Source organism: Sorex araneus, chromosome 9 (genome assembly GCF_027595985.1).
Source record: "Sorex araneus isolate mSorAra2 chromosome 9, mSorAra2.pri, whole genome shotgun sequence".
Classification (NCBI taxonomy): domain Eukaryota; kingdom Metazoa; phylum Chordata; class Mammalia; order Eulipotyphla; family Soricidae; genus Sorex; species Sorex araneus.
This window is the reverse complement of record NC_073310.1, coordinates 9,237,279-9,309,367: the sequence shown is the minus strand read 5'-3', so window position 1 is coordinate 9,309,367 and position 72,089 is coordinate 9,237,279.

Here is a 72,089-nt window from a genome sequence, read left to right as displayed (position 1 = left end):
TTCCCTCCCCACCCCTCCCCTTCCCTTCCCTTCCCTTCCCTTCCCTTCCCTTCCCTTCCCTTCCCTTCCCTTCCCTTCCCTTCCCTTCCCTTCCCTTCCCTTCCCTTCCCTTCTCACACAGCACCGCTCAAGGTTACTCCTAGCTCTGTGCTCAGGTGTTATTCTCAGCAGGCCTCCTGCATGCCAAGAACGTACTCAGCTCATTAAGCTCTCTCTAGCCGTAGGAGGATAATTATGGTGTCTCCCCAATTCTAGTCTCTACTGGCCCTACCTGGTTTCCTTCAAGGCACCTTGGCTGCTTCATTATATTTACTTACACACACACAAACACACACACACACCCCACATTGAACCCATACATGATTTGTTATGTATCTGTCTCCACCCAACAATTTATGACTCTTTCTATTCTGAACTAATCTGTACCCCTTATCGATGTTCAGTATAGACTATAATTAGCATATGGGCGAATGGTTTGCTCCTACCTTGCCTAGTAATATGTTAATCTGGATTTCGAGAGCCATGATTTTCTCATTGGCACATGGTACATTATGCTGGTATCTTTCTTTTTAACAAATAAGCTCATTACATGCTTGTGACCATAGGACTTATTAAATAATGATACATTCACAACAAGAATTCTGTAGACTCTTACTCTATTCTTGTTAAAAAGTCATAGTGCTGGGGCTGGAGCTATAGCACAGCGGGTAGGCATTTATTTGCCTTGCACGTGGCCCAGGTTTCATTCCCAGCATCTCATATGATCCCCTGAGCACCACCAGGAGTAGTTCCTGAGTGCATGAGCCAGGAGTAACCCCTGTGCAACACCAGGTGTGACCTAAAAAGCAAAATAATAATAATAATAAAATAAAATAAAAAGTCATCGTGCTTATGGAAAAAAAGATAAGCAGAAGAATCAGAGACGCTTTGCATTGTGAGACTATGGCTCAAGTTTAGATCCTTCTTTATGGTGGTATTCTCATTTAATATTTTGATTGGGAGGTCATACCTGGTAGTGCTCAGAGACTATTCTTGGCAATTCTCAGGGGACCATGTAGTCCTGGGGATCAAACTGGGGTGGGCCACATGCAAGGTTAGTGCCTGAACCCTGTAGTATCTCTCTAGCACAGTTGTCCTTTCATGACTTCTATGATGGAAATTTATCCCTTGTACAAATAAAATTTAATTTCAGTGAAACTGTATGTAATACAACAAGTCATTTAAGACTGAAAGCCAATAGCTGAGATCTGGGTCCTGATTTCCTTCGACTGCCCCAGGCAAGTCTCCATCTCTCTGGACTGTCTATTCCTCTGGAAAATGGGAGCATCCTCTGTTCTTGGTACGGACGTGTGATGAGGTCCAAATGATGCTGTTTTAGGATGATGTGCAATTAGGTTCAAATGACATGGTGGAAATGCAAATCTTTTGAAAACAGCAGCCAGTGCCTATTAAGGGACCGACTATAATAAGTGACTCCTTTCCAGGGGTTTGGTGAGTACAACAGAACATGCTCCCTTCTGAGCAAAAAGACCTGCCTCTCAGAGCGAGTGCCTCCCGGGAGAGATACTGGGCACTGTTGGGAGACAAATGGAGAGAGCAATTCTCCACCAGCCATTCTACAGTCAGTCGCATAATACTTAGTTAATATTTAGATTCAATAGCCAATACAAACTGTCAGCCCTGCGTTACACTAACATAAGAGCTCACTCACTGTTTATGCCTTAGATCTGTGTCAAGGTGTTCTCCTGAAATGACCCCACCAGGCCAGAAGGATACAGCAGGAACCCCAAACAGAAAGAACCAAAAAAAAAGTCCCTCCCTTTCTCTTCTTCTTCAAACCAAATCCAGATTCCCATAACCTGCCCTAATGTCTCAATATATGCATACATGCATGTAAATGAACAGCCTTTCATTTACATTCTGATATTTGTTTCTCTTTTAAAATAAAAAGGCATTTATGAGACTGTGCTATTTTGCCCAAATTGAGCTGAGTGCCACATACCAAGGATGATGGCAGACACAACGCACTGGCTCATTACCCTTGTCTAATGTCTCCTACTGCAGTTTCCGAGAGAAAGGCTCATTGGGCAGCCACCGAGTGAGCCCACCATTAGGTTCCTTCCCCCAGTGGGGGCCTCAGTTTCCCCATCTGTAAAATTAGAAGGATAGACCAGAACTGGGATGGAAGGAGGGCTGCATCTCTCTTGAATTAATTTGTAATGGCCCATTCTTTGAGGCCCAGAAAAAAAGAGCTCAGAGCCTCATGCCATTTGCAGCAACAAACACAGCCTCCTTCCCATGGTCTGGGGGTGTTTGGGGGTGGGACTGGAGTGAGTATTTTTCCATTTCTGGGCTCTCTGTTTTACTGAGTTCGTTTCGTTTGGGGATCCTCAATTCAGCATCTCATATTTTTTTCATATTATGTCATCTCATACCAAACTGGTTTCTAATTCCTTCACTCCTTCCAGCCAAATGCCACCAACACAGGGCTCCATGTGTGGAAGACACACGCCACAGAGAGAAAAATGACTGCATTGAAAATGAGGTGTCCTGACCTTTGAAATCTTTGACATCAGGGGTTTCCCATCTCGCTCTGCTCTTTGTTTTGAACCACTCAAAACGTGGTTCAGACACCTCTACTCTATGAGCTTTCCCCTGCTCTTTCTCCCCCCACATCCCTGTCAATAGGAAGATGTCATTCTCCTGTTGTTTGGTTGTTCCCTTGTAGCTTATGCTCTTCTGGTTCCATCTTTAGCCCTGTAGCACTGTCATCTCATTGTTCATTGATTTGCTCAGGCAGGCACCAGTAACGTCTCCACTGTGAGACTTGTTACTGTTTTTGGCATATCGAATACGCCACGGGTAGCTTGCCAGGCTCTGTCGTGTGGGCGGGATACTCTCGGTAGCTGGCCGGGCTCTTCGACAGGGACAGAGGAATAGATACCGGGTCGGCTGCATGCAAGGCAAACACCCTAACCACTGTGCTATATTTTTTATTGACTATTTTAGGTGCTTCAGATGCTAGTGCACCTAATATAGCCAATAAAAATACATCCTTAGACAATGATGGTTTTCTCTCTCAGCAGAATTTTTTATGCTACAGTTGGTAGCTTGTTTGATCCCTACTCACATTCCTTCTATCAATCCCAAGTTCCACGCCTGAAACAGATGTCAGGCATTAGTATCACCACTGACACTAACAGGACCTCTTCCCAACAGGGAAATGGAGGCAGACACTGTTGGTCAATGTACGTTAGTACACACGAAGTCTCTGACCCCAAGGTAACTTCATACCACAGAGATCTCTAACCCAGAAAGCTGTGACTGTCTAGGGCTTGGTGAGAGTAGAAAATTCATTGTGTAAGAGCAACGGATGCCATCATTAGTCATCTTCATTAAAAGATTCCAGGCGATGTGAATAGAACCATACCCAGCCTCCAAAATTTTCCCCTTTCTCAGCTCCAATCATCAGCCATGGAGCCAAAAGCAGCCCACATCTGATCACTCCTTTGGATCAGAATAGGAAAGATTTGAGTTAAGTAAGAAATATCTGCCCTTGTTCTCTGCTTAGAACATTCTTCCCACATCCTTTTCCTTGACTTCCTCCTGCCCCATCTCTGGGCTCAGCAGAAAGGCCACTTTCTCCAAAAAGATGTCTGTGAGATCTTCTCTCAAAATAGACCAGGTCCCCTCCTCTCATTGAGAGCCCCTCTAGCCCCATGCACTCCCCCCTGGATACCCCCATGACCATCTATTATGTAATTATTACTTACTATCTACCTCCCCAACTGGAATCCAAGAGCAGAAAATGCCTTTGTCTAGTGGATGAGCAATAAACATCTGCTAGTTGACACATTGCAGTTTAGCTAATATTTGGGTTCAGAGATAGTACTGAGATTAAAGAGTTGCACATTGTACATAAGGCATTTAGCAAAGGATCCGACACATAGTTAAGTGTTCATAAAGATAGTGATAAGGGGCTGGAGATATAGCACAGCGGGTAGGGCGTTTGCCTTGCATGCGGCCGACCCGGGTTCAAATCCCAGCATCCCATATGGTCCCCTGAGCACGGCCAGGGGTAATTCCTGAGTGCAGAGCCAGGAGTAACCCCTGTGCATTGCCAGGTGTGACCCAAAAAGAAAAAAAAGAAAGATAGTGATAATACAACTGATGGGCCATCTCCAGCCAAAGGCCTTTCTCCTTACATGATATTATTTCATCCTCTGCTGATCTCAAACAAGCCGTTCTTTCCCCAGCAAAAGGAAATTATCACCCCCCCCATAAGAAAGCAGTTAAAAAGTGTAGTCACGTGGCAAAAACTCATGTACATGCCTTCAAAACAAATGAAGAAATAAATTCTCTAATATGGATTCTAGTGGGGCCTTTGTCAACAAAGGCTCCATGCAAGAAACTGAAAGACTGAAGTGTTGTGGCTTCTCATTGGCTAGAGATGTTGGCTACTCCCATTGGCTGAGCTGTTGCTGGGTAAGAAGGCTCTTCCTTCCATCGGAGATGCAAGACATCTTCCTTTTCTGGTGGTGGATATCCTGTAAGTCTGTGCTGCTTGTACACGCCTCTGAACTCTTTAGCTTCTGGATATTCTTGCGTGCAGGCACTGTGATTGTTCTTGACTGAAAAAATGAGGAAATTGAAGGGATTTGTCCAGCGCTGACAAGTGGCCCATCTGAGATGGATGTTTAAGCAGCTAAGCCTAGAGTCTCGGTCCATATTCTGTCCAGTGAGGACCAGGGGATGGGGTGTACATATTCCCACTGTAAGAAAAAGCAAAAGCAGCAGAACAGCTAAGTCCTGGAGCCGTAGGTTCAGCAGCCTGACCCTTAATGCCTCTGCAAGTAGCCTAATCACCCTGAATCTCTGTGTTTTCGCTATAAACTGGGAATAAAAACACCTTCACCTGTAATTCCATTATGGTAATAAAACAAGATCTGATAGTGAAACTCTTGGTAGAGTACTGAGCGTGCATAAAAACAGAGACTGGAATTATTTTCTCCTGACTTCTCTTTTCTCCCCTCTCTTCTCCCCTTCTCTCTTTTCTCCTGTTCTATCCTCTCCTCTTTCCTTTCTTCTCTCTCTCTCTCTCTCTCTCTTTCTGACACACAACCACATGCATATCATTTTTAATTGGGTAAAAAAGCTGAGTAGAGGTTTATTTACTCAGAGGTTTGTGTGTTTGGGGGAGAACTGAGTTTTCTCCCTTATGCCTAAAAACAAAGAGAAAATTATTGGGCACAATTAATTGTCCAAACTGCCAGAGATTTGAAAGTAGAGGGAGTAAACAGATGCTACTCTGAGCTCTGTGCTCATTAACTCTGAGAAAGGATTCATTTCCTATGCATGATTAACTCCCCATCATCGGTGATTTATACAACAGATGATCAAAGGAGAATTCATTATTCCACAGAGAGTCTGGGTGCCAGACATTCAGGCTTCAGGGATAGCGCTGTCCTCTGCGTGCCTGCAGAGTCTGTGATTAGCACCTTGACTCAGGAAGATGCCATTCATCTTTGGCCATCACGCCCCATCATTCTTAAGAGACCAGTGATCCAAAGCATCCCAAGATGGACCACAGGACCTGTTTGTGTGCAGTGACTAGAAGAATCCAGCCACCAGTCTTTATGACACTTTCTATTGCTTCAAAGAGCACCCGGGCTTTGGAATATAAAGTGAGCCGTGTCAGGACTCATGTTCAACAGAGAAAACTCCCAAGGGCCAAAACAAAGAGTCAACATCAAAGAGCTGAGGCTTACCCAGAGAACTCTATCGAGTGTTTGTTGAGTGCCTACCATGACACTGGGAATCAGGAACACCATAGCCTCTTCCCCTGGACTATGTCTCCCAGAAAGCTGAATGGGTAGCTTCATGCTAAGCTCTCAGACAAAACTCCAAAGGGCTCTACATTGCTCCCACTTTCTAGAAAAGAATAATTTTACTGCAAGAGTTTTCTTTAACCATCAGGACTTCAAAGTATTCTAGGGAAAGAGTAGGCCATCCTTTGGGATGCTCTGGCAAAAACCCTTGGATCACGCACTATGAGCCAGGCTTTGCAGGGAAGATGATGTTGAATCAAACAGTCTCTGTCTCTGAGAAGCTCAGGCTAAAATGATGATGAGATTTTCAAAAGTCCCCTAGAGTCTGGGACTTATTAGTATTAGGGAGGAACTATTTACTAGATTTAGAAGTAAGAAAAAAACAAAGAGTGATCCTTGTTTTGATTTTTTTCAAAGAATTAAATTGATTTCATTGTTGAAACGCTTCCTTATTTTGAAACAATGCCGTTTAATCCTTTTCTCTTGTGTTTAAATGAAATTCTTTAATGTAATGGTGGTGTTGATAAGATCTGTTTACTTTAAGATCTGTTATGCAACGTCAAAAGCTATCAAGTATATTAAGCACACAGGTGTGCGTGTGTGTGTATGAACGCACATGTGATTGTTTCATTCAATATACCAACTGCGCAACTATAGTTAGAAATAAAATCAACAAAGTTAAAGGTATAAGAGGGCTCAGAAAGTAGGATAAGAAGTTTTCTAACCTGGGTGGGTGAAGTCAAGAAAGGCTTTGAAAAAGAATTCCACATTTGGATAGAGGCTTTAAATAAGGATGGGCTATGTATGATTAGAGTGTGGTTGAGCACGAAAGGGCATTCCAAGAAAAGGACCATCCAGAACAAAGGCACAGGACGCAACTGAATCCCAGAAGGAATTCTGTAATGGAACCACTAAGGCCGAGTTCAACCAGAGCAGTGGATTGTTAAGTTGTGAGTCCCCACCTTCTCGAGGGCTGTACTGTGAGGTGTGAGGTGTGAGGTGTGAGGCTGTACTGTGAGGTGTGGGGCACTTCTTCATCAGTGCCTCACTCCTAGAGCAACTGCTTTTCAAAAGTCTGCAGATCTACTCTGTCAAAGTGAATTCTTAGCTATATTTGGTCAACAATGGTTTCTCCAGAAAAATAAAAATCGAATAAAATATCAGCTGGACTTTTTGTGTGAGGTGAAATAGTTTGATTTAGAGAAATTTGCTTAGGGAAATCTGAGAGGAGAAAAAAAGAGACACATTCAAGAGAACATGAGCTCCCCCCAGGGCTGCTCCACAGTTTCCTACTTCCTAAACTCCCCCCTCCCCAATACACACACACACACACACACACGTGCACGTGCGCGCACACACGCACGCACACACATGCACACACACATATTGTTTCAGAGACCAAGAACAGAGGCAAATCTATGCTCAGAATAATAGAATGGCAGGGAATTAGAATCCATTCCTGCCTGAAATTAGCTACGATCAAATTCCCACACCATCATTCACTGTGCAATCCTATCCAAGTCACTTAGTTTCTTCAAGTCTCAATCTCTGCACCTGTGAAACGCTAATGCAAAAGTTTAGGCACTTTACCTGGAATGCAATAGGTGCTCAGTAAGAAGGTGACAAACTCTTGGCTGTGACCGTCTTCATCACTTGTTCCTCTCAAATCTCATTGCTCCAGTCTCTTATTGTCCAGTCAATTAATTTGGTATTTACCCTCAATGGCCTTGTTTGGTTAATTAACGCTTCCGGTGTGTGTTGCTTCTTTCCCTAACAATATTCAAGGTCCTTGGGGACAGGAAATGCATCTTATACTTTTATATCCTACACAGCTGTGCGAACAGTCCAAACACGTAAGGCATACTCAAATATTTGCTGAATAAATTCTTAAGGCTTTGGCCACAAGAATAGGTGCTTATTTTGCTTGGCAACAGAACAAATGACATTTTGTATTTACATTCTTGTTTCCAAGGCTAATTGATGTGGGTCTCATAATCATAAAAGCCCCTCTAAACTCTCCCCTAATAATGGCAGAAGCCATCAATTAAACAAACCATTAGATGTATCAACAATCTATTAATCCGCTCTTAGTGACGGGACAGTGGTTGATTCTCAGCTGTTTCGCTGCACAGTTGAATTGTATCTAGCAGGAATATTGTTTGGTTTCTAGCTCCCCCCTGAATATGGCTACTCTACGAAATGAGGATTAAAGGATTATGTCGCTAATATAGACTTGGGTAAAGATATGCAGATGACATCTAACCCAGGCCCTGGATTTTAATGCATGTTGGCACTACAAACTGGGGTGCTAGGAGTTTGGGGGGAGCAGCACAGCTGGATAGCAAAAAGGAGATTCAAGCGCTGGCTCTGCCTCTTGCCAATGGCGTGACCTTGGACAAGTCATTTTAGCTTCTTGATCCCTAGTTTCATAAACAAAATGTGGGCAGAAATAGCTGCATTGCTTGGGGTGTGTGAAGAATAAATGAGGTTGTAATTATCACGTAGCTGCTATCTGCACTGTGAAAAAAAGCACAGAGTGTCTGCAGTAACGAAGCTCATGGTCTAGAAAAAGATACAGCAGGCATACAGGATGGTGTCGGAAAGTACAAGAGAGAGTCTGATAAGATAGTATGGCTGAGCGGGAACACAAAGAGACTGTGTGGTCCTTCAAGGCTTCCCCCCGAATGAGGCATGCCTTGGCCATTCCTCCCTCATCCCCCAGCTTCACACTCACCCACCCCCTCTGTCGGGAGGTTCTTGCTGCAAGCACATGTCTACATGGTGCTACATCAGGTGGATGGCACGGGTGGAAGTTAGAACAGCAGCAATGCGCTGTCTCACAGCTCAGAGGCTGGACACTCAAGGTCCAGACGTTCAAGCTGAGGGCTGCGAGGAGGCATCTATTTCCCACCATTCTCCTACTGTCTGGGGGGTTTGCTGGGAGCTAACAGCATTCCTTGGCTTGTGGACGCATCCCCGTGCCCATCTCTGTCTTCCTGTTATCATGGTCCCTGTGTCTGTCTCTATGGTGGGCTTCTCCCTTTGTAGGAGGATACATTCACTCTGGAGAAGGGACCCACCTCACCCAGTATGTCCCTCCTTTCTTCGTGTCTTTGCACATAAAAGTATTGCCTAGTCCATCTCTATTCATCAACAGGGTGCTGAGACTTTACCGGAGGAATCCAGAGGACGGTGAGGCCATTCCACCCATCATGGAGAGAGAAAGAATTGCTCCTTTTAATCTCTATCCTGTTTCTATCAGCACCAGTCCAGTGACTCTCCCACTACTACCCCTTCCCCACAACCTGGGTTGTCTCAACTGGCTCAAGACACACCAGTAAGCGTCTCTCTCCAGCACTTTCCCCTGGACTCTAGACATGGCTTCCCCGTGCCTGAGTCTCCAGGATCAGCCCGCCGGGTCCACCATGGCTGGAGGTTCCTTTGCTTCCAGAGGAGACAATCGCAATCCCTGAGGCCCTGAGGGCGCCTCCTCCAAACACTTAGATCTCAAACCCCAGCTTCTTCCCTCTGAGGATTTGCTTCCCGCAGCCCTTGAGAGCAGAATGTTGATCCCCCCCAAGCCTGATCTTCATGCCTTTGCATAAAGCCCTTCCAGGTGGAGGCAGGACGAACTTCTTGGGTTTTTTTTTTTTTTTTGGTTTTTGGGTCACACCCAGCGATGCACAGGGGTTACTCCTGGCTCTTCACTCAGGAATTACCCCTGGCGGTGCTCAGGGGACCATATGGGATGCTGGGATTAGAACCCAGGTCGGCTGCGTGCAAGGCAAATGCCCTACCCGCTATGCTATCGCTCCAGCCCCAGGACGAACTTCTAGACTTTCTTTGCCCAGAAAGCAACAGCAGCGGGGTGGTGTCACCTGCGAGTAAATAATACAAGTGCGGCTTCCCTCGTGGGCCTCATTGGATGGTGCAGCCAACAGCCATGGCATGAGGTAGTCTAAGGAGGAGTCCAGGTGGCAATGACCTGGGAGAGGCCACCAGCCCACAGTCAGGGATGGACTGAGGGCTGCAACCCCACAGCCCATGAAGAACTGAATTCTGCCATCAAGCACTTGTGTGAGCTTGGAAGCAGCTTCTTCCCCCTGCCAAGCCTTTGAGGAAGACCCATCCATCAATTGCCACCTTGATTAATGCCTTGGCAGAGTCTGAGGCAGAAGGTCCAATGTACCTGGGTCCTGGTTCCCAGTCCAAGGAGAATCTGAGCTATTGTTTGAAGCTTAGTGCATTGTGGGGCAATTTGTTACACAGCAGTGAGTGATTCACACCTTACCAGTTTTGTGACCCTTGTATTTCCCTTTTCACCATTTTCATCTTTCAGTCAGTCGGTACTTAGCCAACTCTCTTAAATTCTCTCAGTTGAATGAACAGATGATTTCTAGTTTCCCAGGCTGTCATCACATGATATCTCGGCTGTGATCATCAGGATATCAAAGAGAAAATTATCAAGACATCAAGGCTGGGAAGATTTTTTTCTGGACTAGGCAAGAATTTTAGATTCAAAGGTTTACACAACCACTTGTTTTTTTTTTCCTTTAAACATATTTATAATTAAGTGCCTCCTGGGTGCCAGACACTCCTGGTGCCGGGAACAAAGTTATAAATGAGAACACGGCATCCTAGCTTCATGAAAACAGTCCTGGTGTGTTTCAAATGAGGCAGTTAATGAGAAATGGCCAAGGCTAGACCCTCCGAGGCAGCCGAGGGCGAGAGGAAGGTTTGCTGGGCTTCTTTTTTTTTTTTTTTTTTTTTTTTGCTTTTTGGGTCACACCTGGCGATGCACAGGGGTTACTCCTGGCTCTGCACTCAGGAATTACCCCTGGCTGTGCTCAGGCGACCATATGGGATGCTGGGATTCGAACCCGGGTCGGCCGCGTGCAAGGCAAACGCCCTACCCGCTGTGCTATCTCTCCAGCCCCTGCTGGGCTTCTTAACCTAAGCAGGAGCCGAGCCATCTCCCCGCTCAGGGTCATCCATAAAACAAGGTTGACACTGTCTCTCTCTGGGGACTCTAGCACCCATCACACGACACTTGGGGACCCAGAGCGGTTTTGGAGGGTAGACAGAACCCTGCTGCTATGAAGACATGGCGGTCATCCTTTCACAACTGGCACGATCAGCTCAGGATGATTCGAGTCCTTCAACTGCCCGAGCGGCCAGAGGCCTTTTGCTGCCGTGGTACTTGGCTGAAACCAAGGCACAGGTTAACAGGATGAAACGAAGAGCCTGTTGCTTCTGGCCCCCGGCCTGCAGGTTGCTGGTCATTGATAAAAAACAGGCTGTAATACAAAGAGCAAACTCCCTGCGGGCACCTGCCCCATAAATCATCGGCTACCAAGGGCTATTGAATTACCTTTAGAAGATGGATGGTGCTGAGCTGGAAGGCTGCTTGATAAGGCTTCCCTTTGAATAATTCCGTGTAGAAAGCTGCGTTTGAGAAATGGGGTCCTTCCCCCAGCTTGGGCCCACGTACGCGGAGTCGAGCGGTGCTTTCAAGACACACACGTTTCCTTTTGGGCTGCCCGAGCATCTGTGATGAAGAACCGAAACTTACCGCCAGGGTCCAGGGAAGTATCTACTTCCATCCCCACCCACCCCCCGCAAAGGTGGTTTTGTTTTATTTGTGTCACGCGCCGGTGAAAGTACGAACTTATTCAAAGTAGCTGGCATTTGTAAACAGATTGTCTGTGCCGGGGCAAGTGCAAGGCATGTGAGCTCATAAAAGGTTTAAAGAACCCTCTGGGGTCAGAGCTGTGATTCTCCCCTCATTTGATTCATGGGTAAGTTCAAGCTTAGAGAGGGCATGTGACTTCCTCAAGGTCTCAGTAGCATTCGAGCTGGGACTGAAATCCAGGTGTGTAGCAGGAATCAACAAACTGTTTATGAAAGACCAAACTGTTTGTAATTCATATGTGCTTTGTAGGGCATATGATTAAGAAACAGCCGTAGTTAACAGAGACACTATGAAATGTGGCTGTGTTCCAATAAAACTTTATTTACCCATACAGGCAGAGGGCTGGGTTTGGTTGACGGAGCTTAGTAGGACAACCTTTTCCAGATATATGGAACAAACTCACTGCATTCTTACTTGACTCTTTTCTCCGCTTATCTGATTGTACATGAGAAATACGCGGGCTCCTGATGGAGCTATTTCATTTATTCATTAATAATTCCTTTATTGCCTTCTTGAAGGTTCCTATGGAAAGTACAGAGATCCCGCTAAAGGTTCAAGGTGTGTCATACATTTCAATCTTTTATTGTATCAGTGAGAAAAAGACAGTTAGTTTTCAGCGACAATAAATCCCCAAATCTTAGAGATGTGAAAAAAAGGGGTGTTTTGACTTTGGGACTTTGAATATTTGGGGCCTGCTCATTATTGATTAACAGGAAACCCCCAAATCTCAGAGACTCAGGTTGGTTGTTTGGTTGGCTTTTGGTTAACCTTGGAAATTTAGGTATTTGGGATTTGGTCTTTCATTGCTCTCTTCTGCACTTTTATCTATTAAGCAGCATCTCTGGTCCTTACTCATTAGACAGTAGTAGGTCCTTTCTCCTCCAACAATCAAAAATGGTTCCAAATACTGCTCTATGTATCTTGGGGGAAATTACCTGCTGTTGAAAACTACAGGATGAGGACAACGTTTATTTCTGGCTCATGAGAATCTGGACCTCAGTCAGGAGTGCTCCATGACTGCTCCAAGATGCATCCATCATCCACAACTCCTCGACTCCAGAACTCTGAGCCTCCTGTCAAGCATGTGAGAGAGATCAACAATGGAGAACTCGCCCTCATTCTTAACCTTCTCGAGTCATGAAAGACACATATTGCACATTGGTCATCGGTCCCAGCCTAACTGCAAAGGACGGAGGCTGGAAGTCTTGTAAATCAGCACAAGAACTCTATGGTAACTCCTCCCAGCATTCAATCACTCAACATTCAGCGAGTCCTTATGTGATCTACCATACAGCACACGTTGAGGGTAGCACAGTGAGTAAAACAGAGTCTGACCCTGCCTGTACCGTCCTTACACTCCTTCATTAGAGTGCTCTTTGAGATTACAACAATAACAACGAAGGAAACACAGGTTTGGTAATCGGGGCTACTGAAAAGAGACATATAGTGTGAAAAATAAGATGCAATTATCTCAGCAATTATGCCGGGTCCCGGAACCTCATTAAGTAGCTAAATAAATACCTCCAAAGTCTGAATCCAAGTGATCTTTCTTTCCTTTGTTTGCCTACCATGTGTTTGTCCTAAAACAGAGAGCACAACTGGATCGATCACCACCCAGTAATGAGTCCTTGTTGGCCCCATCCTTTGAGAGCCTGAAAAAGTCAGTTGTCGGTAAACTTGGTTGGGTCACAAGCAACCTCCAGAGGTCAATGGCTTAGAGTCACACACATTTGTGGCTGATGCCTGTGCCATTGAGTGGCTGTCAGCTCTGTAGCCTCCTCTTCTTAATCCCTGAACCAAATAAAGGGGAGCCCCGTTCTTCATCGTGAGTCAGAAGGAAAGAGCGTGTGAAATCACTCTTGACTCTGGGTTCCTATTCAAGCGCGATGTTCACATCTGCTGACGCTCAGCTGTCCAAAGCAAACCACGAGATCAGGCGCAAAATCCCTGGGACAGAACGCGTATTCACCCCAACAGCAAGGACACCAGGAAGGGACCTTGTAGTGGTGGGTCTTACCAGCGCAGGCAGGACTCAAGCACCTAGCAGTGGGCAGCAACAGATACTGCGACGCATACAAGACCAAGACTGAGGTAGTCCAACATGCCCAGCAAATCTTTGGAACACCTGATACCATCTGGGACAGCGATCCTGGCACACAGGTACATTTGGCAATACCCGGAGGCGTGTTTGACTGTCGCAGGCCAAAATAGGGCAGATGCTCCTGGCATCTTATGGGTAGAGGCTAAGAGAGCCGTTCAACACCCTACACTGTAGAGGAAAGTCTTCTACAATAAAGAATGATCCCACCCTAAACGCCAAAGGTGCCAAGACTGAGAAATCCTAGTCTAGAACAGGAGGCAACTGGGCTATTCTACTCGTGCAGTCTATCATCCATATCAGTCAGAAAGTTTGATGACATTGGTGGAAAATGTGCACTGGTGGAGGGATGGGTGTTTGATCACTGTATGACTGAAACTCAAACATGAAAGCTTTGTAACTATCTCACAGTGATTCAATAAAAAAAAAATTTAAATAGTAATCTTAAAGATGGAAAAAAAAAAGAAAGTTTTATGAAAGGCTTGTCAAGTGTTTGACTTCGATTTTGCCCCCCAGACACCATGATAGGCCCTGAGGAGGGGGAGGGGGAAATAGAAGTAAGTATGAATGCCATCCCTGCTTAAATGGATTGATAGGCCTCTTGGAGAGATATATATTCTCCAAAGAATCGAACGACTGTGTTTTATTACAAACTATGATCAAGGAAAAGATGGAAGTGATTCTGAGAGCCTAGAGCAACCCATTTAAGTGTGTGAGTGGTGATGGTGGTAGTGGTAGTGGGGGGGGGGGGTGGGCAATGCTTGCCAAGTCTTTTCCAAGGAAATGACAAAAATTCTGAAGGGTGCATAGGAGTGAACTCAACAAAGAGGAGGAGGCAGAGAGTTCTAGACAGAGGAGGAGGAAGAAGACTGGGGAGGGGGGAACTAGGTCATCGGATAAATAACAGAGGAAGTAGTGGGGGTGTGGTTTAGGAGGAAACTGAAGGGCAACAGGGCCCAATGTGCCTGGGACTTTCGCAGTCAGTTTAGGGAGTTTGTGTTTTCTCTTAGCAGCACCGAGAAGCCACCATGAGGTCTTAAGTAGAGAGTGGGTAACTGTATTCGGAACAGATTGCTCAAGTGGCAGTGCAGAGAGTGGTGTCCAGGGGACAGTCAGCGCGGGGAAGCGATGCCTTATTGTTCCCATCCTCCAAGTAAGGGACGATGGGCGCTCAGCTCAGGGTGGTAGTGTGAAAATCAGAAGAGCGGACCTACTTGAGACCTAATCAGGATATGAGCTGTGAAGGCGAGGAAGCCAGTCCCCCTACCTTCTAAACCTCTGGTCCATATAATTGGATGGATGGTTGCGAGGCGTACTGAAAGAAGGGCCGGGTTTGGGGAAATAGCACCAGTATCCAGTATAGAATGTGAGCTTAAGAAGTCTCTCCAGGGGCTGGAGAGATAGCACAGCGGGGAGGGCGTTTGCCTTGCACGCGGCCAACCCGGGTTCAAATCCCAGCATCCCATATGGTCCCCTGAGCACAGCCAGGGGTAATTCCTGAGTGCAGAGCCAGGAGTAACCCCTGTGCATCGCCAGGTGTGACCCAAAAAGCAAAAAAAAAAAAAAAGAAGAAGAAGTCTCCAAAGGGCTGGAGCAATAGCACAGCGGGGAGGGAGTTTGCCTTGCATGCGGACAACCTGGGTTCGATTCCCAGCATCCCATATGGTCCCCTGAGCACCGCCAGGAGTAATTCCTGAGTGCAGAGCCAGGAGTAACCCCTGTGCAGCACCGGGTATAACCCAAAGAGCAAACCAAAAAAAAAAAAAAGGAGTATCTCCAAGCGGTCTGGTGAAAATATCAAGGAGGCAGCAGGATAGATGAGTCTGCAACTCAGAAGAATGGCGAGGCCGCAGTTATTCGTGTAAGAATCATCTGAATATAGATTCCCACACATCACAGGGCAACATGAATTCGACCCCAACTCCTGATTGCATCATCTGTGGCTGGTTATCCTTGACACTCCGGCAGTAACCATAACAACTCTATGAAGACAGAACCACTTATCGGCTTCTCTCAGAATTCACTCGTTCATCCATCCAACAAACAGTCGTGGCTGTTGTTTTGTACCAGACACTGTCCTTGGGAGGCGGTGATTCAGAACTCACTGAGAATAAAACAACTCACTGTCCACGCAGATACTTAATATTTCATGACGTCTTCCTTCCTGTGGATTAAAAAAAAAAAAAACCTGACCCTCGCTCTTCCAAGCCTTGTCAGTAGGAAATGCTTGCCTAACAGATGAGCCAGATTTTTTAAATTTGAGAATAAAATTGTAGTCTTACCGCCTTTTTGTGATTGGGCCCATTCAGTTCAATGGTGTCAAATGGATTTCTTCTCACCTGCCATCTTTAATTGATTGGTAGTGACTTCCTGGAAAATTAAGCTGAGAATGATTCAACTGGAAAAAGCTAGATCAATTAGTGATATTGGTCAAGGTTTGCTCTGGAGGGGTCGAATGCCACACCCCTGCAGCTCGGACCTCAGACCCTCCCTTTTTATGTCACTGATTTCTGTGTAGTAACATTTCATTAAGTAATTGTGCCTGTGTTGCAAAAGATATCGTCTCTTAGTTTGTTGGTAAAATGCTATTCAGAGGCTTCATTATTAGGGATATGCTGGACTAGTAATGAAAGTTGGAAATAATTCTTTGCCTCCTGAAAGGACTTGTGTGGTGTCAGCCTTAGTTTATCCTTAACTATTTGAGAAAATGGGTTCTGCAGCTAGGGGGAAAGGACATCAAGAAAAGTATAAGTTCCGTTACTTCAACAGACACAGGGCTTTTTAGATTTTTTACTTCTTCTTCTGTTAATTTTGGTATGTGGGGCTGTCCTAGGAATCTGTACATTTCTTCTGTAGCACTGTCGTCCCATTGTTCATCGATTTGCTCGAGCGGGCACCAGTAATGTCTCCATTGTGAGACTTGTTGTTACTGTGTTTGGCATATCAAATACACCAAGAGTAGCTTGCCAGGCTCTGCTGCGCGGGCGGGATACTATCGGTAGCTTGCGGGGCTCTCCGAGATGGATGCATTTCTTCTAAGGTGTTGAAACCAGAAGGTTAATGTAAATGGCGCAGAAACTGCATCTTAAACATGGCGGTCGACATGCTCCAGCTCACACGGTAAATGACAGATAATCAAACTCAAAAACTCAGGTTTTTGGAAGTTTAGTCGATTTCTCTCAACCCACCACATCTAGCTTTATTCTGCTGCCGAAAGCCACGGAGAAATTGTCTTAGGATCCCAGGAGTCTTACATGCCCACATGCCACGGTACTTAGCATGACCTGGTGACTGGGAAAGAGAAAGCTGTCCAAAGTAAAAAATCGTCATCGGGGGCTGGAGCAATAGCACAGCGGGTAGGGCGTTTGCCTTGCACACGGCCGACCCGGGTTCGATTCCCACCATCCCATATGGTCCATATGGTCCCCTGAGCACCGCCAGGAGTAATTCCTGAGTGCAGAGCCAGGAGTAACCTCTGTGCATCGCCAGGTGTGACCCAAAAAGCAAAAAAAAAAAAAAAAAATCGTCATCGTTGGTACCCAAACTGGACCCTCCACTTTTTGCCATCTTCTCTGTCACAGCCTGAAACATTTGGAGCAGATTCATGGAGAGCAAGGGAAAAAAAAAAGGAATGATCTGTATGTAGGCTGCCCCAGGAAGCACCCCAGGCGGCTTTTCCCCTGGGGTCTCCAATTTAGTACAAGCCGCCAGGCTGCCGAGGCTGGCTGAGGTCCCTAGGGACGCCTGCGCCTGGCCTGACCTACTTAGATGTGACATGCCTGATGAGCCTGGGAATGGAGCTAATAAGGATGGACAAGAAGGCAGGCTTGGGAGGCCCGAGGGACATCGCCCAGGATCTGGCTCAGAACACTCCCGGGGAAGGTCTCCAGAAGGGAAGCACGGGTTCAATCTGGCTGTGTCTACACCCCACTCACAAATCTTCAGTGATATGCGTCTGTGCTCCTAAAACAGTCCAGAACCCGCATGCAGCCTCCCAGGCCCTGCAGGGCCTGCCGCTTTCTCCATTTCTCCTTTCTTCCCCCGACCTCCCTCCATCATCGTTGACCCAAACAGATCTACCTGTAGTTCCAAGGAGCAACACACTCGTCCCTTCTTCCAGGGCCTTTGCACGACCTGTGCCTTGGCCTGATCCCTGTGTCCCTCTTGTTGACACTTGCCTTGCCCAACCGCATCTTCAAAGTGCAATGGACAGGTCACCAACTCCAAAGGCCTTTGCCAGCAGCACAAGTCCATGTCCCCCATAGCCGCTGAACTCCATCGCAGGTCCCTTAGATGTGGTTCTGCACCAGTTTGTCTATATATATGCCTGCCAGTACGCCCCACTAACAGCTGAGCTCCATCGACTCTTCTCTGAGTCCTGCAGCTCTCTGATCAATTGCCAGTATCTACTTGGATGCTCATAAACATGGGAGACTTAACATGACCCGTCCCTCTCTCCGTCCCCAACCATACTGGACTCTTCCTCAACTCCTTTCTCTCCATCCTCTTCCACATCAAACCCATCAACAATTCACCTTTCTTTCTTTCTTTCTTTCTTTCTTTCTTTCTTTCTTTCTTTCTTTCTTTCTTTCTTTCTTTCTTTCTTTCTTTCTTTCTTTCTTTCTTTCTTTTCTTTCTTTCTTTCTTTCTTTTCTTTCTTTCTTTTTCTTCTCTCTCTCTCTCCTCTCTCTCTCCTCTCTCTTTCTCTCTCCTCTCTCTCCTCCCTCCCTCCCTCCCTCTCTCTCTCTCTCTCTCTCTCTCTCTCTCTCTCTCTCTCTCTCTCCCTCTCCCTCTCCTTTCTCTCTCTTTCTCTCTCCCTCTCCTTTTGGGGAGTTATCTATTTCATAGCTTTAAGGAGGTAGTTTGGAGGGCCCTGATGTCCTTTGTCCAGTTCCGGTTCCTCAGTGGTTTCTGAGTATGGTGCCCTTGGTCCATGCTACTGTCTCCTGGTTCTGTTCTCTGTGTTCTTGATGACCGACTGGCCTGTCACCGATGCTTTGGGGTTCTCCCTCTCTTCACTATACTTGCTGCTTTTTCACATTCCTTGAGCCTCTGGCCACCAGCTGTTTTTCCTGTGATACACTTAAGCACTGCTGTTCATCTTGAGTATTGGCATAGGAACAAAGAGAGAGCCTGCTGTCCATCTACATGAAAAAGAAGATTCAAGACAACATTTCCGGTGCTGTGTTCCCCTTCGAAGTGTTCTTCCTGGGCTGGAACAATAGTACAGCAGGTAGAGCGTTTGCCTTAAGAAGCAGAACTGGGTTCGATCCCTGGCATCCCAGATGGTCCCCTGAGCAACGCCAGGAGCATTGCTGAGTGTGATCCAAACACCACCCCCCCAAAAAAGTGTTTTTATTGCTGCCCCTGTGCCATTTTTGCTATCTGATTGGCTAGCCCTTGTGTTGGCAAGATAGAAAATGACCAATTAACAATGACCGATCACCTGGCACCCTCCTCCTCTTCTGGAATATTGTGACGGAAGAACACGCAGAACTCACATTCATAATGCAAGAAGCTCGTTCAGGAACTTCTGATAAAACTATACCTACTCTTACCATGTGCTGCAGCAAGCACACTCCTTACTGTGCCAAAATGCATTGACCATCAAGGACCCCAAGGGGTAAAAAAGTTAGGAGTTGCCAGAGATTTTCGGGCAGGAAAGAAGCGATGAACAGGCAAAGCACGGAGGATTTTTTTAGGGCAGGATCTATTTTGTGTGATACCACATTGGGAAATATACGTCATTTTGCATTTGTCCAAACACACAGGACTGACACCACTAAGCATGAACATGAATGCAAACGACAGGCACAGGGTTATAATGATATATCAGGGGAGGTTCATGGGGTCACAGTGAAGAGACCCCTCTGAGGTGGAGGGATGTTGATAATGGGGAGGCTATGATATGTGTGTGTTGGGGGGGGCAGGGATCAGGGACATATTGAACCCTCTATGCTCAATTTTGCTATGAACCTAAAGTCTACACATGCAAACATACATACACAGAGCTCGGAAAAGCCTCTGCAAGTCAGCAGCTTCTTAACCATGTTCTGGCCTTGTTGGCAGAATGCAGAGCATTTTAACACGGATATCCTCCGGCCCCACTGAGAAGCTGAGAATCAATAAAAAATCACCAGGACAGAATCTCACGCTTCTGTTCCATTTTGTTTCAGGATGTTGAAACCCTTGGCAGACTTTTCTTTATTAGCATGTGCCCACCCTTTTCCTCCCACCTCTGATGGGGACAGTGAGACGGCCAGGTACGCCTGGTCTATTGGGATGTGCTGGAGTAAGATGCCAGGAGGCCTATCATTCATTCATGTGGTCCTCTCTCCACTTTTCATCCATGCCCACTTTTCTCAGGCCAGAGACCCCAAGACAACTTCTCTTAAGGATTTTCATGCTGCCAGTGGCCAGGATACCACCAGACTGGCTCTTGAAGCTTTATCCAACGCTTTATCATCACGGTGACTTTTAGCTCAGCGGTTTTAGAGATGCATGAAAAGATGGGCAGATTGTAATAGGTCTAGCAAGAGTGAGAGTTATGGCCATGATCCTACGGGGGCTCACCGACTCTCCTCCCCTCCAAGGAGCTTTGGGATGGAAAAGCTGGACCAGAGCCAGACAAAGCGATGTTCTGACCCAGCTCACACTCCAGGAGAGATGGCGGACGGGAGGTAGCGGTGGGGAGACTCCCTCACATGCATGCTCACCCCATCACAGGACAGCTGTGCTTCCCCGAACCCCTGGCCCTTGCCCGACACCCTCCTCCTCCATTCTGGTTTCTCCTCTACAGCTGAGGGGAAGCCACTTCCCCTACCCCGGTGTGGGTTTGTCTGTGAGATGCTGCAGCTGAAACAAGTCCCCGTCCTCTGAATCTTGCCCGCTTGGTAGCAGTTCGACCCCTTCTTTGAGTTCATTTGACCATGGCATGCCTCCATCCTAGAATCAAATTTCCTTGAAAGCAAGGACTGTGGCTAATTTTTCTCACCACCCCAGGTGCAGAACCTGGCACACTGGCCAGTGCAGAGTAGATGCACAATTAATGTCCCAGTGACTGCACCAACTGATCCTATTTTCACTGAGAAATGCAAACACATTCAATGACTATCTGGTGAACCCCTTTTATCTAACAGCTTCCCAACTCTCATAACATTATTGCCTTACTACTAAGGATAGTAGCTACCTAAGTAACTGTTAAAATTACACATTCCTACAAAGAAAGCTCTTCAAGCATGCCTCATACAGAAGACTCAGTAAACATGAATCAATCCCACCATGAACATTGCAAAAATCTCGTACAATCAAAAGATATTTTAAACTATTATTGAATGGGTCAAATCGATAGACAGTAGGTGAGGTGTTTGCATTATATGTGTCTAACCCATAGGGAATCCCTCCATACCCCCCAATTGTCCCCTGAGACTGGCCAGTGGTGAGCACAGAGCTAGGAGCAAGCCCTGAGCACTACGGGGTGTGTCCCTCAAACAAAACAAAACAATTTAAAATTATGATCTAAACTGTGTTTTCTTCTCTACCTTTTAAAAAAGATTCTGTTAGTAATATTTTGCTTTGGGGTTCACACCTGGCAATGCTCAGGGCAGTTACTCCTGGCTCTGCACTCAGGAATTACTCCTGGCATTGCTCAGGGGACCCTATGGGATGCCGGGGATGGAACCCAGGTCAGCCGCATGCAAGGCAAACGCCCTACCTGCCGTAGTATCACTCCAGTCCCTTTTTTCTCAGCCTTTGCTGCTAACTCAATCTCCTTCCAGCCTGGACACTGTTTTTCAGATAAGGAAACAGAAGCCAGAGAACAAAATAAAACAAAAAGCCCCCTAATCCCTACAACTAGTAGATGGCACGATAGGGTTTAACCTGCTTTTCCTGGAGCCATCCAGCACTGATCAAATAAAGGGACACTAAAAGAAGTTCAACTTGATTGGTTTTAAAAGATCAACTTCTATTTTAGTTGTCCCCAAAGAGAAAGCATGACTCCCTGCCAGGAGAAATCGCACCTTCAGTGAGCCTGCTCTCACGTCTCACCAAGAAACAAATCCCCCTTTTTTTATGATAATGAAGACAATGGTTGGATCGTGCAAACAATGATCAGTGCAGGCTCGGGCTCACCCCGAGTTGCTGCCTCAGCCAGTATCACTCAAAGAGGGTGATTTTATTTTTTCCATTTTTGCTTTAATTCTCCCAAATGTTTCTGCGTGAACAGGAGGCCCTTTGTGAAAAATCGATGACATATTTCCATTTTAATGTAAACATTTAGTGTCCAACACGCTGCCCCCACCTCATTTGCATCTGAATGCAAAGCACCACCATGGCAGGCCTTTATTTCCAAACCTCTTTTCTTTTTTCCCCCAGACAGAGAAAGCAAATTGAGCAAAGAGTGACCGCCTGCAGAGTTGACCAAAAGCCACAATCACTTATGAGGGGGTGTGGGACAAGTATTGACAGCAATGGAAGAAATGTAAGTGTTTTTTTTCTTGGCGGGCGGGGAGGACTTTTCTTGGTGGGGGGGGGAGGGGAAAGGATCTCCCAAGCAGGGCTCAGGAAGCCGGAAGCTACTCCAGGTGGTGCTGGGCTTGGTGTCACTTGTTCCTAGCAGTGCTAGGAATATTCAGGAAGGGTTTTGCTTCTTTGTTTTGTTTTGGGGCCACCCCTGGCGGTGCTCAGGGGTTACTCCTGGCTCTGCACTCAGGAATGACTCCTGGCGGTGCTCAGGGGACCATAAGGGATGCTGGGAATCAAACTCCAGTCGAATGCGTGCAAGGCTAGTGCCCAACCTGCTGTATTATTGCTCCAGCCCCTCCAGTAAGGTTTCTTTTTTTTGAGGAGGGGGATTGGGGGTTTAGGGTTACACCTTGCAAGGCTGCAGTTGGGGGTTCTCCCCTGAGAGATCTGCCTTCTGCCTTTGAGTATTCTCCCCAGTCTGTCCTTATTACTCGTGTCTATTTGGATTTTCAATGAATCTTCCCAGCTCCGTGTGGCAAATATTCCACTTCCTTCCAAATAATAATAATAATAACAATAATAATAATTTTTAAAGTAGCTTTTGAGGGCTAGAGCCACAGCACAGCCCATAAGGTGCTTGCCCTGGACGCAGCCAACCCAAGTTCAATCCCCAGTATCCCACATGGTCCCATGAGCACCCCAAGGACTGATCCCTGAGCACAGAGCCAGGAGGCAGCCCTGAGTACGGCTGGAGATGCCCCCCCCCAAACAAGAAAACAAACACTGATTAAATAAGATATGAGGGAAAAACAAGTTCTAAAATGTGTGAATCTGTATCTGTACCCTCATGGTGATTCACTAATTAAAGAATAAAAAAAAAATTAAAAAGAAAAGAAGGAACCCAAGAACTTAAAAAAAAATAAATAAGAAGAGGGCTGGAGCGATAGCACAGCGGGTAGGGCATTTGCCTTGCACACAGCCGACCCAGGTTTGATTCCCAACATCCCATATGGTCCCCCGAGCACTGCCAGGAGTAATTCCTGAGTGCGTGAGCCAGGAGTAACGCTGTGCATTGCCGGGTGACCCTCCCAAAAAAAATTAAATAAGAGGGGCCGGAGCGATAGCACAGCGGGTAGGGCGTTTGCCTTGCAAGAGGCCGACCCGGGTTCTATCCCCGGCATCCCATATGGTCCCCCAAGCACTGCCAGGAGTAATTCCTGAGTGCAGAGCCAGGAGTAACCCCTGAGCATCGCTGGGTGTGACCCAAAAAGCAAAAAATAAATAAATAAATAAATAAATAAATAAATAAATAAATAAATAAGAATATAAATTGAAGTGACTTTTAGGTTGGACAAGTCAGACCCTAGAAAACCAGCTCTCCCTTTTCTCTCTTGGGGAGTCGCCTGTTCTTGGGGTGCTAGCGTGAAAGGAAGGTGCTGGGTCTCTCTCCTTCCCCTTGACAATCTCGTGTTTCCCAAAGCCCAGAGGCAGCTAATCCCCTGCCCTGAGAGAGAATCGGTCAGCCTGGAAGCCTGCGGCCCAGGGCGGTGGCGGCCTCGTAGGCCGAGCGCCAACCGCCGGTTCAGCTCCCGCCTAGGACTCCCCACAGAAGCCACCGTCAGCACCTCGCAGCCACATTCCATCTGGGCAGGGCTTCGCTGTCCGCCAAGACTCCAAGGAGCACTTGGCCACGGTCAGTGGGAGCAGGAAGGACCACAGCGGCCAGGCAGGCGCTACGGGCAGGGCTACTGCAGGAAGCTCTGCACGCCGGCCCAGCTCGCGAGGGTGCCAGAGAGGTGGGGCATCTCCCTCAAGGGGCGCTCATGCTCATGGGTGGGGCGCACCCCCAGTTCCACCCCTGTCTGGCAGCGCCTCTTCAAACTACAGATGAGGCACAGGTCCTTGGGGACGGTCGTGGCTCTGCCTGGCGCCAAGTATGATGGAGGGAAAGGCAGGTGGGTGCGTCAAGCCCAAGGACAGATGCACAAAACTTCACAACACAGAGTTGCTGGTCATTGCCGAAAGGGGGTGGGGGGAGATCCTTTTGTGAACCTCATGCTTCTCATCTGTAAAATGGGCACAACAACAGTTCCTACTTTGGAGGGATCATCTGCAGGCTCTGATAAACGCAGTCCTTGGTACATGTGAGAGCCAACTCAGAGCCATGCACTGCATGGGAGCAGCCACACTGCAGGTTGTAGTTGTGTTCTGTACCCGGCCTTGGCCCTCGGCTGGAGAGAGGATGATTTTCACACACAGCTGAGCTAGATTCTGGCATCCGACTGTGACGGGAGGAATTTATAAATAAGCAGACACGCGCCCTTCGAATTAAAAGCAAAGCAAGTTGTGAAGTGCGGTGCACCCCATGAAGCCATCAGTGGTACAGGCTGCCCACTCCCAGGGCCATACTGAGTGGCCTTGGTGCCCGCCAGCCTCTCTGCCCCTCTTTTCTGTTTCTCAGGCTCCAGTGGGCCAAGGCATGTGCTTCCCGACAGCACATTCTTTCAGTCAGGTCTCTTTTGGGGGTCCTTTCGTGAGCAAAGACAGGGTCTGCATCAAATCAGAAGCAAGAGACAGATGGGAGATGGTCACAGAATGCAGGTGTTGGAGTCGAATCGATCAAGGATCCCCCTGGGTTCCCACATGTGTGTCTCAGAGGAAATGACATCCTTTTGGTGAACCTCAGTCTTTTCATCTGTAAAATGGGCACACCAATCCTCCCTTCCTAGGAGTGATGATTTACCCTATCCTCTGATAAACACAGTTCTTGGTACATCTTAGGCCTCTCTCTCTAGTCCACTCTTGGGGCGGTGTGGGACCACACTTTCTTAATATCTTCCTTCTTGGGGAGATGCCTTTTCCTTCTTCCTCTGGGACCCGATGAAGCAGGAGAGTCAAGTCCATTCCACACGTAACATTTCCCAGCCCCACCAGGCTGGAGGCATTTGACACGATGACGGGGCTATCCCATGGCTGCTTCTATTCCTGTTGGCAGGCTTATTTCCATTCGGGAGCATAACCGGGGGGAGAGGGGTGCTGAGTGAGCAGTGAGGCCTCGAGCCCCGAGGAAGGGGCTCGAAATCTTGAGAAAGTGGCCAAAGGCTGGAGCGATCGTTGAAACTAGGGTTCGGACGACATCCTTTGCTGCCAACTCCTGAGGCTCATCCCCTGCAGACTGATATTCCTTCCTTTTTTTCTGAAGTGCCCCTCTATCCTCCTAGGAGACTCTCTTTCAGACGAAGAAAGTCAGGGTTGGGTTTCTGGTCCCCCCAGCCAAGAATGGGGCTGGTATTCCTCCTGCCCATGAGAGGCCAGAGGGATGGTACTATGGTCTGTGTGCTTGCCTTGCACACGGCCAACCTAGGTTCAATCCCCGGCATCTCATCTGATGCTCCAAGCCTGCCAGGAGTGATCCTTGAGCACAGAGCCAAGAGGTAGCTCTGAGCACTCCAGAGCCTGGCATCTCACTGCTGCAGGAGGAATTTATAAATAAGTAGACGTGTGCCCTTTGAATTAAAAGCAAGCAAGTTGTGAGTGCAGCACACCTCATGAAGCATTTTCGTGGCCCCCAAACAAAACCCTGTGAGAGGCTATGGGAGAGGAGATGGGACTGCTCTCAGTGCCTGTCTTCAGTTATCTACAGCTACTGGGGCTGAGTAGACCATTCTCATTCGGGGCTTCATTGTGTATCTTTTCCCCCCACAGCAAAATCTGATTAGAAGCGAGATGAGAGAGAAAGGCGGGAGAATAAGGATGGAGCCAATCAGATCGGACACCTTTGCCTACTACGGCTCCTTTCAGAGGACCAGAGACCATACTCAAGCTTAATCTTATGGGTCTCTTTAGAAGTTTGGCTAATTAATGACTGTAAAAGCAGTTTGGACTTTGCAAGCGTTTTATAATGTGCCTCATTTAGACATAATGGGCCCAAGATTGCCTCTGGCATCCTCAAGAAAATTAAAAATCCAGTAGGCAGTGGAATTGCCTCTACGTGGTTTTCCTATTACTTTTATTTTTATTATGATTGCGAATAGCAGCATTACTAATGGTACCTTGGAAGAAGAAGCCTTTCCAGGGAAGGCCATTTCCCCACATTCACGGGGTGATTTATGTCCTTCAGCCGGCAGCCTTTTCACATGATGTCATTTCACCTCTGCCAACCAACGGGGGATGGAACATTCTTGAACACATATGAGAACTATCAGTGAATGCACCTCTTTAATTTTTTTGACTTTTTGATTTCATAACGGCAATGCTCGGGGGTCATTCCTGGCTCTGCGATCAAGAATTACTCCTGACAGTGCTTGGGGGACCATATAGGATGCTGGAGATTAAACACAGGTCAGACCTCATGCAAGGCAAATGCCCTGCCCGCTATACAATCCCTCCAGCCCCACCATTCATTTTTATTTTATTTTATTTTTTTTACCCTTTGGCTTAACAAGACAAGTCCTAATTGGTATTTGTCTGATCTTTGGCTTCACACAAGCATGTGTCAGATGTCAGAGGCAGCATTCATTCTGGTATTCTGGAAGTCTGAGTTGGAAAGACAGTATCGTATAAAGTGGGCACAAGAGGCGTATCTAATAATAATGATGAAAATTATAATACATGGAGAGAGAGTATCATGTAAGTGAAATGAATCAGAAAGAGAGGGACAGACATAGAAGGCCTGCACTCATTTGTGGAATACAAAAAAAAACATAACATGAGACCGACACCCAAGGACAGTAGATACAAGGGCCAGGAAGATTGCTCCACAGTAGAAAGCCTGTCTCATGAGCTGGGGGAGAAGGCAGCTGGAGTAGAGAAGGGATCCCTAAGACAATGATGATTGGAGGGATCGTTCAGGATGGGAGATGTGTGCTGAAAGTAGATAAAGGCCCAAACGTGATGGCCTCTCAGTATCTACATTGAATACCACAATGCCCAAAAGGAGAGAGAGAGCATAGGGTAAATTATCTGCCATGGAGGCAGGGGCAGGGGTGGAAAGGGGGTGTATACTGGGGACATTGGTGGTGGAGAATGTGCACTGGTGGAGGGATGGGTGTTTGATCATTGTATGACTGAAACTCAAACATGAAAGCTTTGTAACTGTATCTCACAGTGATTCAATTAAAAAACTTATAACAGCTAGCTTAGAATAGGAGGTAATACACAAATCCAATCCCCTGTCTATTCTCTCTCTTACATTTCATACCTTGAATACTTTGAAATCTCAGAATGCTCCAGGTAGAGCATTCCTAACAAGGAGGGAATTTCCCATGATGCTTCGAGGAGAGCAAGCATGTCTAGTCCGTATTTATAGGTTCAGCGACACAGACACCAAGTACGGTGAGTATTGATTATGTGCCAGGCACTGTGTCCCGCACTTTGCAATCACTCTGATGCGTATTTCAGCCTGTGGTAGGTGCCTGCGAGCCCGTCACCATGGAAACCACAACCCAAGCTCTTCCCCTCTCTCCGCACTACTTCATCCTTTAATATATGAAAGGTCTAATTTACGAAATTAAGACACAAAGAATCAATCCCCAAATTGAAGTTTAAATGAGTGCTTCCTGCTGTCTTGTTTTGTTCCATTTACAGTAAATGTCACCATCAAGTTGATGACTTTAATGTCAAAAAATAGATACCCTCTTGCATTTCCCAATATATTCTCGATAAAACAGCCATTGCTGACAGTATGAGTCCCATTTCCCATGGAACAAACTGGGGCACGGACAACCTACCTACCATGGTCAAGAATTCTCAACTCGGGGCTGGAGTGATAGCATAGTGGGTAGGGTCTTTGCCTTGCACGTGGCCGACCCGGGTTCGATTCCCAGTATCCCATATGGTCCCCTGAGCACGACCAGGGGTGATTCCTGAGTGCAGAGCCAGGAGTGACCCCTGAGCATCGCTGGGTGTGACCCAAAAAGCAAAAAAAAAAAAGAAGAATTCTCAACAAGCAAGCCGTGTTGAATGCACACAGAAATTTAGGAGCCACTGCAAAACTCTAGCTACTTCATTCAGTTCATGATCTCCCAGCGGCTGGGAGAGAGTTAAGCCTGTTTATCTTGATTGTGTCTTCCAAAATCAAGAACAGACCACATCTTTGGTTTGAAGATTCATGCTCTCCCTAAATCCCATTTGGCAATACTTTATTTGGGGGGAGGGAAAGGAGGCTGGCGCTTAGAGATATCTACTGAAATCCTTACTTGTATAGGAGCTCTTATTACTCTAGGGTTAAAAGATGCTCACTTCTCTGGCCGAAAGACAAAAAAGTCTTGGGCAAAAGGGAATGTTTCCTGGTTGTCTTTTCCTAAGATGCAACACATACAAAAGGAGCGAACTATTTCAAGAGGTCTCAAGAGACTAAAAACTGAAGGTCCAATGGCTTAGTTAGATTGTGCTTTAATACCACAGACATGGATATTCATTCATTAATAGTTTATGGTTTGCATGCAGTTTACATCATGGGGAGCCAGGTTCCCATACCAGCATGCTAGAATTTGCTATGCAAGACATTTGCAGCCAAGAGTATTTGAAGCAATTAGTGAATATTCCCAACCAACCAAAGAACAGTTTTCAGACTACATCTAGCCATTTAAGGTTCTTATCACAGAGAGTGTGTGTGAGGGGTGGGGGGGTGGGGAGGGCGGAGGGAGTTTGGGGAAGGGATTGAGGGTGGCAAGAAGGAAAGTGTGTCTTACAATATCAAGTCTGTGTCTACTTCAAAAGCCTTCTCTTCTCAGTTTACATCCACTTGGATGAATATTCAGTTTCTTTATGGTTAATATGAGGTCCCTTCAGACTTCATTTAGGAAGGTTCCTTAACAGAGATTATAATACCAGCCCCATGAGGTTGTTGCAAAGATTAAAGAAGATAATAGAGATATTTAAGCACTGAATATTCATGACGAAGACCATTAATCATGCTGCACAACAGTCAGAGCCCTAAAGCTGCAGAATACACAGATGTTCCTCACGTCACCTCCCCATTTATCAGAAATAACTTTGAAACCAGGTAAAAGGAGTCTATGTTTGTATTGTCCCAAAATTCATAGGCTGAGGGCCCAAGAGATGGTACAGAGGGTGGGGCACTTGTCCTAAATGTGCCTGACCTGGGTTAGATCCCAGAGCACTGAAGGGTATGGCCCAAACCTAACCAAAACCAAACCAAAACACAGATTCATAGACTGAGACTCAGCGACAAGCCTTTGGGAGGTGACAAGCTCAAAGAGGCCGAAGAGATAGCCCAGTGGGTAGAGCGCTTACCTTGCACACAACCTACCCAGATTCAACTCTGGCACTACGTGTGATATCCTGAGCCCTGTCAGGAGTGATCCCAGAGCACAGAGCCAGGAGTAAGTCCTGAGCACAGAGCCAGAAGTGAGCCCTGAGCACAGAGCCGGGAGTGAGCCCTGAGCACAGAGCCGGGAGTGAGCCCTGAGCACCGCTGGATATAGCCCAAAAGCCAAGAACATAAAGTCAAGAGAACAAGTTGTCGCGAATAGACTTAGGACCAGGACCTTATGAAGGAACCTCAGAGATCTCCTTGCCCTTCCCCTCCAAGAACCTGGCTCCAGAAACAGGCGGACAGGCCCTCACCAGGCAGAAACCTTGCTGACACCTTGATGTGGAACTTCCCAGCCTTCCGATAATCATTTCCCATCTCACAACCTTTTCCCAGAATTGTGAGAAGACCTTTCTCTGTCTATATCACGTGGCTTATGAGATTCTTATTATAGCCTGAACAGACTACACAAGCATCCATTAGAGGGGCTGGAGAGATAGCACAGCGGGGAGGGCGTTTGCCTTGCACACGGCCAACCCGGGTTCGATTCCCAGCATCCCATATGGTCCCCTGAGCACCGCCAGGGGTGATTCCTGAGTGCAGAGCCAGGAGTGACCCCTGTGCATCGCCGAGTGTGACCCAAAAAGAAAAAAAAAAGAAGATAACTGCGCTAAAAAAAAAAAGCCTCCATTAGATATTTAGTTTCTGGTACATAGTGACTTTCTCTTTAAATTTGAATTTAGTTCTCAAGCACGAAGTTTCGACATAAAAATTCAGATCTTGGGGCTGGAGTGATAGCACAGCGGGTAGGGTGTTTGCCTTGCACGTGGCTGACCCGGGTTCGGTTCCCAGCATCCCATAGGGTCCCCTGAGCACCGCCAGGGGTAATTCCTGAGGAGCCAGGAGTGACCCCTGTGCATCGCAGGGTGTGACCCAAAAAGAAAAAAAAAAAGAAGATAACTGCACTAAAAAATAAAAGCCTCGAGGTTGGAGCGATAGCACAGCAGGTAGGGCATTTGCCTTGCACGTGGCCGACCCGGGTTCGATCCCCGGCATCCCATATGGTCCCCCAAGCACCACCAGGAGTAATTCCTGAGTGCAGAGCCAGGAGTACCCCTGAGCATCGCTGGGTGTGACCCAAAAAGCAAATAAATAAATAAATAAATAAATAAATAAATAAATAAATAAAAGCTTCCATTAGATATTTAGTTTCTGGTACATAATGACTTTCTCTTTAAATTTGAATTTAGTTCTCAAGCACGAAGTTTCGACATAAAAATTCAGATCTTGGGGCTGGAGTGATAGCACAGCGGGTAGGGTGTTTGCCTTGCACGTGGCTGACCCGGGTTCAATTCCCAGCATCCCATAGGGTCCCCTGAGCACCATAATTCCTGAATGCAGAGCCAGGATTGACTCCTGTGCATCGCTGGGACCCCCCCGCAAAAAAAAGCAAAAAAATAAATTAAATAAATAAAAAATTCACATCTTTGGTTCCTTCCCGAAGATAAAACATGCTAAAAACACACACCAGTGTGTTCCTACAGATACCCATTTTTCAGAATCAAGGGCCTAATGTTTGGGGTCACCCGGAAAGTATCTTGTACTTTCCCGGGCTCTGATTTGTCCCCTGGTGGGGGCCGGGAGGGGGAGAGCAGGGGAAGGGGCCGGTTGAGAGCTATGACGTCTTTGTGAATTCTGAATGGAGAAAATTGCCTTTGGTTCTTAGCCAGCTGCTGGGGGAAGGCAATTACAATAGTCGTACCGCTCCAGAAAAAGACATTATGTCTTTATTACACGACTTCCCGAGCCACTACAACCGCGGTGGAAAGCTGCCTACAAAGTCAGCACTATCTCTTTATCTCGTGATCTATAATAAAGCCCTCCTCGCTTCCCTGCTCCTGTCTATGGAACACCCAAAATTAGCATGCAGTTAATTAGCAGGCAACCATCTTGATGGACTCTGGTTACATTTCAAACCTCAACGTCCACGTCACTTCCCACAGAAAGTTCCCTCATTCCTCCAACTAGGCTAGGTGTTTTTTGGTTTTGTTTTTTTTTCTTGTTGGGTCACACCCAGCGATGCTCAGGGGTTACTCCTGGTTTTTCACTCAGGAATTGCTCCTGTCAGTGCTTGGGGGACCATATGGGATGCAGGGGATTGAACCCAGGTCGGCCGCATGCAAGGCAAATGCCCTCCCCGCTGTGCTATCACTCCGGCCCTAGGCTAGGTTTTTAGGTGGACATGGCTGAGTTGTTTTTGTGACATGAACTTGGCTGATAGCTTTTGCTATCATCTCCTCCCAAACACTTCCTAATGTCTTCCTAATGTCTTCCTGTTGCCTCTCCCGGTTCTGAACACAATAGTTGAACCGGTGGTTTCCTATCAATATCTGCAAGAAAGGGCCAAAGAATAACTGTAGGAATGATTGAATGCAGAACGTTCATTTGTTCATTCAGTGGACTGCAGTAGAAGTGAGAATTACAGTGAAAGTATTCATTGATCATTTGATAATTTATTAAACACTATAAATACCACCCCGAAATTACCCCTAGGGTTAAGCATCCAGCGTCTTCACAGCTATAACTAATTAATGATATTATAGTACTAGCAGATAATGGAAGTCGTTTGCCACTAAAGGAATCGGATATAAGGTTTCTTAATAGAGTAGCCCCCCACCCTGCACCGACCCCCCTGCAACCAGAACACAGAGGTGCTCCTTCCACAAAACAGTTGCTAAGTGTGGGGTTTACACTAAACAGTGTCAGATCTACCTGCTCTTGTCCTTGCTCTATTTTCAGTCTAGACTCTAGAACACAGAGCTTTTAATAGATATTGGGTGAGGGTGAATATGTTGCTGCATTGATAAAAGGGGCTCGGAATGGGAGTCTGGTCCTTCCATGGGCTATTAGATGGGCCACGAGGCCCCAGAGTGTATTCTGGGAAGCTGGGGCTCAGAGACCAGAAAGGGGAAGGTCAGCTTTGGCTTAGACCATAGAAAGGACACTCTAGGGTCCACCAGCCTACTGCTTATCTAGCCTTTTCGCAGGTCATACCCAAAGCCACCACGCTGCCAAGGACACTTTATCTTGGTTGGCACAGGAGGCTGACGGCCCCAGCTATGTCTGTAGGACAGCAGGATAAACCCAGACGGGGCTCCCCAGGAGAGCGGAACACTTCGAGGGCTGTAGGAGTCTGGGGTCTGGCCCATGGATTTCAGGCCTCCGCTCAAGAGAGGATTATGGAGAGAAGCTGCAAAACGGAAGGGCTGGGAGGAGGAGGGAGGCATGTCATGAGAAGAAATGGACTAAAGAGAACCAAGGAAGCATGCATACATTCACACCGGAGCACATACATCCGTACACACGTGCACATGCGTGCACACAGGCTTGGAGGCATAAGACGGACTGTGGGCAGGACCAGAGATAGGAGGGTCAGCGTGAGAGGTGAGGCGGAACAGGAAAGCATCAGCCTCGGAAGCAGGTACTCGCAGAGATACACATAGTGGCCACCCCAAGAAAGGCAGAAATAAGAGGCAAAAGGGTCAGACACTCAGGCTTTCACCCAGAAAGTTGACACAGAGACAGAGAGAAAGCACAGGAAGGGGGGAACTCTGGAGAGATAAACACAGAACGAGAGAGGAAGGAACAGCAATGAAGGTCATTAATATCTAAAACACAAAAGATACCAACAGGAGCTGTGAGGTGGGGCGGTCCTTTTTCTGGAAGATGGTCTTGCACTCAGAGACTTGACTCTAGTTGGAATGTGTGTGGGTCTGTGTCTCATCCTGTGGACAGGTGACTTCAGCCTGATCTGAGAGTCACCGCTCAAAGTAAGGTCTGATCCTTCAACTATGATTGAAAAAAATCAAGAATGCCAAGTAAGGGCAGAAGGGGAAGGAAGGAAGGAAGGAAGGAAGGAAGGAAGGAAGGAAGGAAGGAAGGAAGGAAGGAAGGAAGGAAGGAAGGAAGGAAGGAAGGAAGGAAGGAAGGAAGGAGGGAGGGAGGGAGGAAGAGGCAAACTGAAAGTGCAAGGGGGCTCTTCGGCACTTGGTAACTACATCAAACCCATTAACACTATTGCAAACATGTGACTTCAATGACAATCATTAAAAAAAAAAATCTTCTTTTTAAGTAAAGAAAGGTTTGTGTCAGTGGAAGAAGTGGATCAGAATTACCTACCTAGAGTGTTTTTTCATAAATCCTTGGTTCTTGGGTTGTTCTAGGGTTGTGAATCGCACCATTCTATGTAACAGTTACAGGTGCTTATAATATTCTCTTGGCTCACTCGTAAATTAGGCCACAAAACAAATCTATATAAATTGTAAATGACTGAAACTCTATCAGTCATCTCTTCTGACTGCAAAGGGTAGGAAACTAGAAATCACTTATAAGGAGGAAATGGGAAATTCACAAATAGGTGGCAGTTACACCACATGCTACAGGACATACATTGATTGGGTCAATGAATAAATCCAAAGAGAAATTTTCAAAATACCTGGAGACAAATAATAACGGAAAGACTATAGGACAAGACTTACAGGTTGCAGAGACAGTTTTAAGAAGGAAGTTCATACCAGTGCATGTCTGCCTCAAGAAACAAGAACCGGGGCTGGAGCTATAGCACAGCGGGTAGGGAGTTTGCCTTGCACGCGACCGACCCAGGTTCTAATCCCGGCATCCCATATGGTCCCCTGAGCACCGCCAGGAGTAATTCCTGAGTGAAGAGCAAGGAGTAACCCCTGTGCATCGCCGGGTGTGACCCAAAAACAAAACAAACAAACAAAAAAAAAAAACAAGAACCTTGAAAAAACAAACTAACTCTAGCTAGAAAAAGAACAATCAAAATCTAAAGTCAGTATACGAGAAAAAAGATAATAAAGACCCCAGACTCCACTGCCTCATGACTAAGTTCCACAGAGATGCTAACCTGCCGAAAATTTCAGGTACAATGGGTATTTTTCTGGCTGAAATCTCTGGACCTTTTTGAAGTCAAGGTGGGCCACCTCCCCCAAACCCCCTCCTTGCCCTTGTAGCCACACCCACATCCTACTGCCACCACCATGGAAACTTACCTACTGGCCTTAAATCTTGAAAGAGATCAACTAGCTGCAAAAATTTCTTGAACACCTGGTCCCAGCTGAGACCTCTGGGGTGATCTCAGGAAGGGGTGGATCAGTTTCCCGCCCCATCAAAGCCCTGGCAATTACATTCATATACCAACAGCCACTGCCATGCCTCCAGCCTGATGACCCACTTAAATATTCTGAATTTTCTGGAGTGATGTCTCCAAACTCTACAATACTACCGCCTCAGTAGGAGCACACCAGATTGGATGGGAATGTAACATAGAAGTCAACTAATATTGACTAACAAAAACATTAAAACAGAAGTCTTTCCCCCACTCCCCCCATTTTTTTTTAATTGGATCACCGTGAGATAGAGTTACAAGCTTTCATGTTTGAGTTTCAGTCATACAATGATCAAACACCCATCCCTCCACCAGTGCACATTTCCCACCACAAATCTCCCAGTATATCATCCTCCCGTTCCCACCTTCCCCCTGCCTCCATGGCAGACAATTCCCCCCATACTCTCTTTCTACTTATGGGCATTAATGTTTGCAATACAGATACTGAGAAGCCACCACATTTGGTCATTTATCTACTTTCAGCACACATTTCCCTTCCCTACCGATCCCTCCAACTATCATTTTCTTAGTGATTCCCTCTCTATCCCAGCTGCCTTTCCCCCAGCTCATGAGACAGGCTTCCAACTATGGAGCAACATTCCTGACCATCGTGCTACTGTCCTTGGGTGTCAGTCTCATATTATGTTATTTTATACTCCACAAATGAGTGTAGTCCGTCTATGTCTGTCCCTCTCTTTCTGACCATTCCATGTAGCGTGATACTCTCCATGTCTATCCAGCTATAAGCAAATTTCATGACTTCTCTCCTAACAGCTACATAGTATTCCATTGTGTAGCTGTACCAAAGTTTCTTTAACCATTTGTCTGTTCTTGGGCATTTGGGTTGTTTCCAGATTCTGGCTATTGTGAACAGTGCTGCAATGAACATACAGGTGCAGATGTCATTTCTATATGCTTTTTTACATCTTCAGGATATATTCCAGGAGATATATTCCATTTATAACAAATGCTTAGCAAACTCTCAGACAAGGACTTAATGTCTTCATGGTGGGGTACAACAACTTTCACAAATTTTCTTTTACTGAAATGTTTTTTTGGCCATTCCACGAGCCATTTAGTGGTAATAAACAATATAAATGAAATTATTGTGGGCCAGCTAGGGGGGGCAGTCTTGAGGGGTGGTTGGGAAAATGGAGATAATGGTGGAAAGAAGGTGACAGTGGCGATGGGACTGGGGGGTTGGAATATTAAATGTCTATAATGAATCATCATGAGCAAATTTGTAAATGGTGATGTTTCAATAAAGTGGAAAAAGTAAATATAATAAAGATCTGAATAAATATAAATTCAAATAGGGGCCAAACGTACAATCTAAAAGGTCAGTGAAACTTATAGTTGGTTATTTGAAAACATAAACAAAATCAACAAAAATATTTTACTAAGGAGATAATAAAGAAGACACAAATAAAATCTGATAAAAGAGGATCCATTACATTTAGTATCACACAACTACAAAGAGCTATAAAAAACTAATATAAAAAGTTGTATGCCAACAAATTGAACAACCTAAAAGAAATGGATAAATTCCAAAAAGTACACAGCCCTCCAAGACTAACTCACGAAGAAATAGAAAATCTGAACAGACTGATGACTAGTAAGGAGATTAGATCAGTAATCAAAAACCTCTCAACAAACAAAAGCCTAGGACAAGAGAGCTTCGCTGGTGAACCTACCAAACACTGAAAAAATTAATACCAATCTTTGTCAAGCTCTTCCAAAACAAAGAAGAGGAGGGAATGCTTCCAAACTCATTTTAAGAGATCAGCATCCCTGATAGCAAAAACCAGACAAAGATACCACAGGAGCATTACAGACCAATATCCCTGATGAACATAGTTGCATAAATCCTCCATCAAATATTAACAAACTGAACTCAATATAATAAAAAGATCCTACACTGTGATCAAGTAGGATTTCCTCCCCAAGGAGGCAGGATGATTCACCATACACAAAGCAAACAAGGTGATACACCATGTTAACACAATCAAAGACAAACATCACCCAGAGCTAGTGGATGTCAGAAAGTGCACTTACCTGGACCTACAAGCTCAGACCCACGACACTCGCTGACTACATCTAGGGACCACTGTCTCCCACAAGGTGCTCACTGACCAACCTTTGCTGTGTGCTACACAACACAGTGCTATGGACTCCGCCGTAGGAAAGAGTGATCTCTCCCCGTCCATCACAGTGAGGACTGATGTTCAGGCCATGATACTAAGTCAGTCGTGATCTTGCTTGTCAATGGAATCAAAGACAAGCAGATAATGGGGCTGGAGCTATAGTACAGTGGGTAGGTCATTTGCCTTGCACGTGGCCAACCCGGGTTCGATTCCCAGCATCCCCCCGAGCACCGTCAGGAGCAATCCTGAGTGCATGAGCCAGGAGTAAACCTTGTGCATCACCTGGTGTGACCCAAAAAGTACAAAAAAAAAAAGCAGATAAAACCCAGCTAGCTCAGAATCTCTCTTTTTTTTTTTTTTTTTGCTTATTTTGGGTCACACCCGGCGATGCACAGGGGTCACTCCTGGCTCATGCACTCAGGAATCATCCCTGGCGGTGCTCAGGGGATCATATGGGATGCTGGGATTCGAACCCGGGTCGGCCGCGTGCAAGGCAAATGCCCTACCCGCTGTGCTATCACTCCAGCCCCCCAGCTAGCTCAGAGACACAGAGATAAGCCTGGTAGTTGCTGTCTTCCCACTGTGGGGGGGTGGGAGGGTAAATATCTGGGGTGAAGGAGATCCAAAGGCACCAACTCCCATTCATCCCCAAACCCCAGAGCTGTTACATACCATAGAACAGCGACAGCTAATAACACTGGATTTCACATCTGGTGCTGCTAAGCCAAGGAAATCTTGTTTCACAGTCCCAGGGATCAGACCCAGGGCCTCACACAGCAAGGCATTCTCTACCACGGGGCCACGTCTCTGACCCAAGAGAATGAATCTTCGAAGATCTAAGCCATGAGGGAAACTTCTGGAATTGTGTATAGTGACAAATGTTAATTAGATTTATAGTGAAACGAATATGCTGTTATATGTCGACTAGACCAATGGGTGTGTGTGTATGTGTTGTGTGCATGCTATTATTTCCAGGGGGAGACAGGTTTGTGGGATTTTGTTTTTTGCTTTTTGGGTCACACCCGGCGATGCACAGGAGTTACTCCTGGCTCTACACTCAGGAATTACTCCTGGCGGTGCTCAGGGAACCATATGGGATGCTGGGAATCGAACCCGGGTCGGCCGAGTGCAAGGAAAATGCCCTCCCCACAGTGCTATAGTTCCAGCCCCAGGGATGGGTTTTGTTGCTAAGCAAATAGATGGCAGGAAGTGAGGCCTGGGAGGGGAGGATTCCACATTAGGACCAGCTGCGCGCAAGGCTCTGAGAAAGGGCCATGCTGGGTGTATTCTAAAGCGCAGGGAGGGTCCGGGCCGCTGGAGTGAAGTTAGGGCACAGGAGCATGGCTGGAGCACAGCAGAGGAGAAAGCAAAGCTTATTAAGTTGCAGGAGGACTTGACAAACATTTAGTGCCCTGTCCTCAGACCTGTCCTGAATTCCATGGCAACGCCTCAAACGCACCTTCCCAGGGGTCACGACACCTGGGCTGGGCAACCACCATCTATTCCAGCGCTTCTCCAGTCCTGGAGCAGGAACCTCTCTGTGTTGCCTTGAGATTCATTTAGTGGCTCCAAAGTGGCACAGTTCTTGGAACGGAAAGGAAAACAGCCCCCGTGACCGTTCGTGCCTGGGTGTGCGTGCCTGCAAACGCAGTGCGAGTGGTGTAAAATTTGTTTCTGAACACAATTACACCAAGGTGCTTGATGCTGACTGCCTCTCTCCCTGCAATCACTGGGGCCCAGACACACACACACACACACACACGCACGCACACGCACGCACGCACACGCACGCACGCACACGCACACTCACGCACGCACGCGCACGCACGCACGCACACGCACACTCACGCACGCACACACAAAGGCACCTTGGCCCTTGATTTGTATGGAGCCGCCTAGGTTGACTGTCAACTATTTAATTGATCCATGGAAGAAGGGCCCCGGGGCAATGGAAGGAAAAAGGTCTTCCGTGTTAATTGATACATTACTTTCAGGGAGGCAGGAAGCCCTCCAGTGTATTTGCATTGTAATGAGTGCTTGCTTTCTGCTTTGTCTAGTCCCCGTGGTCTGGGGACTGGAGAGATAGTACAGTGGAGTGGGTAGGGCGCTTGTCTTGCATATGGCTGACCTGGATTCAATCCCTGGCACTCTCTGTGTCCCCCACCACCCCCCACCACCACCACCAGCAGCTCCACCAGTAGTGATCCGTGAGCACAGAGCCACCAGCCAGGAGTAAATCCTGAGCACTGCCAGGTGTCACCACGGTCTACAAAACACTCAGACCCGAGTGCTGCCTGCCCCCGGATCCAGGTACATCAGGTGGGGAAACTCTGCCAGCTCCCGCCCAATATTGGACTCGGATCATTCTAAACCCCAGCCCGGCAGCCCTGGGCAGAAGCTGTCACTTCCTTAAGTCTCAATTCACCTCAGCAAACTACGACACAGGAGAGGCAAGTCTAGCAGGTAAGGCGTTTGCCTTACACACAGTTGACCCAGAATCGATCTCCAGGACCCAAGGTCTGCCAGGAGTTATCCCTGGGTGCAGAGCCAGGAGGAAGCCTGGTCCCTGAAGCTCCATTTGCTCTCAATGGAATGAACATCTCTGAATGCAGCAGCTATGTGTACCTGGGTCGAGAAATCAACATAAGGAACGACTTGGTGCCAGAACTGCGCAGGAGGAAGAGAGCAGTGTGGAATGCATTCAAGAGCGTCGAAGAGGTGGTTAAGAGAACGAAGAACCTCTGACTCTGGGCACATCTTTTCGATTCCACTGTTCTTCCTGCACTAACATATGCCTCAGAGACCTGGGCCCTATGCAAACAGGATGAGAATGCTATTCGGGTATCCCAAAGAGGAATGGAAAGAGCTATGCTAGGAGTATCACATTTCACTCAAGTGAGAGAAGGAATCCGGAGTTCTGACCTCCACTAACGGTCAAAAATCAGGGATGCTGTCTCATTTGCCAAGGCATCAAAAATCAGATGGGCCAGTCATGTAATGTGATTCAGAGACGACCGCTGGACTAGAGCTGTTACCAACTGGATTCCATGGGACGTCAGAAGACCTCGTGGCCGCCCACCAACTAGATGGTCAGATTTCTTCATCAAATCCCTGAATGAATGATTTGAGGCTCTTCCTGTTCCTGGAGTGAGCAGGTATCACTGGGCTGCACTAGCTTGAGACAGGGACAAATGGAGACGTTACTGGCGCCCGCTTGAGCAAATTGAAGATCAACGGGATGACACGTGATACAAGTGATGGATGAATTTCATCAATGTAGTAGTATCTGTTAACCCAGAGCTCAAGGTGAGGGGTCGATGTTTTCTCCCTTCAGCACTGACCAGACTGAGGCTGGCCATTCTGTGCCTTGGCCCCTCCTTACTGAGCCGGAAAGATGTGAGGCCCCCAGGCCTCACCCCCAGGCCCCCTTGCACTAGAGCCCACCAAGACGATTCCCAACCCCGTTGATTTCAAAGAGGTGACATTAGTGACACTCTCTGGTACACAGAAGGGACATAAATTACTTAACACTTACTAGCAGCAAGGCATTTTGGGGAGAAAGTGTCCCTGCATATTGTATCTCACTTAATCCTCACAACAACCAGAGCGGGTAAGAGACATCACTTTCCCATTTCACAGCTGAGCATGCCGCCACCCAGAGAGGTTAGGTGACTAGTGCAAAGTCACACCGATAAATCTGTGTGATATAGTCACAGGTAAAGTCACACAGGTTAATCTGGTAAAAGCCAGATTAAGAGTAAGGCCTAGCCACGTGTCATCTTATCTCTGGCATCACGTGGTCTCCTGAGCACTACCTGAAGGAGCCCTGAGGTACCTAAATACAGTACCAGGGCCTGAGCAATGTACATAACGTTGAACCATTGTCCCGTCTGGCAGAAGAATCACCAGTGTTGACCTGTACATTCTGAGCACTTTCAGGAGGAGACCTAAAGAAAGAAGTAGACAACCTCAACGAGCAAACAGGTGAGTCTCGGGCCGGGGCCGATACCGGCTTGAGCTCTGCCAAGATTCGACCCGGGTGGCCATGCTTTTGCACGGCCGCTTTGCTACTGAACGACCAAGATCCAGAGCCAGCTACACGACTTCTGGCCCCAGCAAGTGCTTGCAACCATGTCTCCAGACTGTGAACTAAGCCTTTGCCCCATGCTGCCCCGGGAAGGGAAATTATGCAATTTCCAACATAAATCTCCCTGGGCTTAACTACTAAAATACAGAAATCCTAAACTGCGAGGTTCATATCTCTTCATTCTCATCAATGGGAAGCTAATTATCAGATGGCTTCCTTGTCAGTAGGGCCGTATGTTTGGGGGGTAAACTCCAACAACAATAGTGAGTTTGTGTGTTGAAACTCCAACCACAATAGTGAGTTTTGTGTTGAAATATGGAATGTAATCAAGGTAAAGAGAAAATGAAGTGAGATTTATCAGTTATGCAGGCGGGGGTGAGGGGTGGGGGTGGGAGGTTTACTGGTGGGAGGTTTTTTTGGTGGTGGAATATATGCACTGGTTAAGGGATGGGTGTTTGAGCATTGTGTAACTGAGACATAAGCCTGAGAACTTTGTAACTTTCCACATGGTGATTCAATAAAATAAATTAAAAAACAAACAAACAAGCAAACAGGCAAACGAAGGGCTTTTTACACGTGTACACTTGTCTTGCATAGGTGAGACTCAGTTTTGATCCTGCTCATGGCAAAACAAAATAATAAAACCAATGGAAAAAAAAAAAAAAGAGGAAGGCCCAGCCAGCCAGGGAAGCACATTGTCGGGCCAGCTATTGCTCAAAGGGACGAAGCACACACCCAGCAGTTGTGTTGGGGGCAAGCAGGCTGGAATGGGAGTTTCCCAGCCTCGATGCTATTGGATAGTCAGCTGCATGGCCCCATGCAGTTCCAGGGCATCTGCCAGCATCCCCAGCCTCTCCCGCCCGAGCCCAGCAACATCCCTCTCTCAGTGATGTACCCCAAATGTCTTCCAGATGGCACCGTCAGCTATTCTTTTTTATTTTCTTTTTGGGTCACACCCGGCGATGCACAGGGGTTACTCCTGGCTTTGCACTGAGGAGTTACTCCTGGCGGTGCTCAGGGGACCCTATGGGATGCTGGGAATCGAACCCGGGTCGGCCGCGTGCAAGGCAAACGCCCTACCCGCTGTGCTATTGCTCCAGTCCCTCAGCTATTCTTTTTTTCTTTTTTCTTTCTTTCTTTTTTTTTTTTTTTTGCATTTTGGGTCACACCCAGCGATGCACAGGGGTTTGTCCTGGCTCATGCATTCACAAATCACCCCTGGCGGTGCTCAGGGGACCCTATGGGATGCTGGGAATCCAACCCAGGTCGGCTGCGTGCAAGGCAAATGCCCTCCCCGCTGTGCTATCGCTCCAGCCCCCCTGTCAGCTATTCTTGAGGGATGTTGAAAACAGGGTGCTCTTTCCACAGGGGAGGCAAAGAAAAATTCGATAGCCAGAGAAAGCCTTGGGGTAGAGAAATCAAATGTTGGCACTGGGAAAATGTGGGTATAAGCCATACATCTGGCTGGGGATAAGGGCCAAAGAGAGAAAGAGTCCAGGATTTAAGGCTCAGACCTTAACCCGGGTTCCATCCCTGGCACTGCATGGTCCCTGAGCACTGCCAGGTGTAGCCTTGATGGTCCCCAACACCACCAGGATGAGCCAGGCCTCACCTTTCATTGGCAGACTAGGAGTGTCTGTTTTCAGACAGTCATATCAGCACTGGATATTTCTTGTTTAGTTGGTTTTTCTTTAATTTTTACATTGGGATAAAAAAAAAAGGGGGGGTGGGGCTGGAGCGATAGCACAGTGGGTAGGGCATTTGCCTTGCATGCGGCTGACCCGGGTTCGATTCCCAGCATCCCATATGGTCCCCTGAGCACCGCCAGCAGTAATTCCTGAGTGCATGAACCAGGAATAACCCTGTGCATTGCCGGGTGTGACCCAAAAAGGAAAAAAAAGGGTGCATTTGTTTTTATTTGAATTTCATCCATTAGTCTTGGAATATGGATTTCATGTTTGTGAATTCCAGATTCGAGGCTTTGCTCATGGTTTTGCTGAAGGCTTTCGTTCTGAGATTTGGGGTGGTGTCCTGACCCCACAGACAAAATACCTCCTCAGGGGGAGGGGCAGGATGGTGGGGGGAGAGATACTGGTAGAAAATGTGCACTGGTGGAGGGATGGGTGTTTGGTCATTACATGACTGAAACTCAAACATAATAAATACTTTGTAACTGTATCTCAGGGATTCAATAAAAAAGTCACTGTCACTGTCATCCCCTTGCTCAACGATTTGTTCGAGCGGGCACCAGTAACGTCTCTCATTGAGAGACTTATCGTTACTGTTTTTGGCATATCCAATACGCACGGGGAGCTTGCCAGGCTCTGCCGCGCGGGCTTGATACTCTCGGTAGCTTGCCGGGCTCCCCGAGAAGGGCGGAGGAATCGAACTCGGGTCGGCCGCGTGAAAGGCGAAAGCCCAACCGCTGTGCTATCTCTCCACAATAAAAAAATTAATTAATTAATTAAAAAACATGCCTCCTCAGTCTAGCTTGGCCTTCCAGCCCCTCCCCGTGACTCAGCTGCTAGGAGGGACTTCCCAGAACATCTAATGCTCCTGATCCCTCCTGAATGAGACACTGCATCCCCTTCCTCCAAGGGGCTCCTTCTCCGAGCCAATGGGTAAAATTTAAGGCCCAAAGCTTGGAACTAGAACCGCCCCGCACAGGTTGACCGCAGCCTTCTTCAGATCTGCCTTCTCAGCCTCACAAGGGAGCGGGCCATGTGGAAATCCCAGTACAGGGGAAACTCAGGCTATGGCTGATTTCTGTAGCATCTTTGTTTAACAGGAAGAGTCTCAACCCCCACTCACTGCTGTTTCAGCCACACAAGGAACTTACATTCAAAAAACACAGCCTGGGAAGGCGCACGGGTAGGGGATGGGGGTGGGGGAGTAGTTTACAATGGAGAAACCTGAAGGGTGATCAAGTTCAGCATCAACAGTCATAAATCACGTGATGAAAATGGCATTGTATGTACCTCTGCGACACCCCCTCCCCCCGCCCTCCCAAATCCATCACCTCAGTTTCAGGGTGAGTAAAATATAGAAATTCTGATCACAGGAATTCCAATAAATACCAGTACTCTTGGAAACAGTCAAGGTCGTCAAAATACAGCAAGCCTAAGGAACAGACTTGGGCAGAAGGAACCTCCAGGGACAGGGAGGTAAATGGGACACGGAATCCTGAGCTGGGGAGGCAGGGGACAACAGCCGTGGGAATCTGAGGGAACCAAGGACTTTAGTTCTTCCCAATGCATCAACCTTGGCTGGTTATTTCTGACAAATGTGACCTTCAAAGCTAAGATGCTAATAACAGGGAAAACAGGAAGAGGCCATAGAAGAACTCTCTGTACTAGCTTTACAATTTTTCTCTAAATTACAAAGGGAGTGTTCATAATTGAGTTTCAGTCATGCAATGTCCCAACACACACCCCTACACCAGGGCACATTTCCCGCCACCAATGTCCCTAGTTTCCCTCCCATCACCCCCTCAACCAGCAGCCTGCCTCTGTAGCGGACACTTTTCTTCTCTCTCTCTCTCTCTCTCTCTCTCTCTCTCTCTCTCTCTCTCTCTCTCTCTCTCTCTCTCTCTCTCTCTCTCTCTCTCTCTCTCTCTCTCTCTCTCTCTCTCTCTCTTCCCCCCACCCCATTTTCCTTTTAGGCACTGTGGTTTGCAATACTGTTGTTGAAAAGGTATTATGCATATCACTTATCATTTAACCTGATCATTTCCAATTATCATTGTCATATGGACCCCTTCTCTGTCCTAATGCACTCCCCCTCTCCCTTGGGGGCAAGCTTTCTACCATGGAGCAGTCCTCCTGGCTCTTGTTTCAAATGTCTTTGGGTGTTGTTCCTATATTATGAATATATGAATATATATACATGTATGTATGCATATATATATATCCTGTAAATGAGTGCAATCATTCTATGTTTGTCCCTCTTCCACAAAGCAATTCTTTAAAAGAAAACTCTCCAGTGGTGGTGGGTTCCATGCTGTAATACTGCATGTCTAACATTCAACTACGAATAACTTTGGAAACCATGGTGCTTTAATTTTTTTAATATGGAAATAAAAAAAAAGAACTCTAAGAAAAGTTTTGGTGATAAAGGAGACTAACTATATAGAAAGAAATACTCGGAGAGGCCAGGGTACCGCCTCATATGGAGTGGGGCCCGGCGTCTGGGTTCTCTCCAAAAGAATCTCTTCTAGAATTCCAGACCAGCACTAGAGCTTGTCTGAAAGGTCTGGAAAATTGGGAGTGCAGTTCCTGCCTCTGTGCGACCTTGATCAAGGTCACCCCACATCTCTGAGGTTAATTCACCATCTGGAAATTGGGAAAAAGAACATTGGCATGTTCTTCTCCGAGCTGCTGTAAGAGTTGCTAGCAATAACTTTAATAATAACAGCTGCTATTTATAGTCCACTTAAGAGGCGCTTGGCACTGGGGGTAGTTAATCGATTCAATTCATTCTCACTCCACTCCTCTGAGCTTGCTCCCATCACTGTGCCCACTGAACAGATAAAGAAAGTGAGGTTAGGTGAGACCAAGTGAATTGTTCAGGACTACAGCTAGGATGAAGCAAGAACTTTGTGACAGGAGCTCCCTGGAGCCTCTGTTCATTGGCTAATCAAAAGACTCAGACTATATGCTCGGGAAGGGAAGTGATTGCAGCCTGTTGGGTTCATTGCTCCGCTGCCTATTCCTGGCACTCAGTGGGATGTCCTGGATAAATTTACTAAGCGATTTAAAAATGAATAAGTAAATGAATGGGAGTACTCATAAACTATGGAGCTTCATATTTCACATGATTCTCATTTGTACTAACTCTCTATTGCTGCCTTCTTAATGACCCCCATCATGAATGGCTTAACACTGTAAACGTCTGTCCCCTCTCATGGTTCCTGTGAGCCAGCAATCTGGTGAAGGCGTGGCTGAGTCCTTCTACCGAAGGTCTCTTCTGGGATGCGGTCCCTCAGGTGTGGTCCCCTAGAGCTTGACCATAGCTGGATGATCTGTTTTCAGATTGTTGAGTCAGGGCTGGCAAGTTGGTTCTGCCTATTGGCTGACATGGGTTCTTCACATGTGGCCTTTTACATGTTCTTTACATGTGGCGTCTTCACAGCATAGTGACAGGCTTCCTCGAACCCTTAGCCCAGGTAGTAGCTGCAATGCCCCTAAGAACCTCTTGTTGAAGTCACCTACCAGACAACCCTCATTATACTGTGAAGAAAGTACAAAGAAATCGTGGCCCAGTTTATCTTGGCAAGCATTCAGAGGAGAGAAAACATCTCCGTTGGTTCTGCTCATCATTCCTAATGGTGCATCTTGGTACCCAAGTCAACATCTTCCTGGCTTGGTCATTTCTTGGGACCTTCCAGAAGTGTAATCACAGCCATGTCCATTCCTCCAGTTAGACCTATTAGAATGGTCTCAGAAGGGTTGGCACATGGACCAATGAGGCTTACCCTGGTGGAAACTCATACTGAACAATCAAGATAATAGGAGAAGATTCTCTCTGGACTCTTTTCTCTTTAATTTCCTATCCTTAATCTTTTTCAGTTCAACTCAATACATCAGGATCCTCCATGAGCTGTATTACGGATTCACCACCAGGATCTCACCATTCTACAAGGAAGTGATCATCGATGTAAAGAGAGGGATTTGACAGGGCGATACCATTTCACCAAAACTCTTCAGTGTCACCCTCGGGAACGTCATGCGATGACTGGAATGGGAAGGAATAGGAGTGAAGATAGATGGTCGGCAACTACACCCCCTCCACGTGGCTGATGACATCGTTCTAATAACATTAGCCAAGCGGCACAAATGCTGGCCGACTTCGACCACGAGTGTGGGAAGGTCAGACTGCAGCTGAATCTCACGAAGGCAATGTTCATGGGAAACGGACTAGTTCCTGACGTTCCATTTGCTCTCAATGGAATGAACATCTCCAAATGCAGCAGTTATGTGTACCTAGGTCAAGAACTCCACATGACGAACGACCTAGCATCTGAGCTGCACAGGAGGAAGAGAGTGGTGTGGAACGCCTTCAACAGCATCGAAGAAGTTGTTAAGAGGATGAAGAACCTCCGGCTCCAGGCACATCTTTTCGACTCCACCATTCTTCCTGCACTAACATATGCCTTAGAGACCTGGGCCCGACGGAAATAGGATGAGAACGCTATCCGGGTATCCCAAAGAGGAATCGAAAGAGCTATGCTTGGAGCATCATGTTTCACTCAGTGAGAGAAGGAATCCAAAGTTCTGACCTCCATCAATGATCGAGAATCAGGGACACTGCCTGGTTTGCCAAGACATCGAAAATCAGATGGGCCGGACATGTAATGTGATATGGAGATGACCGCTGGACTAGAGCTGTTACTGAATGGATTCCACAGGACCTCAAAAGAATGCGTGGCTGCCCACCTACGAGATGGTCGGACTTCTTCGCCAAGACTCTGAACGAACGGTTTGATGTTCTTCATGTTTTTGGAATGAGCAGACACCATTGGGCTACACTAGCACGGGACAGGGAAGAATGGAGACGTTACTGGCGCCCGCTCAAGCAAATCGATGAGCAATGGGATGACAAGTGATACAAGTGAATCTTTTTCAGTACAACTAGACTCCAAGCTTCACTCCTCTGGTCTATTTCCTTCTGAGAGTGTATCCTAAACACGAAGCACACCCTTAGTGAGAAATACCACGGTCAACCACTTACACTTGTATATAGTTTATACCTTCGATTCTAACCCTGCATTCCTTTCTCTACTTTTGTCTTTGTGCCACACCCAGTGACGCCCAGGTGTAACTCCTGCAGTCTCTGTTCTCAAGAATCACTCCTGGTGATGCTTGGGAGACCATCTGGGTTGCTGGGACTGAGCCCGCGTCAGCCACATGCAAGGTAAGCACCCTACCTGGGGCACTATCTCCCCAACCCCAATGGGTCCCTTTCTTGACATTAATTATGACTTGCTCCCACCGTACTTCCTTTTGGTGAACTACCTCAAGGTGGCAAAAAAAAAAATGGAGTTGGCCAGGCTCAAAACATTCCCTTCTATAGCCACTTCCATTTCCTTGTATCCATGTCCTTCCCTGGCCAAAGTCCCACCTGGTTCTGCCAGGTCACTACAAGAGAACTCAATCCCCCTGGCTGGCCTTGTGCCTTTCTAGAACAACCTCTGTCCTTCTTCATGTAGGCATTGCCTTATCCTCCGGCCATCTGGTACAGTTGGCCAATGGGTAAAGATATGCCTTTGCCCTTGCCTTCCATGCCAGGCACTGGGTGGTGATATGTGCCTCTATGTACCGCCAACGCTCCTCCTAGCCCACCTCTCTTCCACATCACAGGTCGTACAGAGTTCCAGCAATGGCACCTCCCTTGCTCATTCCCTTGCTCATACATCAAGTCTCTCCCTTCTGATACCGGGCCCTTTGGGTTTTCCCTAACCCCTTGGTCGCCTCCTTAAGGCCAGCCCCACTTCTGCAAGAAGCGCTTTCTACTCTTCCTCCTCCCTGCAGGCCATCTGTTTCCTTGGTGACCCTGTTGAATACAGATTCCCTCCGGGTCCCCACCTGCCTTCTCCTTCTCTTCCTTGGCAACAAACTGCAGACCCCTGATCTCAGATTTCTGGCTTGTGATAGTCTAATTCACAAAGCCTTGAGAAGCTTTGCCAAAGTCCCACGCATTTGGAGATGAGGCATTGGAAGGTGAATGAGGCAAAGCTTTGGGGAGAGGCGTGCAGTGCAATTGCTGATGGGGGGGGGTCATTGAAAGTGATGGCGGAATGCTCACGGCTGCCCTCCACATGCTCGGGCCGAGCCTCCCCCACGAGTGAACCTATTCCTGGACACTTCATACCACACACCATACCCATACTCCAAGAGTACCGCACCACGTTTGATGGAGTTCACAGTAGAAGGCAACCAATCTTAGAGGGAAATATTATTTTTACAGACATATATATAAACACACAAGACTCAACCTCTAATAACACATCAGTGATCTCTTATAGAATGGCTTAATGGCCCCTGGATGAAATACAACAATCTTTCACATTCTTTCCTCTAAGGATACGTTTCTATAGCATTTTCAGTGGTTTTTCAAAACAAACACTACAAAATATATTATTTCAGTTCTGCTTTGGGCCAGGGATTGGGGTTTGGGATGGAACCATCTGAGGTATGGTGGTAGGCAGGTGTCACTGTCACTGTCATACCATTGCTCATCGATTTGCTCGAGCGGGCACCAGTAATGTCTCCATTGTGAGACTTGTTGTTACTCTTTCTGGCATATTGAATATGCCATGGATAGCTTTCCAGGCTCTGCCGTGTGGGCTAGATACTCTCAGTGTCTTGCTGGGCTCTCCGAGAGGGGCAGAGGAATTGAATTCAGGTCTGCCGTGTTCAAGGCAAACACCCTACCTCTGTGCTATCGCTTGGTGCTCAAGTATTATATGTAATGAAATATTGTGAAGTACTTTATAAAATAAAAGTCATTAAATTTTTAAAAGATTTTTTTTTTTTTTTTTTTTTTTGCTTTTTAGGTCACACCCGGCAATGCACAGGGGTTACTCCTGGCTCTGCACTCAGGAATTACTTCTGGCGCTGCTCAGGGGACCATATGGGATGCTGGGAATCGAACCCAGGTTGGCCGCGTGCAAGGCAAACGCCCTACCCGCTGTGCTATCACTCCAGCCCCTTTAAAAGATTTTCTGATCTCACCATGTAATAAAATGCATTATTTTGAAAAAATGAAAGTGATGGCGGAGGATGCAAGCAGAGAACACGGGCTCCTAGGGCCCTGCAGCCCAAGTTTCCAGACAGAGGGAGGCGGCTGCTGCTCTCTCCCTCCTCACTCTGCAGAAATAGCCTCCGCAGGTGCTGAGGAAGGAGCCTCTGTCCTAGGGCCCGTGTTGTTGAAGGCGGCCTCCAGAGCTACGAAGAAGAGGCTCAACCCCCGCCCCACAGCCTTGTCTTAGAAGGCAGAGTGTATCATAGAAGGACGGGCACAGTGAGGCCCACGGCTCAGGTGATTACTGCAGGGAAGGGAGGTGGAAAGGGAAAGGGCGCTCCAAAGCCGAGCTCTAAGCAGCTCTGTGGGAGAGTACAGGCCTGGCCTGTAGGAGGTCCTGGGTTTGATCCTTCATGTTGAAAAAAATGAAGGAAAAAAAAAAGAATGAGGGGCTGGAGAGATATCACAGCGGGTAAGGAGCTTGTCTTGCATGCAGCAGGTGTGCCCCCTCCAAGTGAATAGGAAGGAAGGAAGGAAGGAAGGAAGGAAGGAAGGAAGGAAGGAAGGAAGGAAGGAAGGAAGGAAGGAAGGAAGGAAGGGAGGGAGGGAGAGAGGGAGGGAGGGAGGGAGGGAGGGAGGGAGGGAGGAAGGGAGGGAGGAAGGAGGGAGGGAGGGAGGAAGGAGGGAGGGAGGAAGGGATGAAGGAGGGAGGGAGGGAGGGAGGGAAGGAGAGAAGGAAGGAAAGAAGGGAGGGAGGGAGGGAGGAAGGAAGGAAGGAAGGAAGGAAGGAAGGAAGGAAGGAAGGAAGGAAGGAAGGAAGGAAGGAAGGAAGGAAGGAAGGAAGGAAGGAAGAAGGAAGGAAGGAGGGAGGGAGGGAAGGAGGGAGGGAGGGAGGGAAGGAAGGAAGGAAGGAAGGAAGGAAGGAAGGAAGGAAGGAAGGAAGGAAGGAAGGAAGGAAGGAAGGAAGGAAGGAAGGAAGGAGGGAAGGAGGGAGGGAAGGAAGGAGGGAAGGAAGGAGGGAAGGAAGGAGGGAAGGGGAAAGAGGTAAAAGAAAGGAGGTACAAATCAGAGGAGAGGAAGGAGGGAAGGAGGGAGGGAAGAAAGAAGGGAGGAAGGAAGGGATGCAGGGAGGGAGGAAGGGAGGAGGGAAGGAAGGAAGGAAGGGGAAAGAGGTAAAAGAAAGGAGGTACAAACCAGAGGAGAGGGAGGAGGGAAAGAGGGAGGGAAGAAGGAAGGGAGGAAGGAACGAATGCAGGGAGGGAGGAAGGGAGGAGCACAGCCTGTTTCTCCCAGTGTCCAAGAGGGGGGCACACTCCGTGACGGGGTGCCACATGGATAAGCGTCAGTGTGAGGAGGCAGAAAGAGAGAGAATGAACCAAGAGCCTTTCCTGTGGTTGCCGTAGAAGGAACAGAGAAGCTTGGCTTAGAATGAATCATAAATAAGTACTGCACGATAATGCATTATCATGTCCACAATGTGCTTACAAATGTACATCACTAATAATTAATATCAGTAGCAAATAATTGATAATAGTCATTCCAGGAAGCTCTGTTGTGTAGGGCTCCCTAACCACCTGCTCCGTGGCCACAGGTGATGGGTCAGGTGGGAAAGAATGAGCCCGGGGAAGTGGCTAGGAGTCATCTGGGCTACATCTGAAGGGTCGTTGTGGGGTCATGTTTTTAACCACCTCTAGAAATTGACGGACCCCCAGAGGATCAGAGAGGCCCCAGAGGTCAAAATTCATAAAATAAAAGTCATGGCTAATTCACCCCCAAATTACCTGTCAAAAGCTCTTGCCCCCCCACCCAGTAGGGAATCTAGGCTTGTCAAAAGGCAGTCCGAGGTCACACAATGTTGCACACAGGGAACTAGAGGCAAGAAGGGGGAAACTGAGGTGCAGGACACCTCGGAAGCTCTGCTGACGGGTGGGCACACTCAGGGAGCAAGAAAGATGAAGTGGAGCAAGGAGAGCCTCTTCAACAAGTGGCGCTGGGAAAACTGGACAGCTACGTGTCAAAAAATGAACCAGACCTCTTTCTAACGCCATGCCCGAAAATCAGATCAATGAGTCAGAAAGAGAGGGAGAGACATAGAAAGATTGCACTCATCTGTGGAATATAAAGTAGCAGACTGGGAGAATAACACCCAAGAATAGTAAAGATAAGGACCAGGAGGCTTACTCCATGGCCTGGAAGCCGGCCTCAAATGCTGGGGGAAAAGGCAGCTCAAATAGAGAAGGGAACACCAAGTAAAGGGTATTTGGATGACCAGCTCGGGTTGGGAGATGCGTGCTGAATGTAGACTATAGATCGAACACAATGGCCACTCAATGCCTCTAGTGCAAACTGCAACACCCAAAAAGAAAGAGGGAACAAAAGAGAATGCCCTGCCACAGAGGCGAGGGGTGGGATGGGGGGGGGGGAGGGATACTGGGATCATTGGTGGTGGAGAATGGGCAGTGGTAGAGGGATGGGTATGACTAAAATGCAAGCATGAATGTTTGTAAATCTTTAACTATATCCCACAGTGATTCACTAATAAAAATTTTTAATTAAAAAAATAATAATAAAATAAATTTTAAAAAATGGATTAAAGACCTCAACACCAGACCTGAATCTGTAAGGTACATGGGGAAAAACACACACACAAAACCCTTCATAACATGAAAGCTAAAGATATCTTCTTTTTTTTTTCTTTTTGGGTCACACCCAGTGATGCTCAGGGGTTACTCCTGGCTCTGCACTCAGGAATTACTCCTGGCGGTGCTCGGGAAACCCTATGGGATGCTGGGGATTGAGCCCAGGTTGGCCACGTGAAAGGCAAACGCCCTCCCCGGTGTGCTATAGCTCCAACCCCTAAAGGCATCTTCAACGATGAAACAACACTGACCAAGTGAATGGAAGCAAAGATAAACAGATGGGACTAACACAAAACCAAGAAGCCCCTTCAGAGAAACGGTGACCAAGATACAAAGAGAGGCGAACTCATCAAATAAGCCACTCCACCCCCTCCAATCCCAACTTGCTTCTCTTTCTATGGACCCCATTCCAGTGTGGCAGATACTCAGGTGTGGGGTCCCTCGCAGCTGCTTTCCTCTTCCTAACAAGAGTCTTTGTGAGGGAGACCGGATCTCTGCCCTTCTCAGCCGTGCGCTGTGGGTGGGCTGACTTAGGTCAATCCACAGGACCCACCCTGCGGGCGTCAAGCTCAACTCAGAGGTTGGAACCAGCTTGTGGAGCCTGTTGGGAGTGAAGTCCCCTCTCTTCACCAAGCGCTGCCCAAAGGACACTGTGCAGGTCTGTGGTGAGACTTCCGTGGCCGAGGGCTTGAGCTGGAGGAGAATCACACCTGGGTCGATCACATGCAAGGCAAACACCCTCCCTCTATACACTGTCTCCGGACCCCTCTGCTGCCCGTGAACTATGACGAGATGTGGGTCAAGCATTGGACCTTCTCAGTGTTCTCCTCTGAGGAATGACTCACCACAGGATTTGGAGCTAGTTTGTCACATTCTGAGAGACCCTGGGGAGGAAGAGGCTTTCCCTAGGAGCCATGGCAAAAGCCCAACCTGCAGAGTGACGTCCCATCTGTCCATCTCAACAGCAAAAAAAAAATTTTATTTTATTTATTTTATTGAATCACCATGTGGGAAGTTACAAAGCTTTCAGGCTTAAGTCTCAGTTATACAATGCTCGAACACCCATCCCTTCACCAGTGCACATATTCCACCACCAAGAAGCAAAGTAAACCTCCCTCTCACGCCCCTAGCCCCCAGCCCCCAGTCCCCCCACCCTGCCTGTGTGGCTGATAAATTTCACTTTACTTTCTCTTTACTTTGATTACATTCAATATTTCACAGAATGAAACAGAAAACTCACTATTATTGTTTGGAGTTTCCCCCACACACAAAGTCGGACCTGCTCAACAGCAAAATTAAGGCACTAAGGACTTCTGCACCCTCTTAAATCCAGGTGTGTCCATTGATTTTTCAGTGTTTCCAGAAGGAGGCTGCTAGAACAAGAGGTGGGGAGTGGAGGGGGGCAACTTTTGCCTCATGTACAACTAGGATTTTTTTCTCTTTGTTTGCTTAAAGAAAGTAGACATGTGGAGACGTTGCAGGGTTGTTTTTCTTTTTTCTAAAATGGGGGTAGCAGGCCAAATAAGTCTGGGAAACTCTGCGCTCAGTAATAAAATGAGGTGTGCAACGTGAACCATTTCTGGACAAAGGGCTCAAAAAGGGAGCGGGCCATTCAGTAGAGTCCTCTTTCCCCTTTTGTCCCCCTGCTGGGGTGATCATGGAAACGTGTTAACATGGAGTTTCTATTAAGCCACTTCCCTGAAAGGCGAGGACAAGCAAAGATGTCTCTACCACTCTGCCTTGGTCACACTACAGGAATGGGGGGTGGGGGTGGGGGGGAGTTGTGCTGTGTACCACAGACTCTGAGTTTGAGATGGTCTGTAGCTATAGTAACGTCCTGGCTGATGCCTACCCTGGCCTGCTCGACCCAGTATTTATTAAACTCCCAGCACCAGGTGACATGCCAAGCAGTTTGTAGATTTCAACTTATCTATCCCTGACCACAAGCCCAGAGAAATTACTGACAAACCCATTTACAGAGAGGAAAGCGGCTCTGAGGGGACCAGTACTGTCAAGTCCACAGACCTGCTGGGTGACATGTTGGGTCCCAGCCTAAACAGAGCAGAAATGAAAGTCGCCTCAGCTCAAACACAGCTGGGAATTAAACATCGCTGTGTCCTACAGCTGGCCTGGATCAGTTGGCGAGACCTGACGGGGGCCTCTCTTACCAAGTTCAAGTTCAAGAACCATATTCCGGGAGCCACACTGGGCCACAAAGGGGGTGTTTACACCAGGAAATAAACCATTTCCTTTCATTTAAGTATCAGTTCCCCTCGTGACTGAGATCTCCAAGCCTGCTCGAATCGGGACGTGGCCTCCTCCCCCCAGCTCCCCAGTTTTCCAGTAGCTTGGCAGTCACACGCACAAACTGCCCCAGTGCCATGTAATCTCATCAGTGGCCAAGATCCAAATACTATAAACTAAAGCTCCCAGAAGAGAGTGTCGCAGAATGTCCTGACCCTGCACCAGGCTGTCTTCACTGGTGCATTCCAGAGGGGGGCGGGTTGAGTTTCCCTCCCCACCCCAAGCAGAACTCCGGCAGCTGAAAACCTCCAGAACCCAACTGCCACCATGCTCAAGGCCACTCCACATGCTTGGATGAGCCTCACCCAAGAGGGAATCAGCAGAAAAAAACAGGTATGTGGGAACCCGTGACTGAGATCTCCAAGTCCGCTCAGATCGGGACTAGGCCTCCTCCTCCCCCCAGCTCCCCAGAAGAGAGCACTGCAGAATTTCCTGGAGTGCTCGGCTGCAACCTCTTATACTCTATCCCACTTACTTACCAAAAATAGCACACGTTTGTTTGGTTTAAAAAAAAACCAAAAGAGTCAGTTCCTTCCCATGCTAACAACGGCACCCCTCTTCCCAGTCAGCTGTGCTGAGTTCCAGGCACGGGAGTTGCCCAGGAACTCAGCAGATGCTCTCCCCAGGGCCCGCTGGGGTTCTCAGGGATGAGAACCAGTAGTGAGACGCCTTCAAAGCAGTGGAATCACCGTTAAAGAATCACGTGCAAGTAAAGAGAAGGTGCTCAGTGGGGTGGCCGAGCATTTTCAAAAGGCCGTAAAAACCAGAAGATGGAAAATATCCAGTAGGGAAAAGAAAGACCTTCCAGCACCAGAGAGCAGAGCCTTAATCTGCAGAACACATTTTGTTAAGCCTGCATAATTCATGCAACACGGGAGCATCCCGAGGACAACTGAAGTTCAGGGCAGAAGATCAAATTGACAAGATTGGCTTAGGGGCAAAACATGGTGGGAGGGGGGGCAGGGTTTAGCAGAAAGTGACTTACATGTCTCCGGGTTTCCATGAGGCAGGACTGTCTCTGCTCATCCATCACTCCAACCGGATTTCACCCTGCAGGATGGATTTGCCCCTGGGGACAGGGGGCACTGTGGGGGAGGGAACCCCAATGATGGCTCTTTCTAGTGTTTTGTTGTCGTTGTTTTTGGGTCACACCTGGCAATGCACAGGGGTTACTCCTGGCTCTGCACTCAGGACTCACTCCTGGCAGTGCTCAGGGGACCCTAGGGGATGCCGGGGATCAAACTCGGGTTGGCCATGTGTGAGGCAAGCGCCCTTCCCACTGTGCTACCACTCCAGGCCCCCTTGGGGTTTGTGGAAGCCCCTCCCGAATATCCCAACCATTGCATTTAATGCTGGGGTGAGCACAGTCCAAGGGCAGCCACTTAGACTTGGGGTGTTCACTTCTCTAGGCCCGCTGTGGAGAGGAGACGCTGAAACCTAGATCACGGTGGGTCCAAGCCGTGGGGTGCTAGAAGAATTTACCGGAAGGGTAAGACCATTTCAACAGAAAGCGAGTTTACTGAAAGAGAGAGAATCGCTCAGCCGGCCACAGCAGAGCCCCCCAAAGAGGGAGACGGTCTTGGGGAGCCTGCTATCGTGTGTGTCCCCGGGCTACTCTGGCTGGAAGTGTCTGCTTTCTACAGCTTAGCTCATGCCAGGAGGTGGGTGAGCAGGAGAAGAGAAGAAGCAGGTTGAGGTACAGAGCAGCAGAGCTGAGTGACCGTCTCCTGGGCGCCGCTGATGGTGTGAGGGCGACAGAGCAGCTGCCTGAGCTAGCCAGGACGGTCGTAGCCTGTCAGGTCTTTGGAACGGGCTGAAGCGAGGCATCTTTGTAGGGGGCTTTTGCCAGACCACGTTTGTTATGCTATAGAGTGAGGTGGGGAGCAGGGAGATGGCTCAAGGGGTAGAGCGCGCATGCGTCCCATGTGTGAGGCCCCGAGTTTGATCTCCGGCATCACAGGTTCACCCAGGCACTACTGAGTGTGACCCCAACGGCCTCCCAGACACCACTGGGTTGAACCCCTCTCCTTCCACGTAGGGCTTATACGAGCTTGTAATTCACAGGGCCACGGCACTTGGCGAGAGCTTAGTAGATGGTGACCACCACTGACTCCCCTCGGCAATCATTGATTGCTAATTGGTTGCTAATAACAGAGTCTAGTACATGGTGGCCACCATTGATTGCCATAAACCATCATTGATTGCTAATAACAGAGCTTAGAGCAAGAGGTGGTCATCATCACTCGCTAATAACAGAATAACGCTGATATTCAGCAGTGCCAAGCAGCATGGGGAGAGCTCAAACTAAAATAAATAACTTGGGGAGAAACTCCAAACAATAATAGTGAGTTTTTTGTTGAAATATTGAATGTAATCCAAGTAAAGTGAAAGTAAAGTGAAATTTATCAGTTACACAGGCCGGGTGGGGGCCTGGGGAGGTGGAGGGGTTGGGGGAGGTATACTGTGATTCTTGGTGGTGGAATATGTGCACTGGTGAAGGGATGGATGTTCGAGCATTGTATAACTGAAACTTAAACCTGAAAGCTTTGTAACCTTCCACATGGTGATTCAATAAAAGGATGAATTTAAAATAAAAACACTAAAATTACCAAACCACTAATAAATAAATAAATAACTTGGATCCTCCCACAAGCTTTGAAGAGGGCTATTGCCATTGCCTCCACTTTCTTGGCAAGGAAACTGAGGCGGGATTGGGTGCACCATTGGCTTGAGCCACAGTCGTAGGGGTGGGAAACAGACTGCAGAACTTGGCGCCTTACCGATTCACTCCTCGGACATGACCCTGGGGTCAGCACAGGGAAACACCGTTTGAGTGATGAGGAAGCTGAGGCAGGTGAGTTAAGTCTGTTCCTGCTCTGGTTTCCACCATGTGAGTCAGCAGCAAGGTGGAAATTCCAGAGCTGGGGATTTGTACCTGCCAACCCTCCTTCCTCCCTGAAATAAAGGCTGTCGCCCCAAACAAGGCTCCTTAACACTTCACTGTCACTGTCACCCCCTTGCTCATCTATTTGCTCGAGCAGGCACCAGTAACGTCTCCATTGTGAGACTTGTTACTGTTTTTGGCATATCAAATATGCCACGAGGAGCTTGCCAGGCTCTGCCGTGTGGGCAGGATACTCTTGGTAGCTTGCCGGGCTCTCCGAAAGGGGCAAAGGAATCTTGGCACTAAAGCTATGCCAGACCCCAATCTCTGAACCTACAGGCTTTTTCTCACCACAACGATACAGAATGTGACCAATTTTCTCCTTTAAAAGAATAAAAAACCTTGGCACAGAGAGGCTGGCCACTTGCCCAAGGTGACACTTGGCTATTGACTCGCGAGCCTAAGATATTTCTCCAGCTCAATGCTTAGTGTGGCATCATTTATGGCCCTGAGGAAACTGGGTTCCTAGTGTCAGGAGAACCCCTGGAATCTGCAGGAATGGAATGTTTAGGATGGAGATTAGATGGGAACAGCTAATACAGAAAACGCTCCACAGCTGGGGAGGAAAAACCAAGGCTTCCTCTTTCAAGACCCCGTCGGGGGGTGATGGAGGAAGCAATCAAATAAGGGTGGAGGTCAAGTCTGGATAGGGCCTTGCTGAACGCAGGGAGAACACGAGAACGCAGAAGCCAAGGCTCAAGCCTGCTTGCTAAGGAGTCTGGAGGAGCATCATGAAAACTCAATCCAGGAGAGAATCTTTGCTCTTGTTCACAGAATCCCACCCGGCTCCTGCCTTAAGAACCTGCCTCATGATACCCAAGGACAGTAGATACAAGGGCCAGGGGGATTGCCCCATAGCTAGAAGCCTGCTTCATGAGTGGAGGGGAGAAGGCAGATGGAATAGAGAAGGGATCACTAAGAAAATGATGGCTGGAGGAACCAGTCGGGATGGGAGATGCATGCCGAAAGTAGATAATGGACCAAACATGATGACTTCTCAGTGTCTGTGTTGCAAGCTATAATGCCCCAAAGTAGAGAGAGTATGGGGAATATTGTCTGCCATGGAGGCAGGGGGAGGGTGGGAAAGGGGGGGTATACCGGGATATTGGTGGTGGGGAATGTGCACTGGTGGAGGGATGGGTGTTTGATTATTGTGAGACTGTAACCCAAACATGAAAGCTTGTAACTATCTCATGGTGATTCAATAAAATTTAAAAAATTTAAAAAAAAAAGAACCTGCCTCTGTCCACTAGGACGGGGGCGGGGGGGAAGGGGTAGGGGAGGGGGGGGGCGGAGGGTGGAGGGGGAATGGGAGGAAACCAGGAGCAAAAGAGGTGGGGCTGAGGGAAAAGATGACGGACAGAAAGCCGGACCAATGGCCAATGGGTTCAGAGGGCCTGGCCCCTCCCCCAGAACACTTGGATATTTGGAAGGACCGAGTACCACAGATCTGGAAAGATCCCTCGGAGTCCGGGAGAGGCAGCCGGACACACCGGTCCCCCTGCCACTCAGTGGGGACCTCAACTTGGGAGTGGGATCTTTCTAGACTGGGAAGCTTTATCAAAGTGTCCCCTGCTGACATAACAAAGGAAAGGTCGGAGATGATCTCACAGGCCGAGGGTCTGGCAGAGTGAAGCCAGTGGCTGTCGCACAGGGCTGTCAAGGTCACCCTCACCTGCCTGTGTGTGGCAGGGGCCTGGGGGTTGAGGGTAGGGGGGATGCCCCCTCCTGTAAGTGCTGGACTGAATTCCGGTGTGCAGACTCAGCCTCCACACCCGTCCAGGCTGAGAGGGGACTGCTGGCTACTACCTGCGTGTACCTCAAAGGGCTCCGAGAGTACCCTGAGCCCTTGAAGGTCCTTTAAGGCCCTCTGGAGTCCGGGCCATCTGCTCCCCGCCTGCCCTCAACAGAGAGACTTCCTCTCCTAATGATCTCTGCATCCTTAAAAGCTGACCCCTCCCCCACCCCCAAGCCTCTAACTACCCATGGCTCTGCCCTCCTTCCCTCCACGTTGCCCAGACTGTCCCCTGCTAGGATCCCCTTACTCAGGTGCCCTCTCCCTCCTCCACTTTCCCCAGAATATCCTCCACATTCTCCCGACTCCCCAGATGTTGCTCGAGCCTGGAGACCAGTCACCACCGCCAACCACAAGCACAGAAACGCATTTGCTTGTGGTGCTGGATCCCCGGTCTGACATCAAGGTGTCCACGGGACCTGGCTTCCCCAGAGTCACCGAGGTCCTGGTCTGTCTCTGGCGCTCCTGAGCGCTCACTTGGTGACTGTGCTATTTGTGCCTGTAGCATTCACCTCTGGCACCTGGCCTTGGCTTTCTCTCTCTGGGTGGCTTCTTCACGCGACACCAGTCCCCGGGTTTGGGGGTTCACCGGCATCCAGCATGACCTTGAATGATTTTTGAAAATGATTTCTGCAAATGTCATTCTTTGGGGCGGAATATTCTGAAGCTCGGAACAACCACTGTCTAGCTGGGCCTGCACTGCAGACGGGGGTGACCAGAGAGGGGATCAGCAAGAAACTGGGTCTCTGACATCAGCTACAGGTATAGCTTCCACTTGGGGAAAATGAGTGAACATTCAAAGGTGGGGAGTCCGTCACCCCTTTAAAGCTGCCCCTCTTGGTGTGAGCCTGTGCTGGATCCAAATCTTTCTCCAGGACCCCCTCACTGTTGGTTTGGCCCACTTCAAGTCATCTGGCAGCAGTGGCAAAGAAATCCTCAATACCTTTGCACAGAACCCATCAGCTAATAAAATCGAAAGCGCTAATCTGTCCATCCCTTGGAAAGTCTGAGCTGACACGGTCCTCCAGAAGCTTTCTATTCTAGGAATAACATTGGGTTAGGAGTCACCCTCTCACTCTCACTCTCTCTCTCTCTCTCTCTCATGCCAAGTCATTCTTGGGAGAATTAAATATCCAGAGAGCCCAAGCACCTGGAGAGCAGAGAGCAGACACATTCATAATTCCAAACTCCGGGGCTGGAGCAATAGCACAGCGGGTAGGGCGTTTGCCTTGCACGCGGCCGACCCAGGTTCGATTCCCAGCATCCCATATGGTCCCCTGAGCACCGCCAGGGGTAATTCCTGAGTGCAGAGCCAGGAGCAACCCCTGTGCATCGCCGGGTGTGACCCAAAAAGAAAAAAAAAACAAAAAAACAAAAACATAATTCCAAACTCCGGGGAGATGGAGGGATAGAACCCACGGCAATAAAGAGGAGGCAGACACTTGCAAGTTCAAAATCACCTTCATTATTTCTTGTGACTTGTGACTCCTCGATTTTCTTATCACTTCAGTGGGAATAATATTCACACCTCTCTCTGGGGCTCCATTCGGGACTAAGCATGAAGTGCTTAGGGGTGCAGGGGGTTGGAGCTATAGGACAGCAGAGAGGGCATTTGCCTTGCACGCAATGACCCGGGCTCAATCCCCGCCATCCTAATTGTCCCCCCACCCCCCAAGCACTGCCAGTAGTAATTCCTGAGTGCAGAGCCAGGAGTAAGCCCTAAGCATCACTAGGTGTGACTCAAAAGGCCAAAAAATAAGTTACCTAGTGCTCGCTCTTAAAACATTTTTTGGGGGATGGGCTGGAGAGATAGTACAGGGTGTAAGGCACTTGCTTTGCATGTGGGTGACCCCTGCTCCATCCCCAGCAACATATATTATCCCTGAGCACCCCCAGGAGTGACCCCTGAGCAGAGCAATAGTTCTGAGCCCCTCTAGGTGTGACCTTAAGCCCTGTGCTATCTCCCAGAGCCTGGAGATCATTTTGAAGTGAAAGATTTTGACTATCTCCAGGATGCTGGAGAGTCATTAGAAAAGCTCCTTGCTCCTTTTTTTTTTTGGCATTTTGGGTCCTACCTGGTGATGCTCAGGAGGATCCTCCTGGCTCTGTTCTCAGAAATTACTCCTGGTGGTGTCCAGGGAACTATATGAGATGCCGGGGATCAAACCCGGGTTGGCCGCATGTAAATCCAGCACCCTCCCCGCTGTGCTATCACTCCACCCTGGAAGAGCTTAACAAGGGTGTTGCTTCTGGTTTGTCTTCTCCAAAGATCACTGGCTGTCATGCAGAGCCCACTGAATGCAAGAGAAGGAAATAGGGAGGTCCCAGACGGCGTCTCAGCTGAGAGTGAGGAGACTGGGTTTTCGGTCTCTCTGCCTCGAAATTTGGTTAAAATGCTGCTTAGAGACCACACCCACCAGAAATATAGCGGGTCTGAGATGGGACCCTCGAATCTGACTTGCTAACAGTACCCTACATGGCAGATAACAATGCTTCCCAGACTGTTCTGGAAGAACCTTGGGCCTACGGCACAGGAAGGTGAGCCCTTGAAACATCTTGCTTGTTAGCACTTTAAAACCCAAGACCATTTTATGGCCCTCCTGTATTTTCACAAGAGCCGTTAGAATTGTTTTATCATGATCTTTTTCCATATAGCTCATGCCACACACTGGGTCACCAGCATCTGTTGCTTGGAACCAGGGAATTTGAGACAGAAGGATGAAAATTTAATAATTCCTCTTTCTCATATTTATTATCTGCCTGCCTCCCTGATGTGGTGGTGCTGGTGGAGTTTCACTTTATTGAACGTTTTCTGCAACTGTGCAGTGTCCCAGATCTGGATGGAAATTCCTTTCCGTTCCCCCACTTAGAACAGAAGAATTTGGGGTGAGAGACTTGATCCCTCTAAGCTTTATTTCCTTTTGTCACTTAAGGCTAACTTAGATCTTCCATTGCATCACTGAACAATGATTCAGTGAGACTAACTTTGGTGTTTATACCATTATGAATTCCTGGGTCTTTCACTTAACCCCTGCACTACTCTTGTTTTTTGTTGTTGTTGATTTTTCCTTTTTGGGTCACACCTGGCGATGCACAGGGGTCACTCCTGGCTTTGCACTCAGGAATTACCCCTGGCAGTACTCAGGGGACCATATGGGATGCTGGGAATCAAACCTGGGTCGGCCACGTGCAAGGCAAATGCCCTCCCCACTGTGCTATCCCTCCAGCCCCACTATACTACTTTTAATAACACTCTAATGCTCCCACCTTTGCCTAATGGGACACAATTCAAGTGAGTGTGTCCCATTTGAGTCCTCCGGAAATGACCACATACCAAGAGCTTTCTTTCCCCTGCTGTGATAACACTTTGAGACACATCTTATGCATTTTCTGCCCATGAACAAGAACCAGCCATATTTCTATGGACCCTGATTTTTTTTATTGGATCACTGTGAGATACAGTTACAAGCTTTCATATTTGAGTTTCTATCATACAATGATCAAACACCCATTCCTCCACCAGTGCACATTCCCCGCCACCAATACCCCCAGCATACTCCCCTTTTCCAACCTTCTCCCTGCCTCAATGACAGACAATTTACCCCATACTCTCTCTCTACTTTTGGGCATTATGGCTTGCAATACAGATACTGAGAGATTATAATATTTGGTCCTTTATCTTACTCAGCACACATCTCCTATCCAGAACCTCCAACTATCATTGTCTTAGTGATCCCTTCTCTATTCTAGCTGCCTTCTCCCCCAGCTCATGAGACAGGCTTCCAACTATGGGGCAATATTTCTGACCTTTGTGTCTACTGTCCTTGGGTGTCAGTCTCATATTCTGTTATTTTATGTTTTGCAAATGAGTACAGTCCTTCTGTGTCTGTCCCTCTCTTTCTGGCTCATTTCACTTAGCATGATACTCTCCATGACCCTCCACTTATAAGCAAATCTCATGACTTCATCTCTCCTAACAGCTGCATAGTATTCCATTGTGTAGATGTACCAAAGTTTCTTTAACCAGTTGTCAATTCTCGGGCACTTGGGTTGTCTCCAGATTCTCGCAATTGTGAACAGTGCTGCAATGAACATATAGGTGTAGATGTCATTTCTATTGTGTTTTTTTTTTTTGCACCCTTGGGATATATTCCCAGAAGTGGTATTGCAGGACCCTCATTTTTTTAGGAAAATGATATGGGACCCGAGTCTGGATGACAGAAGCACGCACTGCTCTAGGATACTCATTGGATCTTAGCGTTTAAGACTGTTGGGAAATGTATATAATTGTTATCTCTTAGGAGAAACCACCCCATAAGTCCATGCAGACATTTCCAGTTTGAACTGAGGGTGTGTTGTGTTTACTTTGATTTTCTACTTGTGTCTCCTTTCAGCTGAAAACCTTGACTTCAAAGGACCTTTGCCTCACATGCAGCCAACTCTGGTTGACATCTGGCACTGCGTGTGGTCCCCCTAAGTACGTCCAAAACAGTCCCAGAGCACTGCTGGGTGATCTGTAGCCTGGGATGACCTTCTTCCTACCACCATCCCCATTTACTCTCCGTAACCCCGTTAAAAGGAGATCTTGGGGCTGGAGCCATAGCACAGTGGGGAGGGCATTTGCCTTGCATGCGGCCAACCCAGGTTCGATTCCCAGCATCCCATATGGTCCCCTGAGCACCGCCAGGGGTAATTCCTGAGTGCATGAGCCAGGAGTAACCCCTGAGCATCGCTGGGTGTGACCTAAAAAGCAAAAAAAAAAAAAAAAATCTTTTCCATTTACCCTACGGTACTTCCAGAACACTTTGCTCCCTCCACACTCCAATGTGGTCCTTGTCAGTCTCTCCAGACCCTGCTCACCCTTAAAGTGTCCCCAAGGGCACACAAAGGAACCTCGTACCTGAGCAACTTGCGGCAGAGATGGCCCTGGACTTTGCAATAGGCCGTTTCCGCTGGGCAGTTCCTGACGGGGGCAGGTGCCGTCCCTCCGCCTGCCCTCTAGGAACTCTGGTGGTTGGCATTTTCTCGAAGCCAGTGATAAGCTCCAGGTACGAGCGGCGATGGTGCCAAATGCCAGCCCTCACGGGAAAGCGGAGGAGTGAGCAGTCCTCCTCCTTCCCCCCTGCCTTGAGATAAAGCCACACCCGGCCGCCATCTACTTAAGCTCCCACGAGGCCAGGATCCAGAGACACACAAACACACCTGGGACCCAAGCAACTTGCTTTAGTGACCTCTTCAGACCTTAAGGCTGAGCGACATCATATTGTATCCATAACAACAATACAAAGCACGTGGTCTAGCATTGCCTTGTCGGCAGGTCTGAGTGGTGGAGGATCTGGTCTCGAAATATCGAAGGTAACTAAAGTAGAAAAAGAGAATATTGTGCAAATTATCTGCCACACAGGCAGGGGGAGGTGTGGGATGGGGGGAGAGGGGGATACTGGGGATTTGGGTAGTGGAAAATGTGCACTGGTGAAGGGATGGGTGCTTGATGACTGTATGATCGAAACTCAAACGTGAAAGCTTTCTTACTGTACCTCACGGTGAGTCCATAAAAAGAAAAAAAAAGTGTCCCCAGAATTCACTTGTACTTGACCTTACTTGGTGCTTCTGGCTAAGTCATCCCTCCTAACTCCAGGACAGCATCCTCTTTGCACATCTCCCAAAGCATGGCAGCTGTGCCCCAGTCACCCCACCCGCTGTGTCACGCCCCCCCCAACCCCCCAGAAGTTGTCCATCAGGCTTCATTCCTACCACCCCCATCACCCATCACTGCTGGCAACTGTCAGCTCATACTGTAGCACTGTAGCACTGTCATCCCTTTGTTCATCGATTTGCTCGAGCGGGCACCAGTAACGTCTCCATTGTGAGACTTGTTACTATTTTTGGCATATCGAATATGCCACAGGGAACTTGCGGGCGGGATACTCTCGGTAGCTTGCTGGGCTCTCTGAGAGGGACGGAGGAATCGAACCTGGGTTGGCTGCGTGCAAGGCAAACGCCCTACCCGCTGTGCCATCGCTCCAGTCCATAGCTGCATCCCATATGGTTAGCTCATACTAAGGCTGATAAAATGACTGAGTAACTGGATGAACATAAGGCAGTTCCTCCTTGTCCCCACACCTTGGCTCATAGAACTCTGAATGCTTCCTTCCTTCACTGGCTCATCAATAACAATTTCCCTGCCCCCTGCCACACTGGGTGAGGATCATGATCGCGACAGAGATGATCAGGGATGGGTGTGTGGTCACCCACTTGCTCCCTTTAACCTAAACAACTTATCCTTCTGAGTGTTTGCAGACTCCTTCAATGAGCACGGACTCCTTTCCAGTGCTCTAGGGTGCACACCAAGTTCTACGTTTTACGTAAATAACCAGGATATGCCTGTGCTGCCCATACCCACCGCCCTGCCTTGGTTAATTCTAAAACAACACAATTAGCCAGTTGGGTTCTAAACGAGGCTCCTCCCTACTGGCCACAGCTGATTGGCCCAGAGCTAACCATAAGCTGTCAGTGAGTCAATCGGATTCTCTCAAGAATCTGAGCCCTCTTCTAATGAGTGCCCTACCTGCTGTACTCCGCTCCAGCAAATGGATGAGCAACAGGAGGACAGAGCTACAGTGCTACCCTGTTGTACTAATCAGAGACAGTAAAGCAGAGAGGGTGCTTGCCTTGCATGCAGCTGGCCCAGGCTCAATCCCTGGCATTCCACTCGGTCCCTCAAGCAACACCAGGAGAAATTCCCGAGTGCAGGGCCAGGAGTTACCCCTGAGCGTTGCCACCAGGTGTGACCCCCAAAACATATATTAATATATGAATATATGTTCATATAGTGATTAAAATAATTAACATTATTATAACATTAATATAAAATAATATATTTTATCTATTTTACAGAATATTAATTATTATGTTTAATATATGTAAATATATTATTTTATAATGATTATAATATGTGATATAAGTAATACAGAATAATATGATTAATAAAATAATGTACAATTGATGCAAAATAATAATTAATATTAAATATAATAATTAAAACATATATATGAGTTTGAGTATATGTATAAGGATATATCTCTCATATCATCATCATCATCATCATCATCATCCTGTTGATTATTGAATTTCTCGAGCGGTCTCAGTAGCATCTCCATTCATCCTAGCCCTGAGATTTTAGAAGCCTCTCTTTACTCGTCCTTCCCAATGGTGCCACATTGGAGGCTCTTTCAGGGTCAGGGGAATGAGACCCGACATTGTTACTGGTTTTGGTGTATGAATACACCATGGGGAGTTTGCGAGGCTCTCCCATGTGGGCAGGAAACTCTCGGTAGCTTGCCAGATTCTCCCAGAGGGAGAACTAGGCTATAAGATTTGCAGCTACAAAGCGGCTGTGTGCTTCCGGGAGCTTGGTTTTAAGTCTCTGGATGTTGGCCGTTGGTGGGACTACAAGGCGCCGGGGGTAGTCCCTGGGTGTGACCGCCTAGCTACTGGAAGATGGGAAATCTGGGTGGAAGAGGCCCAGTCCCGATCCGAGCAGGCTTGGAGGTCTCAGCCCCGGGTCCCACACACCTGGGTTCCTCTGCCAGTTCCTTCATGTGTGAGGCTCGTCCGAACATGTGGAGAGGGGCCTTGAGCATGGCTGTGGCTAAGGCTCTGGAGGTCTTCGGCTGCGGGGGCTCTGCTCGGGGCGGGGAGGGAAGCTGGAGTCCACCCCCTCCGAAGGGCCCTGGGAAAGACAGCCAGGCATGCAGGCAAGAGACTCTCTCTCATATATGACTCATATGTACATATGAGTCAGAGAAAGAAGAGTTCTTTGGAGGTTGTTTTGGGTATTTTGGAACACTGTGAGCTGGGCAGAGAAATGCCGAGAAGAAAATGAGGTTGGCTCTGAGAGAGGGAAAGAAAAGAAACGATCCCCCTGGCTTCTCCTCTGGGGTCTAGGTCCCCAGGAGTCTCTTTTGAGCCAGCTGTCTCTCAAGTGTCCCTTCTTCATCATTCCGATCAGTCCCCCATCTCACTTGAGTCACACGTGCAGGGCTCTGGTCCTTGTCCACAAACAAGGCTTAGCCCAGTCGGGGACGGACACCTGGCCGGGATCAGAGGTCCCAGCGCCGCTCTCGCTGGGTGAGTGTGTGGGCTCAGGCGAAGCTCTTCTCCCTCAGGTCCCGTTTCACTCCCAGTACGGCGGGAATCAGGACAAGAGCACCCGAACGGGATCAAAGGTGAGAGGACTGGGAAACGGCCCGCCTAGAAGGGAAGCCCGTTGCTAAGTCACTTCCAGTGTCACGATGGAGGCCAGGCAGGAAGGACGATGGGGAGGACCCCAGGCATTCAGCCAGAGTCTCTGGACTGACAGCCACCGCAGGGCACGGGGCCTACAGACACTGCCTGGAGGCAGGAGAAGGACACAACGGCCCTATCCAGAGGTGACCATGTCCAGGACAGCCCAGCAGGGAGAGCGTCATCATCTCTCTCACTGCCACCATCCTCTCTGGGGGTCTGCGCTCTCTGTGGGGACAGCGTGTTCTGCTTATCTCTGCCTCCATGTCTCTAATGCCTCCTCATGCTCTTTTCCGGTGTACTGTCTCTGCTCTCCCTCCCCAGCCCAGCTCTCTCCGTCTCTCCCCTCTCTCTTCCCTCTCCTTCTCTCTCTCTCTCCTCTCCTTCTCTCTCTCCTTTTTCTCCTCTCCTTCTCCTCTCTTTCCTTCCTCTCCTTCTCTCACTCCTTCTCTCTCTCCTTCCTTTCCTCTCTCTCCTTCCTCTCCTCTTTCTCCTTCTCTATATCCCTTCTCTCTCTCCCTTCTCTCCTTCTCTCTCTCCTCCCTCTCCTCCTCTCTCTCCGTCCTCTCCCCTCTCTCCTTTCTCACCTTCTCTCTTTCCTTCCTCTCCTTCTCTCTCCTCTCTCCTTCTCTATCTCCCTTCTCTCTCTCCCTTCTCTTCTCTCTCCTCTCTCTCCTTCTCTATCTCCATTCTCTCTCTCCCTTCTCTTCTCTCCTCTCTCTCCTCCTCTCTCCTTCCCCTCCTTCTCTCTCTCCTTCCTCTCCCCACCTCCCCCATATATATATATATATATATGTATATATATATATTGCTTTTCATGCTCACTTGCTCTCTCCCCTTTCTCCCTCTGTCTCTGTCCCTCTCCTCCTTCTCTAGCTATACACACACACACATGCACTCACACACACACGCACACACACACACAAACACACGCGTGCACATCACTCATTCACTCATGCCTACTCCACATCTCTCCCTCACGCTCCCTCACACAATCACTCTCTCTTTGTCTCGCCCCTCTAGTTGCCAGGTAACTGCCCCCACCCTCCCCGCCCAGTCCTGCAGAAACCGCAGGAACGAGCACCAGAAGCTGAGGGCCATTCATCTCCCTTTTGTCCCTCACAGGGCACGTGATGCTCCAATTACAGGTACTCAGAGCTGGGAGCTGTTGCCTTTCTGGGTCCGTACACAGGGGAGCCGCCTCCTGACCCAGAAGCTATTGGGTGCTGCACACAAAGGCCCTCTCTGCCTCTCCCCTGGCTCCTGCCGTGCTCAAGGACAAGACCTTCCCGCTGGATTTCTGACACCGCCTTCATGTTGAAAAGGCAGGAGAGAGGGGAGTGCCCGATGGGTGGACCCAGAGATGAGGCACTGACCCCAACATCCCCTACATGAAGTGCCCCAGGTCCCGAGGAAGGGGACAGTGGCCTGACTCCCCTTGACGCAGGCAGGCGGTCAGGTAGGGAAGGCCCCTCCCAGGGCAACGGCAGTAAGTGTCCTGGGAAGTAACAGCTCTGACCTCATGGCGAACTGGTGCCGGTGCCCATCTGTAACACACCCCGAGGAGGCTGGACCCCCCTTGATAGAAGCTCCAGTGGGAACAAAAGGCCAGGAAAGGAATTTCAAAGAAGACCATCACCTCCCAACTCTACCCCCCAGACAACCTCCTCAGCCAGGGACTTGGCCCTAGGTAGAAGCCCCGTGTGAGGGCAGCTTGGACAAACCCTACAAAAGCCACCGTGAACAAAGGAAGGGCGCGCGTCTGCTGCCCGAGCCCATGCCCGCATCTCCTCTCCCGAGATGTGGGCTTTCGTGCTTTCGTGCCTAGTGCTGGGGTGTGTGTAGGGGTCTCTCCACCTTCAGAGAACTCCGGGTGCTCTCTTGAGCACGCCACTCTCCACTCTCCCGCTTTCTCCCCCTCCTTCCCTTCAAAACCTCCAAATAAAAACTGTCATCTCACCGTCCGTCTGCTCCCGAAATTATTCCTTTTTTTTTTTTTTTTTGCTTTTTTTGGGTCACACCTGGCGATGCACAGGGGTTACTCCTGGCTCTGCACTCAGGAGTTACTCCTGGCGGTGCTCAGGGGACCCTATGGGATGCTGGGAATTGAACCCGGGTCAGCTAGGTGCAAGGCAAACGCCCTCTCCGCTGTGCTATCACTCCAGCCCCGCGAAATTATTCCTTTCTGCGACGTGAGGCAGGAACCCAGAAACGCTGGGTCCCGGGTGGCAGAGGCGGATGGGGAGAAAGTGACCGTCTTTCTCCTCTCCACTTCACATGAGCCACCTGTGGCACTCCCCCCACCCCACCGCCCCCAACATCACCTTCACCCCTGGTGGTGTTGGGCCCCTGGGCTCCGCCCTTCCTTACTCTAGCCACTGAGTTCTCACACATGTTTCCCTAACCTAGGTCTTCCTTCTCTCTGCACACGAAACTCCCACTCCACCTGCAGAACCTTCTAGACTAAATCCCTCCCTGTTTACCCATCCACCCCCTTCACTGACTTTCTCAGCTCCCCAGATGGTGTTTCCATGTGTGTGATTGTACGCACATCCATACCAGGGTGACTAACAAATGACCACAGACTGCTTAGCTTTGAAGTGGGCAGGCAGGTATGTAGGTAGAGATGTACCGCCCGGCCCCCTGCCCCCCACCCCATGGCAACGAATTCCTGGGAAGGAGTAAAACCAATAGCCCCAAGGCTACAGGAACCCAACTTGTGAACACAGGAACTAAGGCCTGAAAAGACCTCTACCTGGCACCCCAGTGCAGAGAAGGCTGAACCCCCCTTGGAGAGAAGCTCCAGCAAGAACAAAGGCCAGAAAAGGAATCTTGAATGCTGGATTACAGTTCTTAGCCTTTTAGAAGTAACATTGGTTTGTCCTTCCTCCCCCCCACCCCAACCCCCAGGGAACTTGGGTTTGTTGAGTTACTCCCACTACAGTGCTCCCGAGGCACACCCAATTCCATCAGGCACTCCCAATCCTCCGTGTTTATCTTTAACCTCTCCTTTGGGCCCTGTCTGTGAATCTCTTTTTAATCCCCAAATCAGACCCTGGGACTTGTAAAGTCAAATCTTCTGAGGGCTCCGGATTCTGTAATGAAAGTGAAATATTGCTTTTCTCTTTCCTTTGTCCTTCGCATAGTTTACTTTAGAGTAACATACTTCTTGTAGACACACAGGAAGACGGTTAATGCTAATGCTTTTGCAACATGAGAGTTAATTGACTCCGAATAATATTGACTCCCGGGCATCCATCATATTTAAGTTGACTTAAGCCTCAGTTGCCCTTAGTTACTAACAACCTATAAAAGGGTCTTTGCTGAGGGACATGGATGGACCCAGGGCAAGCCATAAACTACCCTGGCATCAAAAAGGGACAGACTAAGCTCTATAAAAAGTATCATAAGCTAAGAGCACGGTAATGGAACAAACTCTGACATGACCCAAAAAGAAGTGACTGAATAAGGACTCTGCTGAGGTTAGGAAAAACTAACCAGGCGTGAGGATATACAGCGAGATGTCCCCAGGAAGAGCCACCCTTTAAGCTTAATATATCTCTTTAAGCTTGATATATCTCTTACTATGTTCAGACATGAGCTGGAGCGATAGCACAGCTGGTAGGGCATTTGCCTTGCACGCGGCTGACCCGGGTTTGATTCCTCCATCCCTCTTAGAGAGCCCAGCAAGCTACCAATAGTATCTCACCTGCATGGCAGAGCCTGGCAAGCTCCCCGTGGCGTATTTGATATGATAAAAACAGTAACAATGAGTCTCACAATGGAGACGTGACTGGTGCCCGCTTGAGCAAATCGATGAGCAGCGGGATGACAGTGATACAGTGATGTTCCGACAAAATGACTAGAAATATTAGTAAGAAGTAAATTTAATATGATTGTTTAAACGGATTACCAGCAAAGGAAAGGAGAAGGCAATACAACCTGAGATGGACTTCAGATCTCCCAGTAGGAATCTAGAGTGCTGAAGTCCCTGGATGGATCTCCAGAAGAACTTCCCCTTGCAAGAAGACTTTCCATCTGTCCATCATTTATGATAATTATCAGCCACATCTACATGTCATCGCTACCCTCAGTCCTTCATGATTCTCTAAAATTAATACTGGGCGACTTGAATAAACACCACTGATTACTAACCAGCCTGTGACCCCCTTCATCCATCAGCCCGGTGGGGTACAGTGATAGGTCCTGAGGGCACCAGGAAACCCTCAGGTCACCGGAGGGTAGTGACCCAGAATAATGACAGTCAAATAAGACCAGGAGCTACTCCAATTCGATCCCCTTGACAACCACCCTAGCAATGGACTCTAAACCTAGCCCCATGGGGTGAGGCGGGGGCGGGGGTGGGGATGCTGGGTGGACACCCTCTAAAAGCAATCTTGAACAAAAGAGGTGCATGCATATGCTGCCCAAGCTCACGGGCTGCTTGTGCCCATGTGTTACTGCCGAGTGCATGCGGTGCCCAAGCACCTGGGTCACATGCATCTCCCCTCGAGATGTGGACTTCCGTACTTTCATATCTAATGCTGGGGTGTGCACTGGGGCTCCCTCTCCACTCTGGGGAAGCCCACCTTCTCTCTTG